This window comes from Ostrinia furnacalis, unplaced genomic scaffold, assembly GCF_004193835.3.
Source record: "Ostrinia furnacalis isolate ACB-3 unplaced genomic scaffold, ASM419383v2 OfSCF4790, whole genome shotgun sequence".
Taxonomy (NCBI): domain Eukaryota; kingdom Metazoa; phylum Arthropoda; class Insecta; order Lepidoptera; family Crambidae; genus Ostrinia; species Ostrinia furnacalis.
Window position 1 is genome coordinate 112,920 of NW_021135029.1, and position 72,089 is coordinate 185,008.

The 72,089-nt window shown below is 37.3% G+C and overlaps 1 protein-coding gene and 1 pseudogene across 2 annotated transcripts; both read right to left on the reverse strand.

Moving 5' to 3' along the window:
* Window positions 1–17,613: 17,613 nt before the first annotated feature.
* Window positions 17,614–18,430, reverse strand: LOC114360015 (60S ribosomal protein L21 pseudogene; annotated as a pseudogene).
* A 3,380-nt stretch (window positions 18,431–21,810) lies between these two features.
* LOC114360014 (zinc finger CCCH domain-containing protein 10-like) lies at window positions 21,811–50,854 on the reverse strand. Of its 2 annotated transcripts, XM_028314565.1 has the most exons (4): window positions 50,736–50,853; window positions 32,805–33,305; window positions 22,621–22,718; window positions 21,811–22,270 (listed from the first exon to the last, which is right to left on the reverse strand). In XM_028314565.1, exons 2-3 carry the CDS (start codon window positions 33,051–33,053, stop codon window positions 22,686–22,688), a joined length of 282 nt encoding a protein of 93 aa, XP_028170366.1. In that variant the 5' UTR covers window positions 33,054–33,305; window positions 50,736–50,853; the 3' UTR covers window positions 21,811–22,270; window positions 22,621–22,685. The 2 variants fall into 2 exon arrangements, with proteins under 2 accessions (XP_028170366.1, XP_028170365.1); XM_028314564.1 differs by lacking the exons at window positions 21,811–22,270; window positions 22,621–22,718 and having other exon boundaries at window positions 32,126–33,305; window positions 50,736–50,854.
* Window positions 50,855–72,089: the final 21,235 nt, after the last annotated feature.

Sequence of the window (72,089 nt, forward strand, 5' to 3'; positions counted from 1 at the left end):
TAGCCACGCGTCCCATCTGTGTCTGTACACAGATATGGTGTTCCAATGACCGAGCCTCACTGGTTCTGGTGACCGGAGGACGCCCGCGCCGCTGCCACAGTCGAATCTGAGGACAAGAATATAATTAAAAACCTTCGCTTCTACTGATGATCTATCTGTATAAGACCACAAGTTTCAAACTGAGAGGTCCCGGGTTCTATTCTTAGCGGGGAATTATTTGTGGGTTTGGTTGGTGGTAGGGGCTACCTGGCTAGCTACCACCATCTTATATGCTATGTATAATACATATAAGTCTGTCGCCATAATGTAAACAACATTGTTGTGTTAAAGTAAGATAACCTGTTCCTAAGTGAGGATTCAGGGTGTAACTCGCTTCCACCTTCGACCTGATCATCACTTTCCATCAGGTGAGATGCAGGCCAAGTTTCCCCGTTGTGGTTAAAAAATAAAGATATCCCCCCTCTAGTCAAGTAAGTCAAGTCCTCTTTACAAAGTTCCAAATTAAAATAATTCCGAAATCATTATACAAGTTTTTTTACCTATCGTCATAATTTTATAGATCCTTTACGAATATTTACTTCGTTGCTTACCTATACTATCTATGTAGGGTACTAATATTATAAATGCGAAAGTAACTCTGTCTGTCTCGCTTTCACGCCTAAACCACTGAACCGATTTTGATGAAATTTGGCAAAGTAGTTTGAGTCCTGGGAAAGGACAAAGGATAGTTTATATCCCGGTTTTTGAAACAGGAACGCCGCGATAAAGTTTTTCTGTGACAGACAAAATTTCACGCGGGCGAAGCCGCGGGCGGAAAGCTAGTTTTTAATAAACTACTATTAAAAATAATTAAATCCCGCAGCAGGATTGTGGTAAACCTACTCGTAACATAAGCTTACAACGAGGGGTTAATGGTACTATCACTAATTATTTGTAATTTGCCACAAATTAAAACTGAAACCATGCTAAACGCTTTTCCAAATAAAATTAAACAACAAGGAAGGACACTTACCAACATGATTAATGTCTTCTTTTCTTTTTAAATAAATACAAGAAAAAAGCAACCATCACTGTATTTGTCAAAGAAGCAAGGCTGTTCATAAAGTACACGTAACTAAACATTATTCGTATGGTGCCGATGACTAGCAATATGAAACTAAAGTAAATATTCACGAATTTATCAATCATTGCAATGCAAATCGACCTCTGTCCCAAAGTGTTATGCCTGATAATGTACAAGTTTGAAACTAGATGGAGTTACTGTAGCTACAACAACATCGATCGTCCATTGGTTTAAAAATAGACGTTACTTTCTAGAAATAATAAGAAACAGCACAGTATTTTTAAGTAAAAAAATAAGCTATACTATTTTAGGTATGTATTTGAAAATTGATCTTAATCACGTAGTTTATAATCAATCTCAATCACAAGCAAATAATATTGTCTTATCTGTGCTCATGCTTTCTTACAAATTAATTATGCCTTCAAAACATAGATGGCGTTGTGCTGACTTACACCGCGGTATCGTTTGTTTTCTTCCCGCCTATATAAGGTTCCGAAGACTTAATCCTGTCAGTACTTGAACAACCAAGACGAATATGATTCGTCCCAGACATTGCTAGGAAGGTCAAACCGGCCTAGCTTGTCTATACGATCGTTATATTTTTGTAGGGCTGCCTGCTTCTGAGCTCAAGGCAGGCGGCCCCCGGAATACCAAGTAAAATAAGTCTATGCATGGGCAACGACACAAAACGCATCTTGAATCATTGCAATAAATGCTATTTTGCTGAAAAATAGTTGTTTTGTTGAGCTGTGGACTGTATGTACGTCTCACTGCAACTTTTGGGATGCTCATTTGAATTTTCAACCTTTTGCTAAACGTATAAAGTTGTAATAAATCGACTGTACATTCACATAGGGCATTACACAACGGGGTAGTCATTAACCATCTAGGCTTACACGTTGCTAATTAGGCAGCTGCAACAGTAATGAAGTAAATTAGTTGCGGTTAGTTGTAGCGGAATATGTATGATCCATTTATTTGGGCAGAAATGTTCTGGACAAAAACACAATTGGTATTCAGTAACTTGCTTCTGAAAATATTGTAACACACACTGAATTTTTTTCTAATTTTAAACCTACCGACAATGGTGAGTTTGTTGCGGCATTTCTTCTCAACACACTTTGGCAAATGTTTGTCTCGAAGCGCTGGTATCAAAAAAATCATCACTTGTCATGAGACGTTCAACAAAGGTTTCAAGAGTAAGATTTAACAATTTGTAAGAACTAATTCAATCATTCCACATAAATAAATAAATATTAGTTTCGATTTCAAACGGTAGTAACCACAGCTCACCAACTAGTAAGTAGTTACTTAACAATGACTGCCCCCTCTTGTTACAATGACATAAGGTGCTGCTTTGTGTTTTTTTTATCCACAACGAAGAAGCTCTTGGCCTGCTATATCTCATCTCACCTGATGGTAAGTGATGATCAGGCCGAAGGTGGAAGACTTATGGCGACAGACTTAGGTAAGATGGTGGTAGCAAGCCAGGCGGACTTGGAACAAGCCCTGCCACCAACCAAACCGAACAGAAAATTCTGCCCCCACTGGGAATCGAACCCGGGACCTCTGCGTCTGAAGCAGGTGGTCTAACCACTAGACCACAGAGGCGGTTAAAATAGGTGTCGTTGCCCATTGCATGCATAGGCATATTTTACTTGGTATTCCGGGGGCCGCCTGCCTTGAGCTCAGAAGCAGGCAGCCCTACAAAAATATAACGATCGTATAGACAAGCTAGGCCGGTTTGACCTTCCTAGTAATGTCTGCGACGAATCATATTCGTCTTGGTTGTACAAGTACTGACAGGCTAAAGTCCTCCGAACCTTATATACGCCCGGAGAAAACAAACGCCACCGCGATGTAACTCCGCACAGCGCCATCTATGTTTTGAAGGCTTAATTAACTTGCACGTGAAAGATTGAGATTTGCTTTATCCCGTTCTTTAAAATTAGTTAAATAATCCCAAATTAATTACCTTTTTTTGCATAGTTAAATAATAGATAACTACACCTTCGCCTCTGAAAATGGCACAATAGAATAGTAAACTAAAGTGGCACCCAAAATATCTTTAAGCAAAAACTTTAAATATTAAGCTAAAACTTAAACAGTGTCCTAAATTTCTACTCTTCATGGAAGAAGACCGCAATACAATTATACAGGGTGTAGCGAAACTTGTTCGGTGGGGGATGCGTCACAAAACACGTGTTGACACAGGAAAAAGCACCCCGTATAAATTGCATTCTGACCTCGCATACTGAACCAGGTTGGTGTAGGTTAGGGTTGACTCATCTTACTCACGTTTAAACTTTGAATTTTAGTTCTTTTTTTAGCACTTTATTTTTAAGGACTGCAATTTGAATGGACACATTGAATGAATCTACAGCATTTGATTTGTCTACTTTTTTTATTCAAAACGAGTAAACTCTTGGCCTTTATACATATTATATCACCTGATGGGAATAAATAAATATCCTTGGACCTTTACACTGCGCTTCTAGTCCCAAACTAAGCAAAGCTTGTACTATGGGTACTAGACAACGGATATAAACATACTTAATTTTTTTAAAGTACATATTATGTACTTATTATACATAGAAAACACCCAGTCCAATAAAACAAATAATAATATGTTCACGCACACAAATGTTTGTACTGTGCGGGAATCGAACCCGCTACCTCCGGAATAGTAGTCTGTTTCGAACCACTACACCAAACGGCTGCCATTTGAATTTATGATCAGGCCCAAAGTGGAAGCGAGCTTTAATTTGAAGGAAAACAAAAGTCTGTCGCCATAACAACAACGTTAACGGTACAGACGATTGAGATTTAGAATTGGCATTTCAATAATTGAAATTCATTCAAAAACAGGGTTAAATCTGGAGTAACAATTGATTCCATAAGCCAATAGTTGTGAAATAAGTTACTTATTTTTTTATACAAATGCATGTGAGTTTAGTAAGCCTGAGATGTATTTGTATGAAAATATTCTAAGTCAATATTAAAAATTTGAAAAGTCGAAAATTTCCACGAAAATCGATTTTTCTCGTGTCTAACGTCACGAGGGTGTTTACTAAAAATATTACGCACAATTTGATGTATAACACGTGGGGGTGCGTTTAAATTTTGAAGAAAATTTGAGTAAAATTTGGTAGATCTTTGTCAATAAATAAATAAATAAATAAACCCTAGCTAAGTTAGGCTGCACCCACATTATGCATGTCTGCGCGAACAAACAGCGCGAGCCGAGCCTTGTCGCGTCGTGTTGTTGAAACGCAGCTAAACTGGGAAATTGTGGAGGCAGTTGGAAACTTGTTGACTTTGGCGCTATTATGCTGATGTTGTATCCTTTTACGCTTTACGTCATGAATGAAATCGATACCTAGTTGGTTAGAACCTTTTCTTAACTATTTACTTCAACCACATACTACCAGGGTTCCCACGTCAATCCAGTTTTCGGGATCCAGTAATGCAGGATCCTGCAAACCTGGACTGAATGGACTAATAGGATTAGTCCCATTATTTTATCTTCTCACGTTTCAACGGGTTCTTCCTATGTCTATAAAGTAGCTCAGATGGTGAGAGCAGTCGCCCGGCAACCGAAAGGTTAATTAATATTAATAATACTACCATTAATGTTTAAATGGCCACCTACTCTATTGCGATACCACTCAGGTAACTAAGTTTTTAAGCTCCTGTATATTATGTAATTTACAGCATTACAAATTGTCACTTAGTAAGCAATAAATATTTTGAATTTGAATTTGAATTTGGGTTCGATTCCCACCTTAGGCAATTTTTTTTTAATTATTTAGAATTCTCAACTCAACGTGGGCGTTCCTCAGCACGACTTCTAAATAGTCCCCCGACAGATCGTCGTGCTTGCCCGTCAATAGTAGCACGCCGCGCGCGCAGTAAGGCCAAACTAAAGCCCGGTCCGTGAGCACGTAGAATTTTGTCCAATGACCCCTAGCTCTAGCTACCCATCCTTATCGCTCGCGCGTAATTATATTGCTGTCGCGACTGTGCGACTGGCACCCGCAGTGAGTGTGCGAGCGCGATAGCAACATAATTACGCGCGAGCGATAAGGATGGGTAGCTAGGGGTCATTGGACAAAATTCTACGTGCTCACGGACCAGACTATAGCTGGCTTGATTCTGGCTATACGGAGATATAGTTACGTGAAAAAGAGGTGGGACTAGTTTAGTCCCGTTTTATTTACAGCCTAAACTAGCTAGCGAGATCCTGGCTGTACAGGAGTTGCAGTAATATAAAGAAGTCCTTAAGCCTATAGGCGCAGACAATCGAATTTTCGTCGGCCGATAGTTTAGTCGGGCAGTTGATCAGTATGGGCATGTAAGGAAGTGCGCACATTACACCGATTTGATTTGGCCGATTCTTCATACAATTTAAAATCGGGCACACCGCACAACTATCGGCCAACTAAAAATCGGTGGTCGGTTTTTTTAAAAGCCTTGCAAAATAAATAGAGTTTTAAGAGTTTTCTTACCTAAGTTCCACGTGGCCGTTCCTTAGCACGAGCGCTAAGTAGTCCCCCGACAAATCGTCGTGCTCGCCAGTCAGTAGTAGCACGCCGCGCGCGCGCTCGGGCCGCACGCGCAGCCGTAGTCGCACGCGCTTGTATGCGCCCCGAAGAGCGCGCAACGCCAGCCATGATGACCCGGAGAAACGGGGCGTTGACACGTTCAAGTCTGGGGAAGAAGGAGATAGGGATATAATCTATAATTGTTATTTAATTTTTAGCGCCGCTAAAGTCGCTGACATAGCCCGACGGATCAGCAAGCTGAAGTGGCAGTGGGCAGCAGGGCACATAGTACGCAGAACTGACGGCCGATGGGGCAGCAAGGTTCTGGAATGGAGGCCACGTACCGGAAAACGCAGCGTGGGACGTCCACCCACAAGGTGGACCGACGACCTGATAAAGGTAGCGGGAAGGCGCTGGATGCAGGCCGCTACCAACCGTGCGATTTGGAAGTCATTGGGGGAGGCCTATGTTCAGCAGTGGACGTCCTGTGGCTGAAATGATGATGAATTTTTAGCGTAAAGAGTCGCATCTCAAACTAATTTGAAAATTATACGTAACTTGAAAAAATCGAACTGCCTAAGGCGGGAAGGTTTAAGGGTAGATATTCCCAACATTGATGAAACAAACGCGGGCCGTAACAGCGTATTTACACTTGAAAATTTCGACGGGTTCATCCAGTGTCTAAGTAGCTCAGTTGGAAGAGCAGTCGCCCGGCAAGCGGAAGGTCGTGGGTTCATTTCCCGCCTTAGGCAGTTCGATTTTTTCAAGTTATTTATAAGAATCTATAATAGATGGAGAGAGAGAGATACACTTTATTGTATTACCACAAAAAAAGGAAAAGAATGATTAAGTTGGGAAGAAGTAGGGCCATTGTCATTCTGATTGATTAAAGTCAGGATAAAAGTGTAAAATTACTTTATTTGTTCTTAATTCAGTAGTCAAGTCAACATTGTTTATGCTTATACCAATTTAATTTCCTAAAAAGGAAAATTTGCTTCTTGGGCTGGGCTGCACCATCTTACTTTAACAAACGTCAAAAATCTGTCAAACTCCATACAAAAAACACCGGTATCGTTATGGTTACGGTTAAAGTTAGGTGGTGCAACAGAATTAATTTAGTAAAGTCAAGTCAATCAAATTTAATTACCTGAAAAGGAAAAAAGCTTCGTAGTAGGTACCTACATGAATACGGGGACATAGATTAATACCAAGGTTCATCTCAGTTAAGTTAATATCTAATTGACTAACTAATCTATACTAATCTATCTATATGTTACGGCTAAAGATAGGTGCGAACATAAACTTAAGATTAGCCGGCTAAACTTAAGTTTATCTTCGATGAGGTGTTAATGTTAGTTTCTTCTATCTTTAGCCGGCTAAACTTAAGTGTAACCGCAGGCCCTTGGCTAAAACTGTAGAAGGAAATGGAAAAGGAAACAATGTAATAATATTTACTACTTGGACACGAAAACTTTATTAAAAAATAATCACTTTCATTACACAAAATTACAATTATTACAACAACAAAATATTAATTACTTAAAACAATATCTAGGTACCTATCATTAAAATAAAATAATAAGGAACCATTTGGTCATTACAGAATCTTCTGTAGGTAGGTATTTAAAATTACAAAATAAAACAAAATAAAACTTCTTCAGTGTTAATTACTTAAATAATATCTAGTCACAATTGTTAAATAATATGGAGCTATTCGTTGTCTCCCCATCGCCCCCTCAAGCCCTCCGCCGGCCTGGCGCGCCCATCGAATATATTTTTAGCCGTTTCGTTTTGGCTAATGTGCACATTAGCCGGCTAAAGATGGAATATCACGACGCAAACTAACATGTTATCGAACTTTAGCTGCTTCTCGAAGATAAACTTAAGTTTAGCCGGCTAATCTTAAGTTTATGTTCATACCTATCTTTAGCCGTAACATATAAGCCCCCCTTAAATATTTAAGTATTTTATTGAATTATTTATTTTTTAAGTGAATGATTCATGAGATACGAGCCTGGTGACAGACAACATTTAGCGAAGTCATAATAATAGGGTCTAAACTCTTTATCCTTTAAGGTAACAGAACCCTAAAAATTAGTAATTAATCAAGATCGATCTAGAAACACTGACAACCAACCTCAGTACTGTATAAGTTTAGTTACTTGTACCTTCACCTAAAGAGATAGCTGCGCGTGCGCGTGAAAACCGACCGTCGTAACGCCTATGCAATAAGTTCGAGATCAGAATTAAGTATAGTTTAGTTTAAAGTCTTAATTGAGGTTTGACTAGTCAAACCCCGATTTCATTAAATTGAGTTTCGACCTTTGCCTGACCAAATTAGTTACTCCTAGGTTTGACTAACATTATTTAGTCAAAGGCCGATATGTTTGGGCTTTGACTAAGACTTCTAGTCAGACCTGAGGATTGACTAGTCAAACCTAGGAGTGCCGGAACTTCGAGGTTTGACTATAACACTTATACCAATTTAATTTCCTAAAAAGGAAAATTTGCTTCTTGGGCTGGGCTGCACCATCTTACTTTAACAAACGTCAAAAATCTGTCAAACTCCATACAAAAAACACCGGTATCGTTATGGTTACGGTAAAAGTTAGGAGGTGCAACAGCATTAATTTAGTAAAGTCAATCAAATTTAATTACCTGAAAAGGAAAAAAGCTTCGTAGTAGGTACCTTCATGAATACGGGGACATAGATTAATACCAAGGTTCATCTCAGTTAAGTTAATATCTAATTGTTGTACCACTGTTTTTTATGTGTGCAATAAAGATTTTAAATAAATAAATAAAATAATTGACTAACTAATCTATACTAATATTATAAATGCGAAAGCAACTCTGTCTGTCTGTCCTGCTTTCACGCAAAAACCACTGAACCGATTTTGATGAAATTTGGCATAGAGATTTTGAGTCCCGGGAAAGGACATAGGATAGTTTTTACCCCGGTTTTTGAAACAGGGACGCACGCGATATAGTTTTTCTGTAGCAGACAATCTAATTATATTATTGCAATTAGCGGACTTAATGCCTGGAGAGAGTAAATGTAAGAATATTTTATTAACACTACAACTGCTCGCGTCATAGCAGGTAGCGTTCAAAAATTAAGCCATTGACCTTGATTTAACAAGTTGACATCTTAACTAAAACTTAACTTAGCTTACAAACTACTTATAAACTAAATCACAGTTTTTATTGTTACTGTTTAAAAGTAATCTGACTACTTATACAGCGCTGGAAAAACTTCGTCACCGCGGTTTAACTACGTACAGCGCCATCTGTGATTCCAGCTGAGAAACTTTTGACCAGCCAAGCAGAGTCATAATCATTGAATAAAGAAAAATAAAAATAAAATAAATAAAATAGCCGTTTTTATTTATTCAGAAAAACAACGATCCATTCATTATTTTTACAAGCTTATTATTAGATGCTAAAGTATGAAATTGCGAATTTGAGAAAATTCAGTTTTTGCGGAACAATGCATGTTCGTGTGAACGTTAATTTAATATTAATTAAAACACGTATAACTATTAAACGGGATCCTGCAAAAAACGGTTCCTGCAAAAAACGGGTTGACTCCGAGGGAACAAGTCCAGAAACATTACTTTCGTTAGTTTTGTTGTGATGTAATTTCCTAGATTATGGACTAAAAACTAATTTTCAAAAATGTTTTTATTAAGTAGCATGTAATGATACTAATTTAAAAGTTTTATAATTTTATTATTGCCTAAATTGGTAGTATCGCGTCTAGTTCCCGTTAATGAGTTGTACATTAAAATTTAATAATAACTAGCTTTTGCCCGCGGCTTCACCAGCGTGAAATTTAGTTTGTCACAGATCGTCATACATTATAGTCTTATGTTAATCTATACTTTAACAAATCTGTAGATGTCAATTCTGTACATGAAATATATTTTCAAAATAACTATCAGGGGGTGATTAGTGAACGATAGGTACTGATGCCAAAAATGCAATCAGTAAAAATTTTTGTCTGTCTGTCTGTCTGTATGTTCCTATAGAAACAAAAACTTCTCGACGGATTTTAACGAAACTTAGTGCAATTATTCTTCATACTCCTGGGCAGGTTACAGTATAAAAAACATTTGTAGATTTTTCATACAAAAAGATTTTCCCGCTAATTCCTTTCTTAGTGCACCTCTACGGTACCTAAGCTACGTTCCTTCCAAATTTCAAGTGCCTACGTTTAGCCGTTAAGGCTGTGCTTTGATATGTCACTAAGTCAGTCAGTTGCTCCTTTTATTTAGATTTTCTGATGCCCCCTAAGCATTTACGCTCGGTAGCATTTCAAAAAATATTATTTTATATTAACCATACGATATGATTTTATTATTGCGCGAAGTATTATACGACTTACGTTTTGGTGTACATATTTACTTCGATGTAAAGAAGCAGATGATCTGCGGGGGCATTTATATGGTGCTGATAAAATTTCGTTGCCGCGAGTCAAATCAGCACAGCGACATCTATTGGCAAACTCTTGTACCGCTTGCCGTTTATCGATAGCACATAACGACAGTCAAGCACACTATCTATAATCCTACTAAACTAATATTATAAATGCGAAAGTTACGATGTCTGGATGTTTGTTACTCTNATAATTATGACGTAGATGTGACATAACCACGATAGCCGAACGGTGAAGGGGTCGGTGTGGCCGACTCGAGATACGAGGAACGCGGGTTCGAATCCCACCGCCGCTCGAGTATTGTGGTGAGCCCACTCGTAACACAAGCTTATTTAGCTTACCATGAGGGGCTAATGGGACTATTAGTAATTTGGGTAATACAAATTGGTAATAATCTTTTGAAAAAAAAAGGTAAGACGGATGTGCTGCCTGTTCATAGGTGCATATTATGATTTTAGCTAATAAGTTACCTTCAAAGTGTTGTCTACACTAATATTATTATAAAGAAAAAATATTTCAATATTTTAAGCTTGAATAGGCTCCAAAACCATTGGATATTTAATTTTCATAGAATCTTATAACCATTGAAGTAATATTAGTACGTAGTACATTATAACTCAATGCTTATAACTATTATTTTTGATGAACATAGGCGGTTATTTGCGTATAAAAACTAAACTACCTTTTACTTACTGGTATGGGTAGTTCTACAAATCAGGGAATTTTACGGGGCTCAGCTTGCAGCTCCTTCAATTACCAATCAATAGTTTTCGTTTTAGGGTATTAATAAAGTTTAACTCACATAGTACTTGGTCACTGAATTTCAACACGTTTTAATAAAAACATCCCAGACAAAAATGGCTTCAAATGGGAAAAATTCTCATTTCCCTGTGGGGTGACATTCCAGAATTCATGATGTAAATCACAATAAAAAATATATAAAAAATATACCGTGTCTTTACAATGCCTGCATAGCTAATGAAAATTCAGCCTTCTAGTTTTATCCACAACGAAGTTACAGGCGGTCGAAAATGGCCTGAATTGCTTCGAGAAAAGGATGGTACGGCCGTGCCGCTTTTTTGCTCGACTTGGTGGGGGCACTGCCGTGCCCCCAGATAAATGCGAAAGTTACGATGTCTGGATGTTTGTTACTCTTTCACGCAAAAACTACTGAACAGATTTTGATAAAACTTTATAGTATTATTGTTTATAACCTAGAATAACATATAGGCTATAATTTATGACGATATTGTGACAAACTAAATTTCACGCGGGTGAAACCGCGGGCAAAAGCTAGTGGTCTTATAAGTGCTTGCAATAGGCACGTTTTTTGTATAATAGATGTATTATTGAACCAACACCGAACCGGACAAACTAGAAAAAAGAAAAAGAAGGGGTGTTTTTACACAAAAAATAGAAGATAATTATGACGTAGATGTGACATAACCACGATAGCCGAACGGTGAAGGGGTCGGTGTGGCCGACTCGAGATACGAGGAACGCGGGTTCGAATCCCACCGCCGCTCGAGTATTGTGGTGAGCCCACTCGTAACACAAGCTTATTTAGCTTACCATGAGGGGCTAATGGGACTATTAGTAATTTGGGCAATACAAATTGGTAATAATCTTTTGAAAAAAAAAGGTAAGACGGATGTGCTGCCTGTTCATAGGTGCATATTATGATTTTAGCTAATAAGTTACCTTCAAAGTGTTGTCTACACTAATTTTACAAATACACTAAGTGCAGGCAAATGCATACACTCCATTGAAACTGGATACTCCATTTTGACTTGCTTGACTCTATACAAACTTTTAGCTGTTTTGCAGAAACGTGTGCGAACACTTCCAAATAGGCATCGTAAAATATTCTTCCATGAAAGCAAATGTTGATGACGCTTAAACTGAATCTGAAACTGAGACCAGTAATGCCTGCAACACCAGTATTTCGATTCATCAGACTTGATTGACCTTACGAGTGTACTGGGACTGAATGAACATTGATGATCCTGATGGATTGCTGGAGATGCCGAAAATAGATACTAACGAATTATTTCCAGTCGAAGCAAAGCGTCGAGGAAAGAAGAGGAAGATAATAGAAGGAGATACGAACAGTAGGGAAAAGTCAAAGAGATCAGGTGACGGAAAAGGAAGCAACCTAAATGAGTTCCATGTTCAATTGATAGTGGACCTTTATGATGCACATAAAAGTATTTTTTATTATTTTTAGAGTAAAGACTATAAACTCAAATGCATCTTTCAGTTAAATTTTCACTATCCTGTATATGTTCTCACTAACCCTGTCCATCGAAAATAGAAAAACCGCTATAAAATCAATATTTATCATAATTTTGTCTGGCCCGTTAAAAATTGGATATGTTGTAGTATATTCTCGGTCTTTAGTCACTGTTTATACTGATTACTAACAAAAACTGGAGATTCATTTTATGGTCCTAAATAATTCCACCGTGAGTAGAACTACCCGTATGTATTTCACTGGCACTTCTCCAACTAAGACTAGGCGCAGACCACCGATTTTTAGTTGGCCGATAGTTGTGCCCGATTTAAAGTATAAAGAATCGACCAAATAGAATCGGTGTAATGTGCGCACTTCCATACATGCCCATACTGATCAACTACCCGACTAAACTAACGGCCGACGAAAAATCGATGGTCTGCGCCTAGGCTAAGCGACGAAGACCCGCAACCCTTGCTCGTCAGTTGTTTCAAATTCTAGATTAAATCGCAGTCCAGCTAAATATCTAAATACATATTTAAAACTCAAAGGACTGACTGACTAACTGACATAGTCATCTATCAACGCACAGCCCAAACCACTAGACGGATCGGGCTGAAATTTGGCATGCAGGTAGATGTTATGACGTAGGCATCCGCTAAGGATTTTACGAAACTCCACCCCTAAAGGGGTAAAACATTGAGTTATTAAATGTACTTAATATTACTTCAATGGGGTAAAACGGGATCCACGCATACGAAGTCGCGGGCGGCCGCTAGTTTACATTATATTATTTGGATGGATTGTAGACCTTTTTCAGGGCACGTATACACGTCCCAAATAGCTTCCTACCACCACTTCGGGACAACATACCGGCTGATGCTGAGAGAAAATAGAACGTTTGACATAGATGTGAATAGGTATAAGTTTGGTGGACTGACGATTAGGTAAAGGTCGCGGGAGGAGCCTGGATACGGGCGGCGCAGGACCGTTCATTGTGGAAAACCTTGGGGGAGGCCTTTGTACAGCTGTGGACGTCATTTGGCTGAAACGAACGAACGAAAAATAAGCTGTTTATTGTTATACCTTATAGAAATGAATGAGAGCATTATAAATACAACTAAACTATACTTAGTGTCACACTGTCCTACTGTGCCTTTGGTATCTAGATCTGGGTTTCTAACTGAAGTAATTTACTTCAAGGTACCTACACGAATTTATTGTGTGCTGTTTATATTTTTTACGATTGATTAGGCGTAGTGGTTGAGAACTAGGCCACATGATTAATTTTTGAAGGGTTCGATCTCCGTGTAAAGAAACATTTTCATGTAAATAATGTATTCTACTGAAGATAGGTTATCTTTATGTATGCAGGTTACTACAACACAATATTTTATTTACCTACCTACCCACATTGTTTTTATGGGGTTGTCTGTTTTCTACAGTAACAACTAGGTAGTACAAGGATTATAATATTACTACGGGGTTTTATTAGAAATAAAAGAGAGGGTAAACTCAACATGTTGTATAATTCAGTACAAAAACAATCATTCTTCAAACTAAATTTTAAGGTACATACTTGTGACAAAAACATCGATTTTTAATTAAATTGTAGCGAAATTACATCTATAATTTATAGCCTATAAACATGACAGAATGAGAGACTATTGAGGTGGGTTTACTTTATACAGAAGTATTATAAAACATTAAAAAAACCAATTCTGGAGCTTATACACTAAACTCTAAGCTCCTGGGACTAATAAAAGACTGTCCCATACAAATTATAATGATCAGTTATAAAGACATTCAAACTGAAACGACGTTAATTTAATCCACAGATAAAATGGACTTAGAGAAGCACAAAACTCGATTCAATATCAGGTATAGATTGGGACTTTTGATTGGTCGAATTTCAATATTTGTACTAGTTGCAGGACATAATCTAGGACATGAGATTCAATCGAATTTTGGTGTTGTTTTTTACTACCGAACTAGTAAATGGTTACATATTAGGTTCCTTTAGTGTAACTATAGTCCACCTTGTGTGTGGACGTCCCACGCTGCGCTTGCCGGTATGCGGCCTCCATTCCAGAACCTTGCTGCCCCATCGGCCGTCAGTTCTGCGTACTATGTGCCCTGTCCATTGCCACTTCAGCTTGCTAATCCGTCGGGCTATGTCAGCGACTTCAGTGGATCTCCTCACTTCTGCCCATTGCCACTTCAGCTTGCTAATCCAGGCTATGTCAGCGACTTCAGTTCGTTTACGGATCTCCTCATTTCTGACTTGATCTCGTAAAGAAGCAGTGGCCTTAGTCTAAAGGTTGCAGGAAGGCGCTGGATGAAGGTCACTACCAACCGGCCCAACTTCATTGAGGCCTATGTTCAGCAGTGGACGTCCTGTGGCTCAAATGATGATGATGATGATAACAATAGTTCCTAATAATACAGTCCTCATTCATTTTGGGTGTCGTTTCAGAATATACAATCTTAATAAGTGTTTTTAGACACAAAGAGAAAGTGTGGTCATTTTAGCGTTTTACGAATAATTCTGTAAATTCTTGTAATACACATTAATACTTAATACCATGGGCTTAAGGTTCAAAGTACGGATACTACTGATTTAAACAGCGCTGCTCCGCTTTTAGCTCGGCAGCACTTACAAAAATAATAATGAAAATAAAATCTCTAGACGTTATACATTGATTCCTAGTCTATGACTAGTTACTTATGTCTAACTTATGTCTTTAAGACTAAAATGGTGACTACAAATAAAATTTCTGAGATATTTATATGCTCGAGATGTAACTTCGCCACCGTGAATCAAGTAAGCACAGCGACATCTATGTTTTTACGGTGTAATTAGATCGGGAGTTAACGCATACAGATATGAGGTGTCGACAACGAAAATACATAGATGTCACTGTGTCACAATTTTAGTAGTATTTTTACATAGCAATTTTCGATGTTTTACCAAAACATAAGTATAGAATTTCGCTAAATTATAATATTTTAAATGTAACTTGNTGGCCCATTCGTGCCGAAGCGTGGCTCTCCCACGGAAAAATCCTAACCTGGGCTTAGCTTAAGTTATGTCATGAAATATGTATCACTATAACCTCGATAGATGGCGCTGTGCGTAAGTTGAATCGCGTTAAAATTTTCTTGGCAACATTTATAACCCAGTCGAGTTTATTCGACTGTAATAGGCCTACAAGCAAGGACCACACGATGAGGATTGTGTAGTTTTATTCAGGCTTTCACAGCATACACTCTGGGTGGGAAGATAGACTTATTTCTTATTTCTTTCCTTGTTTTTATTTTGGCTTCGTGCTTCGTAAGAGCNATAACTTGTATAATTCATGTCGAAATCATCGAAGAACTGGGCAATAAACCATATCAGTAAGGTAATATAAATGGCGTCTATTACAGGCTTAAATAATCAAAGATTGTGATTTAGTTTATAACTTTCTACCACCATGTTTTACATTGATCTAAATTAACGCCCACTGGGCGACAGTCGCGGTGACAAGACAGACGCTTATTCTTACCAATTTTCTGTACAGACGATGGCACGTCAATGAAACTACTGCGGGTTCTTGTGCAGTTGTAATATGGGCGAGTTTGCAACAAAAATGGGTAGCCTGATGTGCTGTCGAAGTCAGTGCGCGAAGTCGCGAAATTAACAAGAATAGGCGTCTAGTCGCAGCGTCTAGTCGCCGCGATTGTCGCCCAGTGTGCGCAGTCGCTTAAGCTTGCGCGCACGGGTGACTTTTGTCACTGTGACAGTGTGTCTCTTCATAGTTAAGAAAAGTAGGTTGTCTCTCTTTTCGTTTAATAAAGGTGTCACGGTGACAAAAAGTCGCCCATGCGCGCGCGCCTTATGGATGTCTTTTGTTTGAATGAACATTTCAAGGTCAATGGTAATAGAATCAGGTAATCTTGTAACAAAATAAAGTCGAAAACATTGTTAATTGATATAAAATCTTTGCTTCAGTAGATAAATTATCTTATTTACAAGATTGCCTTTACACGCAAACTTAAACGTTAAACTTAGATTATTTATAAACTAGCATAGATCTAGCTAAATTATAGCAAAGAATACCACAATTAAAGGTGAGATGATGAGTTTAACTGTTTTATTCTTTGTAACTTAGCTTAAAATAATCAATAACCCTCTAAATCGGTGGTGCCAGAGGCTTCAATACTCAAAGACTGTGATTTACTTTACATTATTGTCTATAATGCTAGCCATGTTACAAATTAATCTAATTTAGCTTATTTTAGAGTGAAGTAATGAACATATCAAAGTCAATGGCAATAGAAAACGCAATGCTATGGTCGAATACATTTGAACAGCATCTAAAAAGAAGCCTAGGCCTAACAAAATTATAGCAAAGGTGGTTTAATTGTTGGTAAAATGTAATGCAACAAGCTCACAAATTTATCTGTAAGAGCCAATGGAATGGAATGCCAATTGCCAAAGGCTTACTAAAAACAGTATTATTAGATTTAAGCTTAAACTTTAATAATCAGATGTTTCATAAGTCATCATAGATGTCGCTGTGCCCACTTAAATCTCGGTATTAATGTTTTTTCGACAAAGTATAAGCGAGCGAGAACCATTCGTACAGTATCAACATGTTCATTTAAATCCTACTTAAAAACATAACCTTCCTCTGATAATTTTTGAAGAGCCACCAACTAGAGTTTGGTGGTATAAAAGTTTAAAATATTTTGCTAGCAAATTAAGTGAGATCCATTCGCTTATTTTACATACGATCCTTGTTATCCAATATTAAAATAAAAGTCATTAATATCCAGTTAAATTGCCAGTAATATTGTGTAAACTTAGGTTAAAAGTGTCATCGATCACGTATAAAATAGTAACCAACGAAGATACGAGTATGGTTAAAAGGCATCTACCTCAGTATCATAAAGGTATTAATGTTCTGCCAACAAAGTATTAAGCTAAATTAATTAATGCCTAAATTGAATATGTTTTACAATAACCACGCATAGATGGCATTGTGCGTAGTTGAATCGCGGTGTTAAAGTTTATTCGGCAGCATTTATAACCCAATCGAGTTCACTCGACTGTAATACTCAACAGCCTACTAGCAAGGAGCACACGATGATTCTTGTGTGTTTCTTGCTAGCTTGCAATATACAGGGTGTTAGGTAAATGGGTATATGAGCCGACACTAGCCTATGTTACTATGTTAACATGGTCATATAAATGGTATGGTGAAGTCAGAAAATTGATATCTTCATTTTAATTATTTTATTTTTCATACAAAATAAATTTTATAAAATCAGCTTTGTATGAATGACTTCACCATACCATTTATATGACCATGTTAACATGGGCTAGTGTCGGCTCATATACCCATTTACCTAACACCCTGTATAGACCAAGTGACTAGGCTAAGAATAGGGTTGACGATCACGCCGAGCGCGTGCGCTGTGACGTTGTACATGCGGCCTGTCTAACTTGCCGTGGTACACTTTGTGTGGCATACCCTTCTGGACTGCACCATTGCCCCTAATGTCAACGATGTCTCCGATTTTGTACACTTTCATGTACGTGGAAAGGGGGATAGTTCCATGTGTGCGGAACCTGCGGGCGAACAGGTCCCTGGTTCCTCGGCGGTAACCTTTGGAGTTCGTCATCTTGCTGCCTTGTGATACAAAGCTCTTTCGATTAGGCCAAGAGTAATATCTGAACAAAATCTTCTAGTACTTTGCAACGTTCGAAATTTTTGAGGTGCCCCTGGCACTAAAAATTACACTATCCTTGGACTACTAAACTTGAGTTACGCCCATATTCACAAACCTGACTATGAGTCTCACAGTGCGCGTGGACGCACAGGGTGAACGAACCAATCACAGAGCTTTAATTTCACTATTTCTACAGCTCATTATGACAGTAGATATAGACTTCTTTCTTATTTCTTTCCTTGTTTTTATTTTGGCTTCGTGCTTAGTAAGAGCCTCGCGCATGGCATAGTTCGTTCCAGTTTGACTTTAGTCATAGCGTCTGTGATGTGTTTATTATTTAAATTAGTCTCTTAGACTAACTTAAAAATAACCCATTAAACGACAATTTTTGGTAGTGCCTCCGCGCCCAATGCGGTACGGCACTAAAATCTTACTCTATTACACAGTATAATCTTAATCGAGTTCACTCGACTGTAATACTCATAGGCCTACTAGTAAGAAGCACACGATGAAACTTGTGTGATTCGTGCTAGCGGGTGTAAACTAAGCCAGGATCTAAAGCCTAAGAGGAAGTAGTGTCTCAATTTGGTTGTGAATATTAGCTTTAATTTAAGTAGCTACCTTTTTGTCATAGGTGGCAGACGAGCAGACGGATCACTTGATGGTAAGCAATTGCCGCCGACTGTTGAGAAGCCAAGCATCTACAGACCCGCAACATTAGCGAAGTCACAACAACACCTCATTGGGCCTCCGGTACCCTCACTCACTCGGCGAAACACAGCGCAAGCTGCTTCACGCCGGTTTTCTGTGAGGCCGTGGTATCACTCCGGTCGAGCCGGCCCATTCGTGCCGAAGCGTGGCTCTCCCACGGAAAAAACCTAACCTGGACTTAGCTTAAGTTATGTCATGAAATATGTATCACTATAACCTCGATAGATGGCGCTGTGCGTAAGTTGAATCGCGTTAAAATTTTCTTGGCAACATTTATAACCCAGTTGAGTTTATTCGACTGTAATAGGCCTACAAGCAAGGACCACACGATGAGGATTGTGTAGTTTTATTCAGGCTTTCACAGCATACACTCTGGGTGGGAAGATAGACTTATTTCTTATTTCTTTCCTTGTTTTTATTTTGGCTTCGTGCTTAGTAAGAGCCTTGCGCATGGCATAGTTCGTGCTAGTTTGGCACTAGTCATAGCGTCTGTGATGTGTTTATTATTTAAGTTAGTCTCGTAGACTAACTTAAAAATAACCCATTAAACGACAATTTTTGGTAGTGTCATCGCGCCCAATGCGGTACGGCACTAAAATCTTACGATATTCTATCTAGATGTCGCTCTGTGTGGTTTGCACGACAGTATGTATACTCTTAATCGAGTTCACTCGACTGTAATACTCATAGGCCTACTAGTAAGAAGCACACGATGAAACTTGTGTGATTCGTGCTAGCGGGTGTAAACTAAGCCAGGATCTAAAGCCTAAGAGGAAGTAGTGTCTCAATTTGGTTGTGAATATTATCTTTAATTTAAGTAGCTACCTTTTTGTCATAGGTGGCAGACGAGCAGACGGATCACTTGATGGTAAGCAATCGCTGCCGGCTGTTGAGAAGCCAAGCATCTACAGACCCGCAACATTAGCGAAGTCACAACAACACCTCATTGGGCCTCCGGTACCCTCACTCACTCGGCGAAACACAGCGCAAGTGCTGCTTCACGCCGGTTTTCTGTGAGGCCGTGGTATCACTCCGGTCGAGCCGGCCCATTCGTGCCGAAGCGTGGCTCTCCCACGGAAAAATCCTTACCTGGGCTTAGCTTAAGTTATGTCATGAAATTTGTATCACCGCAACCTCGATAGATGGCGCTGTGCGTAAGTTGAATCGCGGTGTTAAAGTTTTCTTGGCAGCATTTATAACCCAATCGAGTTTACTCGACTGTAATAGGCTTACTAGTAAGGACCACACGATAGGGATTGTGTAGTTCGTGCTAGTTTGGCTCTAGTCATAGCGTCTGTGATGTGTTTATTACTTAAGTTAGTATAAGAAATTATGTAACTTAAAAATAACCCATTAAACGACAATTTTTGGTAGTGCCACCGCGCTCAATGCGGTACGGCACTAAAATCTTACTTTATATTATCTAGAGTAAAATTAAAGTTATTAAACCTAAGCCTACTAGTAAGAAGCACACAATGAGACTTGTGTGTTTCATACTAGCGAATCTAAACTAAACCGTCTAATATGCCAAACGAGAAAAACAATAAATCCAAACGAGATTATTAGCTTAAGAGTGATTTACGCAGAACGAAGAACTTGTTCCTTAGTTTTTGGAGGTGCCTCTTAGGTAAGTGGCACTTCATGCTAGACTGACAAGTGACAAGTCGTAGCGTCATTGATGAGATTACTAGGCTAAGTTGTTAGTACTAGTTAATAATAATCCATTAAACAACATTTTTGGTCAGTTGCAGTACAATCAGCTTCAAAAGTTCATGACACCTAAAGGTAGCCTTTCGAACTAAGCGTCACAGACGCAGCGTCTTTAGCTTTGGTCTAAAAGGTAGCCTTTCGAAGCGAGTTAGTGACTCTTAGTTNGCAGCGTTGGTGGCAGAAGACCAAAGTTATAGACTCTGCGTCTGTGACGCTTAGTTTGAAAGGCTACCTTAAAGTGGCCAAAACGTTGACAACAACCTGTCGTATTGCGAACTTTTTGGCCACTTTGAGTATCACGAACTATTTGACGCTGATCGTGCCTACCACCTTGTCCCTTAGTCGCCTTGTACGACATCCACGGGAAGAATGGGAGCGGTCCTATTCTGTTTTGCCGGAACCACACGGCTAATTCTTACTAATATTATAAATGGGAAAGTAACTCTGTCTGTCTGTCTGTCTTGCTTTCACGCTTAAACTACTGAACCTATTTTAATGAAATTTAGCATAGAGATAGTTTGAGTCCCGGGAAAGGACATGGATAGTTTTTATCCCGGTTTTTGATAACCGCGCGCGATAAAGTTTTTCTGTGACAGACAAAATCTACGCGGGCGAAGCCACGGGTGGAAAGCTAGTGATTATAATAAAGCCTGTCTGCAGGCCAAATCCTCCATTGCCTCTGGTACATTAGAGAGAGTCGTCTCCTGCAGTGGACCCTAAATACCCTAGCTAATTAAAGATTACTTATGTAAGGATATCCATTGAACGATCATTGTTATCACTTAATATGGTCATGTTCTATTAAAGCGCCATGTGTGGAGAATATTATTTCCTCTTTCACATAATGTCCTATTTGTCTACTCAGGTATGATTTTTTAGATTCATCGTTATGCCATCCTCTATCGTTTTGAAGTTTCACTGAGACATGTAAATACTCTTGTAAGGGCAAGGGCAAAGACATCCTACTTTTAGCATCGGCCATCGGCGATTTTGCGACTGTATCGATGCAGCATCGCGATTTTGCGATTTCGTAGCGCGTTTTAGCGACTGCTGTCGCTGCATCGAGCTTCCGAAAAGCGACTCAATCACTGCGTTTGACGTTTGTGCGGAATAAGTGGGAGTTCGCAGCTTCTAAAAGGCGACTACTAAATCGCCGATCACCGATGCGAAAAGCACCATGTGTTTTGGCTTTAAGTACAAGTTTTTAGAATTACCTGACCGGTACAAACGACAGCACATCAAGGTAACTACTGTGGCACACTGTCCACAGTCCGTCAGTTGACGAATGCATGCATAATGCATACAGCATGACGAACGTAAATGACAGTAGTTGTTGCAATTCACGAAGGCGAGTGAGCTTTACATGTGTGGTGGCTCGCTACTGTTCGTTTTTCAAAAGTTTTGATAGACATTACACTATCGTTATGTGCATGTACAAGTAAGGCTCACTCGCTTTCGTGAGTTTGTGGACACAGTTGGTTGTTTTTATGCAAGATGCAAGCAATCGTCAATTGACGATAGTGTGCGCATGAGCAGTTTATTTGGACAGTAGGCCTTATGGAGTTGTAACAAGTGCTATTTTGCAGTAATGTACGAGTATTACTTTGATGTGTGGTCGCCTGTACGTTCTTGGCTGAGTGGCTGGTTATCTTTTGTTTGGGTCCTCAGATTCTTCTACATCAGTCGATTTTATGGTGACAGACTTGATGTGATTGTCGTTTTCCTTTCTTTTCAGTCTGTACGCAGTGCGGTTGCGGCAGTACTCACAAAATCTTGTATTATTTTTCCGATTTAAGAGAAAGGCTTAAGTCCGATGCTTGACTCCATTCAAAGCTTGATCTTCCACTTGTGAACTGAAAAAAGATTTTTTTAAATAAGAATACTTTCCTTACAAACTTTTTAATGAAGTATTTTATTTTATTCACAATAATCGAATGAGATGTTAAGTATAGATTAGATGCACTGGCCAGGAGAGCCACACATTCAAATTATGCAGTGGGGGCGTTTGACCGTAAATATAATTTGTTTTCGTCGAGGAAACGTTTGCTAACTTCAATAGTGACGTTGTGCATACATTTTTAGCAGTGATAACACTTACCGCTAAACGAACGCCATTTTTCTTATAAGCGCCAACAATTCTATTTTCAGCCAAACGCCCCCATTAATGCATTTTTAACCGCCCTAAAAAAAGGGTGCTACATACCTGGACATATCCTGCTTCATTTCAAGATGCTAATCTGTTCATCTGTTCCATCTGTCCCATCCAATTCATTTTAAGCTGCTTTTCATTCGTAAGTGGAGCTGTGGATGAGAACTAATTTACTATAATTTCATTAATTTACTGTGGGCCAGTTTTTTATTCTAATTTTGTGACAATTACGTAGGTAATTAAGTAGGTATCATGTTATATATTTTGTTGATTACATTTTTTTTATTCACAACGAGGAAGCTCTTGGCCTGTATCACCTGATGGTAAGTGATGATCAGGCCGAAGGTGGAAGCGAGCTTCACCCGGAATCCTCAACCACGGAGGAACTGGCTATCTTACCTCTAACTGTCGGAACACAACAATGCTGTTAACATTGTTGATATGGCGACAGACTTAGGTAAGATGGTGGTAGCTAGCCAGGCGGATTTAGAACAAGCCCTACCACCGACCGAACCGAACAGAAAAATCTGCCCCCACTGTGAATCGAACCCGGGACCTCTGCGTCTGAAGCAGGTGGTCTTACCACTAGACCACAGAGGCGGTTTTTGCCATTAGTAAGTTTGACTACTTAGTTAGTCGTTATGTTAACTTCGATAAAAAAAAACTGGCCCTCAAGTTTAATGCGTCTAGATGACAATAACTTGTAACAAAATATTGGGGAATTTCTTCTCTTTAAGTTTATGTAACCTGTAAGGGGAATCCACTTTTTCGTCACATCCATAGATATTCTACCATTGTTAACTTACAATTAGTAATTACCCACATAATAATAAACACAAAACAAAATAATATCGTTTAAATTACCCAAGTTCAGCTTATCACAAACAAATAGCTCCCTTTTTATACATTTTTAATTAATTTAGAAAATTAAATACCATTTGAAATTATTGTCATTACAATTTAATTTAAAAGAAAAGTTAGTTACGAGGTGTCACAATACATGACGATGAATTTCACGTTAAAAATCATAGATGTCGCTGTGCGCAACTGAACCGCGGTAATAAGGTTTTTTTTCTCTACTTTATATGACTACAATTACTTGAGTTAAGTTACTTTTGCATGATGCATGGCGCATAGCATGCGTCATCATGATTCCTTAGTTATTGCAAGCAGAGTTTTTGGAATTCTTAATGCTTAGTTAACATTAAGAATGAAAATAATAATAAGAAAATAATTTTAAAAAGGTACTGAATATTGTTTGTGTCATTAAAACCTAGATGTTTTATGCAAATAAAATTATTTGATTTAATTTAGAACAATACTCTTTCCTAAACATAGATGTTGCATGCAGTATGACTACTGATGCTTATAGTAGCGGGTGAATGATCAATAATAATTTATTTTACAAACTTTTTGCAACGGTAACGGTAACGCAAAACTAGAACAATAATTTTGTGTCACATTTTACATTTTCACAAGTCATCTCTTTGCAGCATGCGACAAAGGTATTGGAATGATATTTTAATCAGTTTTGTAATCAGTGCATGCAACATGCGGGTGAATGATCACTAACTTATACAAAATGAAAAAAAAAAGTTAGTTACGAGGTGCCAAATCTAGACCGATGAATGTCATGGCCAAAATCATAAATGTCACTGTGCGCAACTAGATCGCAGTGATGAAAACCAGTTTACTTTATAAAGGCTTTGTTTCATTAGTTTTGTTATTTAGTACATGCAGCATGCGGCATGTGATTGATTGATTGATTACTTAAAGTTAAGTTAGCCGGTGAATGATCATTGATTTATTTTACCCTGACAGTTTTTTGAATGCTTTCCCCCGGGACCAACTTGACCTTCATTGGTTGGGTTTTTATGGCGGTCAAACTGTAGATCCTGGCTACACAGGAGTTGCAGCGGTGGGAATAGTCCCGTAATGCGGCATGATCATTATGGTAGCTGTTCATTGACTTATTAACCTCGACAAGCAGTTTTTAGAATGAATTTAGCATACCTTTTAGTACCATTAAGTATAAAAAATAACTAAATATTGCTTGTGTCATCAATCTTCTCCTAGTCACTCATTTCTTTCACAAATCATCTCTTCCAAACTTGTTTTCTGCAGCATGCAATCAAAGTGTTATAGGATGTTATCAAGCGGCATGATTACTTAATGATAGCGGGTGAATGATCATTGACTAGTTTATTAATATTTAACCTAGACAAGAAGCCTTGCTAAGAGCAACTACAAAAACTCATAGGTAGTTACGTGGTTACACATCTAAACCGACAAATTTCATGCACAAAATCATAGATGTCGCTGTGCGCAACTAGATCGCGGTGATGAAGTTTCTCCAGTTTAGTTTATAAAGGCTTTGTTTCATCAGTTTTGTAATTAGTGCATGCAGCATGCGGCATGATCACTTATGTTAAGGTAGCCGGTGAATGATCATTGACTCATTTTACCCTAAGTTTTTGGAATGCTACTTGGCTATGCTTTGTAGCATTAAGAATAAAAAAATAACTAAATAATATTTTTTGTGTCATCAATCGTCTCCTCGTCACTCATTTCTTTCACAAATCATTTCTTCCAATGCATTCTGCAGCATGCAATCAAAGTGTTATAGGATGTTATCAAGCGGCATGATCACTTAATGATAGCGGTTGAATGATCATTGACTTATTAATATTTACCTCGACAAGCAGTTTTTGGAATACTTCTAAGCCTTGCTAAGTAGCAACTACAAAAACTCATTTTATAGTTAGTTACGTGGTTACACATCTAGACCGACAAATTTCATGCTCAAAATCATAGATGTCGCTGTGCGCAACTGAATCGCGGTGATAAAGTTTCTTTAGTTTACTTTATAAAGGCTTTGTTTCATCTGTTTTGTAATCAGCACACGCATACTGCATGCGGCATGAATATTTGTTGGTAGAGGGTGAATGTTCATTGACTCGACAAGCAATGAAATTTTTGGAATGCTACTAAGCTATGCTTTGTAGCATTAAGAATATTATTAACTAAATTTTGTTTGTGTCATGACACTAAAACAATTTTGTGTAAAATTCTGCATTTTCACAAGTCATCTCATCTAAAATAGCTTCTGCAGCATGCGATCAAGGTATTAGGATGACATGTGACTAAGCTTCATAGAGAGCAATCACATAACATTTAATTTTACGAGTTATCACCAAAAAATTAAAAACTTATTTGAAATTCTTTTCATCACATTTTTTTTTCAAAAAACTTAGTTACGAGGTGCCAAATCTAGACCGACAAATTTCATGCACAAAATCACAGATGTCGCTGTGCGCAACTAGATCGCGGTGATGAAGTTTCTCCAGTTTACTTTATAAAGGCTTTGTTTCATCAGTTTTGTAATCGGTGCATGCAGCATGCGGCATGATCACTTATGTTAAGGTAGCCGGTGAATGATCATTGACTCATCTTACCCTAAATTTTTGGAATGCTACTTAGCTATGCTTGGTAGCATTAAGAATTAAAAAAATGTGTCATTAACATAAACATTTGTATCGGATCATAAGAGTGTTGACATTGAAAATTGCGATGATACGGTGCTCACTACTAATTCTGTAATACATTACTATTTTATGTTTCCCATTTTGTAAGCTTTGTACTTATTTCTTGTAAGTAATTTTTCTCGGTTATTTACTGCTTGATGTATCCTACTTTATAAATTGAATAGAAACAGGATGGGTACCAGCATTTTTTAAAGCGATCCTAAGTTAAAAACTTTAATAACATGTGCCTATTATTAAAGTCTTTAAATGTTACTCAATATTTCTTATTTTGTAGCTGAAATATAAAACAAAAGGTGGGAATGAGGATTTGAAGATTCACAGTTTTTAAAAGTGCTCTTAAGCTAAAAGCTCTTATTATAAAGCATTATTGTTATCCTAGTAAATAAGTTTCCCAATTTGTGACCTTGTAGGTGTACATAAATATGCTTAAGTTTAGCTTATAGGTGTAACAACAATTTCATAAAAGACCACACAAATACGTTTACAAAGAAAAGTAACGGCCATATTAAAACAATTGAAGTTTCAAAGTACAAAATTGATTCAACAGATGGCGCTGTTCTGACTTGAATCGAGATGGTGAAGTTTTCACAGACGCGTATTAATAGCCCGTGGCTTTTAAATTCTATAATATTATGTAATATGCATTTAATAATGTATCCTAGTTGATAAGTCCTATTGTTATTTCAGCTTAGCTGAAATGTATAGTCCACAAGTCAGTTTTTGAAAGTGCTCCTAAGCTAAAAGCAGGGCACAAAAAATTAGCACATCAAACCTTACACCAAGGTCGTAAGGTGCATATTTCAATTGAAGTTTTTGTAGACGTGTACCAATAGCGTGTGGCTTGTTAATTATTTGCTACTACATAATTTTTCCTAGTTTATAAGTTGAATAATATTTCAGATTAGCTGAAATTTAAATAGAAGGTTGGGAATGAATTTTTGATAGTGGTTTTAATCTCATGTTTATAGGGCACCAAAAATCTATTCACTGCTTTTCGGTCAACTATAGCGCCATCTATAATTCTAAAGTACCTATTATTGTTATCTTAGTAAATAAGTTTGCATAGTTTTTAGCCTTGTAGGTGTACTTAATTACGTTAAAGTTTAGCTTATAGGCGTAACAACCATTTCATACAATACCACACAAATATATTTACAAAGAAAAGGAACGGCAATTTTAAAACAATTGAAGTGTATGATAATAATTATATTCTAGTCTGTAAATTGTAAATTTCAGCATAGCTGAAATATAAAACATGATGTGAATGAGGATTTGAAGATTCAAAGTTTTTGAAAGTGCTCCTAAGCTAAAAGCTGAAGCTGACTGTACCATCTATTCTAAAGTATTATGGTTATCCTAGTAAATAAGTTTGCGCAGTTTGTAGCCTTGTAGGTGTTACTTAATTAATTATGCTTAAGTTTAGCTTATAGGTGTGACAACAATTACATAAAAGACCGTCACAGAAATGCATTTGTTGTTGCAATTCACGAAGGCAAGTGAGCTTTACATGTGTGGTGGCTCGCTACTGATCGTTTTCAAAAGCTTTGACAGACACTACACTACCGTTATGTGCATGTACACCTACACACACACAAGTAAATCTCACTTGCCTTTGTGAGTTGCAAGAACTATACAAGCAAAAGTCACTACAATTTTAAAACATTAAGGTACAAAACTGATTCAACAGATGTCGCTGTGCTGACTTGAATCGCGATGGTAAAGTTTTCACAGACGCTTATTAATAGCCCGTGGTTATTAAAGTATAAATAATAATATCCTAGGGAATAAGGATTTGAAGTTTCACAGTTTTTGAAAGTGTTCCTAAGCTAAAAGCTTAAAGGGCACAAAAATAATCACATCATACCTTAAGGTGCATATTTCAAGTGAAAAATTACGCACGCAAATTAATATGTCGTCTCAAAGCAATGAAAAATGCACTTTATTCCCTTGGCATACAACCTTATGAATAAGTTCCATCTTTTTAGGCCAGTAATTAGACAATCGACAACAATATTATTAAACAAATTTTGTTCATTGCATTTCAGTTAACTATCGCGCCATCTTTAATTCTAAAGTAATATTGTTATCCGAGTGAGTTGCAAGAACTATAAAATCCAAAGTCATTATTGTTTNTTCTCTAAGATAAACTGCAGGGTCTGATGATGTAGCTGGAATGTGGCCATAGAAATAGGCTAGTTTCTTTAAAAAAGACTTTTGGTCCGTCAATTTTACAATTTCAAAAAATATTGGACACAGGATATTTTTATTTTTCAATTAAACAAGTAATTACGAAGATAATGATGCGATGAAATTCCGCGTGACGACACAAATCGCCACATTTTTAAGCATGCCTTGACGTCATGTGCCTCATCTTCTAAACTTTGGTGCGCTTCATCTCTTTAAATTTTCATAAGTTTAAAAAAGTGAAAAATACATTTAGAGTTTTTTTTTTGGTAAGTTCACCGACTGTCTTATTCAAACTCTTGCTACTTTCTTGCTTTATCCACGAAACATCCCTATTCTTCGAAATTATTACGATCTACAAACGGAAAATCTCTGCTACTACGCCGCAGTAAATTCCCCATCATAAATAAAAAGATTTTTTTTTAAAACAAGCTCTTGTATGCTAATAATTTTGGTTTCATGACATGCTCCTAAAATTCATCACCTTATACGAGGATTTCAGTTTTTATCTCCTAAAATCTAATTCTAATAAGTATGAAAAATATAAATTGTTTTCTTCACGTAAATCGATTAAGTTACAGATTCTGACTAGCTCCTAATTTGGATACTGATTGCAAAGGCCTAGTAAATAAATAACGTAATAATTTTTCTACTTGTATTTATCTAGTGCAGTTGTTTTGGAGTCAATTATAGTTTTTTTACACTAATAGATTCTATTCAGGTAGAAAATAGCGTCTGAGCGCGTCATAATTCAATTGTATTGTCTGACTGCACGTACTCTATGAACAATTCTGACATAAAATCTATTGTCGAACAAAAGCTGGGGTGCACCATCTTACTTCAACTTTGACAAGCGTCAAAAGTCTGTCTAACTCCATACAAAAAACACCGGTTATCGCCAAAGCTACGGTCAAAGTTAGGTCACGTCAGGTGGTGCAACTTAGCCAAAGAAAAAATTCATTTTGATCGCTAATGTCAGTTTGTAGCGAGTGACACAACCTCCCCGTCTGAAGGCCAGCGGCCGACTGCCGCCCGCACCCCGTATTGTTTTAAAACATTCAAGTTTCAAAGTACGAAATTGATTCAATAGATGTCGCTGTGCTGACTTGAATCGCGATGGTAAAGTTTTCACAGACTTGTATTAAGCCCGTGGCTATTGAAGTCTATTATAATATTTCAGCATAGCTGAAAATACAGAGGAATGAGGAGTCAAATCCTCGAAAGTTTTTGAAAGTGTTCCTAAGCTAAAAGCTTAAAGGGCACAAAAATAAGACATCAAACCTTATACCAGGGTCGTAAGGTGCATATTTTAAATGAAAAATTACGCACGTATTTTAATATGTCGTCTCAAAGCAATGAAAAATGCACTTTATTCCCTTGGCATACAGCCTTATGAATAAGTTTTATCTTTAGGCCAGTAATTATTATTAAGCTAGTGATTAGCAGTGGGCATATTTAGGCAATCGACAACAATATTATTAAACAAATTTTGTTCATTGCATTTCAGTTAACTATCGCGCCATCTATAATTCTAAAGTATTATTGTTATCCGAGTGAGTTGCAAGAACTATACAATCCAAAGTCACTATTGTTTTAAAACATTCAAGTTTCAAAGTACGAAATTGATTCAATAGATGTCGCTGTGCTGACTTGAATCGCGATGGTAAAGTTTTCACAGACTTGTATTAAGCCCGTGGCTATTGAAATCTATTATAATATTTCAGCATAGCTGAAAATACAGAGGAATGAGGAGTCAAATCCTCGAAACTTTTTGAAAGTGTTCCTAAGCTAAAAGCTTAAAGGGCACAAAAATAATCACATCATACCTTATACCAAGGTCGTAAGGTGCACATTTCAAGTGAAAAATTGCGCAGAATAATATGTCGCCTTGAGGCAATGTAATGTGCACTTTATTCCCTTGGCATACGGCCTTATGAATAAGTTCCATCTTTTTAGGTCAGTAATTATCATTAAGCTTATGATTAGCAGTGGCCTTATTTAAACAACTGACAACAATTTAAGTTATAAACAAATTATGCTCCTAAAGTACTTTGTTATCCGAGTGAATAAGTTTTCCCAGTTTTTAGCCCAGTTAGTAGGGGTACTTAATTAAGTGTAATTTTAGCTTTTTTGTGTGATAGAAGGCAGCCGAGCAGACGGATCACCTGATGGTAAGCAATTGCCACCGCCCATGGGTGTATAGGGGACGTACCAGTGAAGTCACAAGTGCGCTGCCAACCTTTTAACTCCCATTCCCCCTATTGGGCCTCCGGTACCCTCACTCACTCGGCGAAACACAGCGCAAGCTGCTTCACGCCGGTTTTCTGTGAGGCCGTGGTATCACTCCGGTCGAGCCGGCCCATTCGTGCCGAAGCGTGGCTCTCCCACGGATAATGCTTAAGTTTACAGGCGTTACAATCATTACATAAAAGACCGTCCCAAAAATACATTTACAAAGAAAAGTAACGGCTATTTTAAAACAATTGAAAATTGTCACAAAGTACAAAATTGATTCAACAGAATATGTCCCTGTGCTGACTTGAATCGCGATGGTAAAGTTTTTACAGACGCGTATTAATAGCCCGTGGCTATTGAAGTCTATTATAATATTTCAGCATAGCTGAAAATACATAGGGGGAATGATGATTCAAATCCTCGAACATTTTTGAAAGTGTTCCTAAGCTAAAAGGGCACAAAAATAAGACATCAAACCTTATACCAGGGTAATATTTCAAGTGCAAATTTACGCACGCAAATTAGTATGGCGTCTCAAAGCAATGAAAAATACACTTTATTCCCAAGGTCTAGAAACTTATAAATAAGTTCAATTTTTAAGACAAGTTATTGTCTTTATTACCACAAGGTGACAATTGACAAATAAATGTCTAAGGATCCATTCCCACGGCAATCCGTTTTTTCAGCTTAGCTGAATAAAACAGAATGGGAATAGGTTTATAATCTAAGCTATTTGTATAATATAATTAAGTTAATTTTAATTATGTGATATTTATCTAGTCCTTATATTGTGATATTATTAAATAAGTTATTATATTTATAATAATTATGTATACACGATTTAACAGTTTTCATATTACTTATCAGTTTTTTCTTATCATTTATATTTTACGTTACGTTACTCATACTTTTTGGAGGTGCTGCCGCCAAAAGGCAAGGCAGCACCAGAAATACGATTAAAATAACCATGACAAACTAATTATTCATAATTAGATATATTTACATACCTACCTATACTTAACGCCCGCCACTTGGAACGTTGCACGTTGTAGCATAACATGACTACTTAACTACCTATTTACATCCAATTACAACCGAATTAGGTACAACAATAATATTGGCAATCGTTTCATTAAAATTAAACGACTTAAATTTTTATATTATTATAATAAGTTATTATAATAAGGACTAACGGAGTTCACATTTTATAATAACCATTACATACTAAATACGATTATAATAACCATTACATACTAAATTCTATTAATAATTGATATAATTTTACATACCTACCTACACTTAACGCCCGCCGCTACATTTAAATTCATAATTATGTACATAATAGGGTCCGTTCCCACTAGGGTTTGTACCCGGGTAGTCCCGGAACCGAAAGAACCGGGAAAACCCGGGTTTTTTCGACAGCTTAAGAACCGGGTCAAGAAAATTCAAAACCCGGTTCTTCCGGTTCTTTCGGGTTTTGCATAGTTATCTAAAAATCTGTTATAGTATTAGGCATGAGTCGTAACAAGAAAATTGCGAACGTTTAGAGAACCTAAAGATATCAGATTAGCTACTAATAAAGATTACTTATTGTACTTTTTTTTTTTTTTTTGTGAGATATGTAAATATTTTAAGCATTTTTCTTATGTAACCGTAAACACCTGAAAATTCACCTTGCTTGTCCAACACATGGTTATTAATACAGGGTGATTTTGTTATCGGTGTCCAATTTTTTTAAAATATGAAGCTCTATAGAACAATTTTACAATACAACTTTATCTTGATTTTTTTAATCGCGGTATTTTTTGCGAAAAATCTTAATTTTTAAATGTTTAGGCTTATTTTCGCGTACCACTTAAGGTTTGCAGTTAACCTATTTTTCTATGAACGAAGCAAATAATATCCATTTGAACCAATTTTGAAACCGCACGCAGCGGATAAAAATAATTAAATATGAAAAAAACTTATTGTTTTCTTTACGTAAATTGATTAAGTTACTGACCCTGAGTAGCTCCTAAAAATTTGGATACTGATTGCAAAATCACTCTGTATAATAACGTATCTAAGAACACATTTACAATAATTGAAAAGAAGTTTAACATTGTCTCATCATATCCCTAATGCTAGGAACTACAAATAAATATACACAGGGCAGGTATGTAGGTAGGTACACCGTCGTAGACTGCATCTCACTTAACATCAGGTGTGATTGCGGTCAAATACCTGCCTTGTTTTGCTTAAAAGAAAAAGGCCCACAATAATGGAAAAACTTACGATACACAGACCAATCACGGCGGTCTTGAGGTGGTGCAGCGCGTGCGGCGGCAGGAAGGCGGTGCGGAAGAAGTGCTCCTTCTCGAAGGTGGTGGCGTGCACGAAGTAGCACACCTGGCGCTCGCAGCGGTCGTTCTCGAAGTCGCGGCAGAAGCGGTACACGCCCTTGAGCTGGTCCTTGTCGAGCTCGTGCGCGTAGATGCAGGCGGCGCCGCGCGCGCACGTGCCGCGCACCCAGTCCTTGCACATGGCGGCGGCGGGCTTGCGGCGCGCCGGCGCGCTCGTACTCCTCGTCCCGCTTCAGCGTGAGCGGGCACGCGGGAGGCGAGTCCGGAGGCAGCGGCGGTTGCACCACGGAAGTTCTTTTTTTTTCGTTCGCTTCGGATATTTGAATTTGATCTTCTTCAAATTTGGACTTAAGATATTTTTTCATGTGTTTAAAATTTGGCGAAGGTCGGAAGTTGATGGTGTCGTCGATGTGGTGTTTTTCTTTGCAATTGCCTGTCGATTAAATGAAATTTGATAAAATATTGTTAGTGTTCTTTCAATAACATTGTTGATCGTTTTAATCCATCCGTTGGTGATCTCATCAGAAATGATAACCATTTTAATTTCGCACAGCGCCCACAAATAATTCGCAAAAGCACTCGTCCACATATCAGGTTTTTTTTTATTTTAATAAAAAAATATTTTATTAGGTTTTACGGTCATTGCTTTAAATTTTCTTGCGGGGAACATAATCAAATTGATTTATAGTTCAAACAATTTTTCAAGTTTCTTTATATTATGTATGATTACATTTTTACAAACATGGTTCAAACTTTCCCTCAATATTATTATTATATTGTTAATTGTATCTTGCACTATATAGATCTATTGTTGATTTTTATTCTATTGTAGAGTCGGAAATGTGATTATTATTAATGTGACTGACTACCAAATATTAATTTGAATCGAATCATACATTGGTTGTTATTTATTTTGTGATAAATAACTTAGCTTGCATTTATCGTTTAATTTGAATTAGTAACGTTTCCCAACATTTCATTATACAGGGTGGCCCAGAAGAAAATTTACTTAATTTACTTTTGAAAATTCAAGGAAACGAAAACTGTACATTTTTATAGAACTTTAACTATTGCAATTTAAAGAAAATTTAATGCAATTTATTTATGTGTATATTTCACTGTGGAAACTTAATTGGTTTATGTGTTTTCTTACTGTACCTAAGTTAAATTATATTGTAACTATATGTTTCCCAAAAATAAATAAATAAATAATTTTTTAACGTTTATTAAATTACATCGCCCAGGAGATTTCCTTGAACTTTTTAGAAGTTGATTTTTTAAATAACTAATAATTTACTGTTTTCGAGAAAAATATATATCGTTAAGTTGGATGAAAAAGACTGATTGTTGTACCTCAATTGAAAACTAATTATTTTGCTTTTTAAGAAGATTTTAGAATTTGATTTTTTAAGTGTTTTATTTTATTTTTGGGAGTAAAATTTAGTAAAAATAGAAAAATATTGTAAATCATGTTTGTTGATTATTCCTAGTCTATTCAAAGAAGTGTTATTTTCATAGAAAAATCATAATCAAAATATTTTTTTTTTTTTGGAACCGAAAGAACCGAAAAAACCGGGGCTCCCGGTTCTTATAACCACCAGACCCGAAAAACCCGGTTCCTCAAACCAGAACCGATTCTGCATTCCCTAGTTCCCACAGCCATCCGGTTTTGCGAGATCCAGTAATGTAATCGGTTTTTTGCAGGACACTGCAAACTAGTTGTTCGTGTGACCATTAATTAATTACTATTAAAAGAAGTATACTACTAAACGGGATCCTGCAAAAAACGGGATGTCCCGGAAGAAACAATGCCTTAAGTAATAAGGAAAGTCCTAGTTTATAAGTTAATCGTTATTTCAGCTTAACTGAAATATAAAACAAGATGGGAATGAGAGTTTTTGAGTGGTCATACTCATAAGCTTTATACCTATTGGACACAAATAACTTTAAACTCACATAAATAAATAAGCACAAACCTTACTTATACCAAGGCCGTAAGGTGCATTTCAATTAAAAAAATGCCCATGGATATTTTTCAGTGCCACCCACTCTGAGCTCAAAAGCAAGCGGCACTTTCAAAAATACAACGATCGTATAGACAAACTAGGCCGGTTTGACCTTCCTAGTAATGTCTTGGACGAATCATATTCGTCTTGGTAGTACAAGCACAAGATTGCTGACTAAAGTCTTCGGAAGGTTATATTTGCGGGGAAAAAAACATTATCACCGCGTTGTAACGGAGCACAGCGCCATCTATGTATCATGAACGCAGACAAAAACTAAATGACTTGGGAAACTTTGCCGTTATAGTAAGAGTTGACAACAGATGGCGTTGTACGTAATTGCATCGCGGTGATAAAATTGCTCCAGTGGTGTATTTAGGTCACATACACTTTATGCTCGTCACTAGTTATCTAAGAATATTATAATTTAAGGTAATATGTATCATATAGTTAAGTTAGTTTTTAAGTATGTGATATTTATCTAGTCCTTATATTGTGATATTATTAAATAAGTTATTATATTTATAATTTTATATTATTACTTATCATCATTTTTGAAGGTGCTGCCGCCGAAAGGAAAGGCAGTGCCAAAAAATACGATTATACAGGGTGGAATTTTGTAATGCCACCTGAAGGGATCATAATAGTTAAGTCAGTTTTTAAGTATGTGATGTTTATCTAGTCCTTACATTGTGATATTATTAAATAAGTTATTATATTTAGGTATAATAAGTCATACGACTAACGGAGTCAAAACTTTTTGGAGGTGCTGCCGCTGAAAGGTTATAATTATAATCGTATTTCTGGTGCTGCCCTCACCAGAAATACGATTATATAACCATTAAATACTAAATTCTATTAATAATTGAAATATTTATATTTTATTTATTTTTATTTTTCTTTATTCAGAAAACCACAGCTCTTTATAATAATAATACAAACCTACCTACACTTTACGCCCGCCACTACATTTAAATTCATAATTATGTACATAATAGGGTCCGTTCCCACAGCCATCCGGTTTTGCAAGATCCAGTAATGAAATCGGTTTTTTGCAGGACACTGCAAACTGGTTGTTCGTGTGACCATTAATTAATTAATATTAAAAGAAGTATACTACTAAACGGGATCCTGCAAAAATCGGGATGTCCCCGAAGGAACAATGCCTTAAGTAATAAGGAAAGTCCTAGTTTATAAGTTGAATCGTTATTTCAGCTTAACTGAAATATAAAACAAGATGGGAATGAGAGTTTTTGATTGGTCATACTCATAAGCTTTATACCTATTGGACACAAAGAACTTTACACTCACATAAATAAATAAGCACAAACCTTACATACCAAGGCCGTAAGGTGCATTTCAAATAAAAAATGCCATGGATATTTTCCAGCGCCACCCGCTCTGAGCTCAAAAGCAAGCGGCACTTTCAAAAATACAACGATCGTATAGACAAACTAGGCCGGTTTGACCTTCCTAGTAATGTCTTGGACGAATCATATTCGTCTTGGTAGTACAAGCACAAGATTGCCGATTAAAGTCTTCGGAAGGTTATATTTGCTGGGAAAAAAACATTATCACCGCGATGTAACGGAGCACAGCGCCATCTATGTATCATGAAAGTAGACAAAAACTTAATGACTTGGGAAACTTTGCCGTTTTAGTAAGAGTTGACAACAGATGGCGTTGTACGTTATTGCATCGCGGTGATTAAATTGCTCCAGTGGCGTATTTAGGTCACATACACTTTATGCTCGTCACTAGTTATTTAAGAATATTATAATTTAAGGTAATATGTATCATATAGTTAAGTTAGTTTTTAAGTACCTATGTGATATTTATCTAGTCCTTATATTGTGATATTATTAAATAAGTTATTATAATTTTATATTCATTCATTCATCAACACTTTTTGGAGGTGCTGCCGCCGAAAGGCATGGCAGCACCAGAAATACGATTATAATAACCATTACATACTAATTATTTCTATTCATAATTGTATATGGATATAACATATACATTATAATATAGTTATATGGACAGTTTTTGTAGGTGATGCCTAGCCAAAAACAAAGCAGCGCTAAAAGTACGATTTTAAAAACAATCATCCATCTATTAATTGGAACTCACTATCGTAAAACTTTCACTATTTAATTCTGCACAACGACATCTATGTATTATGAAAGTAGACATAAACTAAATGACTTTGGAAACTTTGCCGTTTTAGTAAGAGTTGACAACAGAAATGGCGTTGTACGTAATTAAATCGCGTTGATAAAAGTGACATATTTAGCTTACATTGTGTCTGCCATCATAGAATATACAATATAACAGTTATATAAAAGTTTTTGTAGGTGCTGCCTAGCCAAAAGCACAGCAGCGCTAAAAATACGAGTTAAAAATCTAACCAAAATAAAATTTCATTCTTTAAGGTAATTGTTATATTGGCTGCTGCGATACAAGCTTTTTTATTATTAGTGCAGAGACCGCCAATAAAATTCTACATGAGTGAAATATTTTAAAAATAAATATGTACATACTTTTTTATTTTATCTACTATACAGTGTGTCCGGGCATGTAGTGATCAAACTTTAAAGGCGTAATCTATGGATAATTTTATCGATGAAAATACTTCAAAGNATTTTGTAAATATGCCACATAGATTTTTTTTTATATTTTTCTGATAACCAGCATAACTTGCCTCAACACCCAGTTCCGGCTTGACGTTACATTACGGGACACCCTGTATATATATAGATTATTTTTCAAGATAAATGCTGAGCGGGTTTGTTTTTTGTTTTTCTTGTTGTATTTTTTTCTATATGTGTCAATAAAGTTATTTCTATTTCTATATTAACAATCAATTTTCTTTTATTCATTTAATTTAAAATTACATGCCATTAGGTACTTTTTGTGGCAGACTTATGGCTTAAAAGCCCATAATTTCGAGGTTAATGCAGTATTAGCTTTTAAAAGTCAAGGGTACACCTACATTAATATTCGAGTTAAACTATCTATTGAATTTGAATTAACATTCATAAATAATGTTTTTAACATAGGTGAAAATTATCGGCCTCAGGGGTCAGAGGTTTGATTCCTGAGTGAAGCCTAGAATAACATAGAGTCATTGATCTTAAACAATTACCATACCTAAAAGTGTTTTTTAAAAGCCTACTTGCAAAAATAAAATGAGTTTTCATACTAAGTATAACAAGAACGATATTTATTCGTGCTCAGGGTACAGAGGACACGTCTAGGCAATCCTCAGTCGAAAAAAGTGATAATGATTTTTTTTATGTCTCACCTAGGAATAATTGAACTTGGGTCTCGGGTGGAGAGACATCAACCACTCAACCACAGGGGTCTGTAGTATCATTACATTAGTCAATTAAACACAAAAAATTACACAAAAAATAGGGAAGTCATAACATTAGCTGTTATTGTGACGTTTTGTTTTAATTAACTGAAGATGGCTTAAAATATCTCAGAAAACTTTACTAAAACAGATTTCTAAAGAATTCAGAAATTCAGCCGATTAACAAAATTAACTCTTGTTTAAAATTAAGTCTTGTGGTAAATAAAATAAAATATTACTAACCTTTAAAAAATAAACTTATTAAAACTAAAACATCACCAAAAAGTTCTCATATAACTATCATTGTCACTTAAAAAAACACTGTCACTTCGAATTTCAAATAATAAAAATTTAAAACGTTCGATATTTAAAATTCAAAGATTCAAATCCCGCGCCGCGACCGCTCGCCAAAGTCTAAGCGCTCACTGACTGACGAAATAGTTCTAACAAACCATGCACTTAGTTTAGGGCGCGTGTTCACTGCAAGCGGAGATTGAGCTACGCGATAACGGGACTATTCTCACCTCTTCTTCATTTTATTTTTAATGGACCTTATGGCATTGAATAACGTCCATTGGCCGTAGACAGGGTGCCCTAAAAAGAGTGGGCCAAACTTAAGATAATAGACTAATGCAAAACCATCTACAAAAACATTTTTTTTTTAAAGTATCACCATTTCAGTTACTTTATTTATGTTTTTTAGACATTTTTGCAACTCCTGTGTAGCCAGGATCTACAGTTTGACGGCAAAAAAGCCCAACCAGTGTAGGCCAAGTTTGTCCCGGAGAAAGTTAAACTGTCATTGGACTCGCAACGAAATTGATTAGAAATACTGAAGAGTCCTAAGCGGTTCTGCTTTTGACTCACCATTATTTTGTCACTATCCAAATTAAAATGTCATTAGAAGTTGAATTAATAAAATAATGACCTTGCACAATGCAAGAAAATAGTCGATATAATTTGAAAACACCAAATTGTTTATTCTAATACGTCATAATAAAATATTTGCTCATAATTTAGCATGATTACATATTGTGTCATATTCGTATCATAATTTTATTATAAGTTAAAATTATTTATTAGTAATCAATACTAGATATCTATTACTCTATACTATACGAGTACTCTACACTATAATATTATAAATGCGAAAGTAACTCTGTCTGTCTTGTTTTCACGCCTAAACTACTGAACTGATTTTGATGAAATTTGGCATAGAGATAGTTTGAGTTCCGGGAAAGGACATAGGATAGTTTTTATCCCGGTTTTTGAAACAGGGACGCACGCGATTACGTTTTTCTGTGACAGACAAAATTCCACGCGGGCGAAGCCGCGGGCGGAAAACTAGTTACTAATAAAGAAGATTTTTGATAGGATAAGAAGGTGTACGGGATGGGACACACTACCTCATTCTCCAGTAAAGAAGGGAGAAAAAAAACATCATCATTAAGTCAGTCTCTACAGTAGAAATACGACCCTCTCTAGTTTAGGCCATTTGCTGCTTTTTTACTACCCCCCGTCCTTTTAAAATTGTGCTTGATTTCCTAAGAGGTCCGTGAACAAAAAAGGTTAAGAAACACAGAACTGCACGACCAGAAAGGAAGGGACTTCCCTCCAGTGAAAAATATAGCTTCAAACTAGCTGCCAGTATGCCCAAGCCTTATATCGTCTGCTCGCGTCAACACTTGTCAATTAAAAACTGCTATCAAATGCCTTGACCAGCAGAGTAGCGCACCGCATATTAATTTAATTGTTCACGATGGAAGATCTGTTGATAATATCATAAAAAAGAGGTCAGCTAGAATGCGGTAACTTTACATAATGACAAGTTTGTAAAACTTAGCAGTCGTGTATAAATTACATTGACGGTGCATCTTCTAGTGAATGAATCTAATGAAGCAATGGGCAGGGCACATAGTACGCAGAACTGACGGCCGATGGGGAGCAAGGTTCTGGAGTGGAGGATCAAAAGCACTCAAACAAAAGTGACCGACATAGCACGCAGAATTGCTAAAATCAAGTGGCAGTGGACGGGGCACGTAGCTCGTAGAGACGATGACCGTTGGGGCAGAAAAGTTCTCGAGTGGCGACCACGGGCTGGAAGACGTAGCGTGGGCAGGCCTCCTACTAGGTGGTCCAACGATCTGGTGAAGGTCGCGGGAAGTGCCTGGATTCGGGTAGTGCAGGACCGGTCTTTGTGGAAATCCTTGAGTGAGGCCTTTGCCCAGCAGTGGACGTCATTCGGCTGAAACGAACGAAGTTTGGAGGATGGAGGTAAGGATTGCCTAACAGCTCTAAAACATAAGTTAATTCTAAATTCATTGAGGCTCGTAGATAAATTAACTATTCAATAACTTACACAACCAACTTAAAATTCACATAAATAAATTCAGGTTTCGACGGTTTTCGTTTAAAATTATTGGAAGTCCGTGCAATGGGAGTTTAAATTAATTCCTTAACTTTTTAACTATTCTGTGGAGATGTCTTATTTATTTACTGTTCTGTGGCGAGTTATGTACAAGTAATTTATCCTTTTGTCTGGATCTACAGATTTTCGTAATTTGTAAGCACACAACTACGGGAACTAAGCTATGTATTTGGAATAAAATAAAATAACATTTAAAAAGTACAAAATATGTGTATGAAGTAAAATAGAGGTAATAAGAAGAATATCAAGCATTAAGTAGAAAATGATAAAAATATCAAGGAAACTATTTTTGTTTCTAGAGCTTTAGTGATTTCGGGGTTGGTACTGGGTTCGATTCCCAGTTGGGTAATGTATTTAAGCACGCAATGCAAAATTAAAGTGACATCTGTTAAATCACAAGCCATCCCACTTTGATCACCTGGATTTGATCAGCCATGCAGGCGACACTTTGGTATCATTTGATCACCCATGGATAAGGTCATCCTAGGTGATCAAAGTGGACCTCTTATCAATGGGTGATCAAAGGACACTAAAGAGTCGCTTGAAGTCCACTTTGATCACCAGGGTGCTCAAATACAGGTGATCAAAGTGGAATAAACCAAATCTCATAGATAACTCACATGTTAAGTTACATGACAGCAACTAAATTATGTGCATTCGCTGTGTGGAATTCGCTGCCTGCTGCTGTCGTCACCGTCGTGGCAGAATTAAATAACTGACAAAACCAAAGTTGCGAGATATTCACGTTTTTGTGATTTTTTTCGTTAAAAATGGCGATAACTTTTAAGGGTAAAAATATTTTACTGTCGGTCTTTTGATATTTTATACAGCAAATTTACCTTTATTAAATCAATATTCTTCGATGATGTTATTTTGTATTATTTTAAATAAAAAAAAATAAAAATGTAATATTTAGTTTTGCCACAACCGTATTTTACAACTAAGTTGCAGTTATTTAGTTTTTGCATGTCACTTATTTAGTTTTGCCACAACCAAGGTATTACAAAAACGAATATTTCCATTGAATAAGTACACTTGTTTAATTTTGCCACACTTTTATTGACCTAAATGTTGATTTATTCATTTTATTTTATTTGTTCTGTTAATGCGATTTTAGTCAAAATCTGTAAAATTGTTAAATAATACTAGAATATACATACTTATTAAATATTTATAAATGTTTAACAAATTGGTATGGTAACCATCAATATCAGATTCCTATAACATTGAAATTAAATTGAAAGAACCAACATCAAAATGAATATCAAAATTAAAATAATCCAAAAACAATAAAACTGTAATGGGGATATCTCCCTAGGGATCCATAGGGATCCCTTACCCTCAACGTCATGGCAGAACGACGTTCAATGTCACTGCAGATCTCCGTTGACGCTAAGGCACATCGGCAGCTCAATAGACAGATATGGAAGTCCTTGCGACATGATGTTCGCAACTTTAATACAAATAGTATTAAAGAGGCGATAGAGCGGAACCAAGGCTCGAAAGTGTTCGCTAGAGACAACTCTATTGGGCGAAGCTAGCTGACGAAGCTGAAGACTGCGGAAGGTGGTGTAACGCCAACAAAAGCCGAGGTTCTGGGTGAGATTGAAAAGTTTTATGGACAGCTATATACCTCGACGAAGATATTGTGGATATCAGCATTATCAGCCTATACGAGATTAGGATGGCTCTCAAACACCTAAAGAACAACAAGGCACCGGGTCATGACGGGATAACCTCGGTCCTTCAGAGACTATTTAACTTCGTCTTACTCCAGGGACCAACGCCAGAGGCATGGAACAGAAGAATGGTGATACTCTTCTTCGAGAAAGGGGATAAAACCTTGCTGAAGAATTAATTACCCATCTCGCTTCTGAGTCATGTCTACAAGCTGTTTGCGAAAGTTATCACGAATGATCTCGCGCGTAGGTTCGATGACTTCTAGCCTCCCGAACAAGCCGGTTTCTGAAAAGTGTCGGTACATATCGAGGTGCTGAAGTGCTTGTACAGAAACGCCACCATGTTGTCCGAGTACAGGAGTGGAGTACGAGGGCGATTCCTCTGCAGCGAGGCATGAGGGAGATGTTATGTCTCCGGATCTCCGAAACTATTCACCGCTGCATTGGAAGACGCTTTCAAACTCCTTGAATAGAAAGTATTCGGCACAAACATCAACGACGAGTACATCATTCAGCTTCGGTTTGCCGACGATATTGTGTGGTCATGGCAAAATCACTGGAAGACCTCGGCACAATGCTCGAAGACCTTAGTCTCCCAAAAGGTAGGCCTTCGGGTGAACAACATGGAAAAACGAAGCTTTTGTCGAAAGCTTTTGTTGGATAGGAGCTCGAATCTTGAGATTGTTGACAAGTATGTCTACCTCGGACAAACGTTTCAGCTAGGTAGAGAAAGAGGTCGAATCCAACTCGGCTGGGAAGCATTCGGGAAACTACACAACACAACATCCTTTCGTCCAAAATATCTCAGTGCCTAAAGACAAAAATCTACAATCTGTATGTGTTACCACTGTTGACGGCTCGGGAACGCGGCCTCTTACNTAGTCTTTTTCACGTAAGATGATTCGTATGACGTTTTGAGTTTGAAAGTTATAGAGATGTCACATAACTAAACCATAGCGATTTATCTATCGATTTTTTTCTAAGAGTTAGTAATACCTACTTTTAGAGAAATATTTTGTATAGGTGTTATTTAACAAAAACATGTTTTTTTTTAATTACAAATATTATTGTAACATTTTTTTATTGATAATATTCAAATTCCATAGACTTCATGTTCAAAAAAACGATTCCTAAAAAGTACTGGTTCTATTTCTTTAAATTAAAAACTATTAAAGTCATCAATCAAAAATATAGTTGATTTTTGTGATTGTTTTAATAACTAAGTATTCACTGCAATCGATTAATGAACCGCGGAAATAATCGATTTGGTTATACAACAAATACCCCAGCACTAAATCTATTCCGTTTCACACATTGCGTACATTAAATAAAAAATATTTTTACATCGTATTTAATTAAAATATTAATCAATATACTCAGATTTTACTATATATTTCAAGACAAGTAGTTAATTTTTTTTTATTATATTGCTAATAAAATACAAATATTTTTTCAAGAATATTCTGCGTATGTAGTATGCGTAATATGGATAACCTTGAAGTGTCATACGGATCATCTTAGGTGAAAAAGACTATAGTATTTGAGCTATTCTACAAAACGAATGTAAATTTATTAGTCTACGTCTATTAGTTTCAACGTAATTGTTGAACAAAGATACCCCTTCCCAGCGGTTTTTGGAAGTGCTGGTCGCCATAAAGGTTGAGCGGCACTAAAAACATTGTTTTCATGTTCAAGGCTCAAGGCTGAGCAGCACTAAAAATTTGAATATACCCACAAAATACCTATCTAATCTATTTATAATAGAAATAGAATTTTAGTAAACTAGCCGACCCGGCGGACTTCATACCGCAAAAAAAATCGCTTAGGTCTTCTGGACTGTTGATAATCTTACATATTATAAATTATAAACGCGAAAGTTTGTAGGGATATCTGGATGTCTGGATGTCAACATGTTTGTTACTCTTTCACGCAAAAAATACTGAAGGGATTTTGATGAAACTTTACAGTATTATTGTTTATAATCCAGAATAACATATAGACTATAATTTATGACGATTTGTGACAAATAAATTTCACGCGGGTGAAGCCGCGGGAAAAAGCTAGTGGTGAAATTTTTTTTTGGTCCAGTAGTTTCGGAGCCTATTCAACACAAACAAACAATCTAATCTTTCCTTTTTGTTTTGTTTTCTTGGCGCTACTTCGATATAAGGTCGGTAGCGCTTGCAAAAATAATTTATATCATGAACTAATAGACATTACATTGTCATTGGATTGTACACTGGTATATAGAGCCTAACTTACATACATAGTGATAAATCGAATAAAAATTCCCGACATATAAATCACTATCGTAAAACTTTAACACCGCGCTTCAACTCAGCACAGCGACATCTATGTGTTATCAAAGTAGACAAAAACTAAACGAGCTGTTATAGTAAGAGCTGACAACAGATGGCGTTGTATGTAATTGAATCGCGGTGATAAAGTTATTTCAGCGGTGTATTTACTTCACATTCACAATATGCCCATTGTGTAGTGACACCACTGTTAACTTATTATAATTTTATCATGTTTGTTATGTTTAGTATTAAATAACTTAGCTTTATTAGTTTATTATGTCGTGATAATTAATCTGGTCATTGGTTTATTTAATAGTATTTCTAAAATCTAGTCGTTTAAATGTGATATTATTAAATAAGTTTGGTGTCACACTCGAATATGTACAAACCATAATGTTTTTGGAAGTGCTGGCGCCCTAAAGGTTGGGCAGCACTAAAAATTCGAATATACCCACCAAACACCTATCTTATTCTATACATACAAATAATATAAAGCTGAAGAGTTTGTTTGTTTGGTTGAACGTTCTAATCTCAAGAACTACTGGTCCGATTTGAAAAAATATTTTTGTGTTGGATAGCCCATTTATCGAGGGAGCCTTTAGGCTAAATAGGTATAACATCACCCTACAGCCAATAGGAGCGGAGCAGTAAATAAAAAGAGAAATATTAATCAAACTATTTTCACGCGTATGAAGTCGCGGGCACAGCTAGTCTATTCATAATTGAAACATAATTATGTATTTTACTAATATTGTAAATGCCAAAGTTTGTATGGATGTCTGAATGTCTACATGTGAACATGTTTCTATAAACCTTTACAAGGATGTTCACTCGTTACAAGTCACCCTGTATAGTTTAGTTAGACGGACATTGTGCCTGCCATCATACCTAGTTATAATGTAGTTCATAATAACGTACTAAGTTTTTTTTAATTACTACTAAATCATCAACTTTTTCCTTCACTAAATATTTCTCAAATATTTGTTTCTAAAAAAACGACCAAGCATAATCTGGCTTGATTATGGTTAACAATAGATGGCGCTGTACGTAATTATATCGCGGTGGTGAAGTTACTCCGCCCGCAAATATGTAGTTTAGACGGACATTGTGCCCGACAACATACTTAGTTATTTATAATAATAATGTAGTTCATAGAACGTATTCAGTTTTTGTAGGTGCTGCCGAGCTTCAGGCAAAGCAGCACTAAAAATACGGTTTTAAATACCTACGTGATTGTCGTTTATTATTGAAACAGAAACGCTATTAGTTACTATGATAGAATAACAGTTTTTTTTTAATAATACTCAATCATCAACTTTTTCCTTCACTAAATATCTCTCAAATATTTGTTTCAAAGCAGCACTAAGCAAAATCTGACTTGTTAATGGTTAACAATAGATGGCGTTGTACTTAATTAAATCGCGGTGATGAAGTTACTCCGGCCGCAAATATATACTTTAGACGGACATAAAGCCCGTCAACATAGTTATATTATAATGTAGGCTATATTTATAGAATTAAGTACGATCACTTTTTGTAGGTGCTGACGAGCTTGAAGCAAAGCAGCACAAAAAATACGAAACTCTAAGTTCAGCTATACATCAACATTAGGCGCTGCTTAGCAAAACTAGGCAGCGCTTCCAAAAATTTATTGTTAGCATGATGATTAACAACTAAGTAAGTACTTAACCTAAGATAACATATTAAACAGCAGTAATCTGACAAGTTACCACAAAGTAAATTAAAAATTGTCATCAATGGTCAAATAGGCGCGTAGAAAAACATTATCACCGTGAGTCAAAAACGGATAGTGACATCTATCGGTTTATAAATGAAGTTAGATTGTCAACAGCAATGTGATAATTAAAAGTGTTGTGTGGTGGTAAACAATCATTAATACAAGATGTTCGCATAATATTCAATTTTGTCCCTTAGTCGGCTTTTACGACATCCACGGGAAGAGTGGGAGTGGTCCTATTCTACTCTGCCGAAACCACACGGCACAATTAATATAGAAGTCAAAACAATGACAAAAGATTCTATGTCTCAGCAATAGATGTCGCTGTATGTAGTTGAACCGCGGTGATAAAGTTTTTCCAAGTCTGTATAAGTTGTTAGATTACTTTCAAACGGCAATAATCAAAATTGTGATATAGTTTATAAGTAGTTATGTAAGCTATGTTACGTTTTAGACACAATTTTAGATAAGTTATGTCATATTGAAATCACGTTATGGCTCATTTTTTAAAACACTACCTGCTTTGGCCAAGTAGTTGTAGTGTTTTTTTTAGCACATTTACTCCAATGATCTAGCTTTTGTAGACACTGGGTATTTGTTACGACCAAGCGGCCGGTAGTATTAGAAACCAATTAGATAACGGGAGCTGGTATTTAGACCATTATACCTACTTATCTAGTACTTTATACACGGATGTGGTTATCAGAGCTATGTAGGTACAGCTAATTGCCACTTAAATGAATAAGTAATGAAAACTAATGACAATTTAGTTGGTATGTCCTTCTAAATCATACGTCTATTATCAATTTAAGTATCTACTTAAGTATTTAAAAAGTCTAGGACTTAAAACAGTACCTAAACAAATCCGTTTAAAGTTACAACAGCGTCTGAAATCGTGGTTCTAGCATCAGACAAAAAGATTCTTAGTAGGAATAATAGATGTCGCTGTATGTAGTTGAACCGCGGTGACGAAGTTTTCCCAGAGGTGTATAAGTTGCTAAGTAACTTCAAAACGGATGTGTGATAATCAATATCAGATAATTTTATAATATAACAGCCAATTTTTGTAAACTGCACAAGCTTGGATTGCTGACACGGTGGTTTTAGAATCTGAATCGAATGGTATTATAGTCTACTCACATTAAACGATATTTTATATTAAGTACTTATTCAAGAAGTATAGGACTTAAAACAGTACCTATACAAATCCGTTTAAAGTTACAACAACTACACAACCGTCTGAAATTGTGGTTCTGGCATCAGACAAAAAGGTTCTTAGCAGGAATAACAGATGTCGCTGTGTGTAGTAGAAACGCGGTAACGAAGTTTTTCAGCGGTGTATAAGTCGCTAAGTAACTTCAAAACGGATATGTGATATTATCAGATAATTTCATTAAATTATAACAGCCAATTTTTTTGTAAACACCACCCAGCTTGGATTGCGGACAAGGTGGTGTTAAAAACTGAATCGAATGATTTTAATAATTATGGTCTACTCACATTAAACGATAATATGTTATATTAAGAACTTATTCCAAGAAGTCTAGGACTTAAAACAGTACCTATACAAATCCGTTTAAAGTTACAACGACTACACAACCGTCTGAAATTGTGCTTCTGGCATCAGACAAAAAGATTCCTAGTAGGAATAATAGATGTCGCTGTGTGTAGTTGAACCGCGGTGACGAAGTTTTCCCAGCGGTGTATAAGTTGTTAAGTAACTTCAAAACGGTAAGTATTGTAAGTCTTAATCTGTGATATTAGATTTAAGCTTAAATAAGTATGTCAGTGATATAGAATTTAACCTATAAAATTATAACAGGAAATTTTTGTAAACATCACCCAGCTTGGATGGCTGCCTCGGTGGTGTTAGAAACTGAATCAAAACCAATGACAATTTAGTTGGTATAATCTTCTAAATCTTACAGCTATTATCAATTTTAGTATCTACTTAAGTATTTAAAAAGTCTAGGACTTAAAACAGTACCTAAACAAATCCGTTTAAAGTTACAACAAATACACAACCGTCTGAAATTGTAGTTCTAGCATCAGACAAAAAGATTCTTAGTAGGAATAATATAATATGTCGCTGTGTGTAGTTGAACCGCGGTGACGAAGTTTTCCCAGTGGTGTATAAGATGTTATGTAACTTCAAAACGGATATGTGATACTATTTAATAAGTTAAATTTAAGTTATCTTATCAGATAATTTGACAAATTAACAGCAAATTTTTGTAAACACCACCCAGCTTGGATTGCTGACAAGGTGGTGTTAGAAACTGCATCGAATGGTGTTATAGTCTACTCACATTAAAAGATAATGTTATATTAAGTATTCAAGAAGTCTAAGACTTAAAATAGCATCAATACAAATCCATTTAAAGTTACAACAACTACACAACCGTCTGAAAGGTTCTGGCATCAGACAAAAAGATTCTCAGTCGGAATAATAGATGTCGCTGTGTGTAGTTGAACCGCGGTGACGATGTTTTCCCAGCGGTGTATAAGTTGTTACGTAACTTCAAAATAGTAAGTATTGTAAGTCTTAATCTGTGATATTAGATTTAAGCTTAAATAATGTCAGTGATATAGAATTTAACCTATAATTTATAACAGGAAATTTTTGTAAACATCACCCAGCTTGCACTGCTGACAAGGTGGTGTTAGAAACTGAATCTAAAATGGTATGCTAGTGATAAAGATTTTATAATTTAAAAACAGCAAATTTCTGTAAACATCACCATGATTGGGGCTTGGTACGTATTATTGAATGATTCAGCATACATTCATTGACTTTATGTAAAACACAATGAACAATCTATAAAAAGATGATATCCCGGGCTTAGTCAAATCCTAGTTTAGTCATTTCAATTCACTCCAATGTACCATAGACAAAATGGAGGATTTGACCTACACCCCACACTTTGGCCAGTGGTTGGGGAGGCCTGATGTTTACGTTATGCCCGTTTTCACCATCAATCCATAATCTATAAGTGACCCTTATGGTAACACATCAGATATTTTGTTTTCATAGGGGTCACTTAAAAATTAGGGATTGATGGTGAAAACTGGCATTAGATCCCTTAGTCGCCTCTTACGACATCCATGGGAAGAAAGGGAGTGGTCGTATTCTACTATGCCGGGACCACACGGCTTCTTCTTAAGCCACATAGAACGAGCCAGCTATTGACAAAATTAGTATAGGATTCAAACAGAAAACGATCAAAAATTAATAAAAGCTATTTTTATTGGCGGTACAAAGTTCTCCGGGACCACCATAAAATGGCTGAACACGAAGTAAAGAAAGACATCGATATGTACCTAGTATTGAATACCACGTGGGTGCTTGCGAGCAAATTCTAGTAAAGTAATTTATTGCTATTAAAAAACAATCAGTAGCCCCAAAAGTAACAGAGGCACTGTTTTTGTCTAAGGATAGAACTTAGCAGGTAACAATTTAAAAGAAATTTAAACCACCATAGCTCAGGTAGAAATTATCACCCAATCGACAAAAAAAGTAAGGTTTCGACGCTCCAAGCCGCCGCCATTTTAAGTTAGATTATGTTAGCATTAGTATGTACCTACCTACATTCTTTACTTTTACTTTGTAACACTATTTATTGTGTACTTAATGAAGTAACAATTTAGATGCCTACTTATTAATTAATTAAGAATTTAAAAAGGATATGAAAAAGGGAGAGTAGACTACATATTTTCTTTAAGATTTGACTAAAACCCTGGATGTCGCCATTTTTTATAAATTCAGGAACAACTCTTTGTTATTGACGCTAATATTAGAAACGTAACAAAGAAAATGCATGTTGTAATTATTATTGTTCATTAAGTAATACAATTTAAACAAAATGCTTCCAATATTGTTAAGTTTATTATTAAAATTTTGTTTTCTTGCACCGTTTTGTTGTGGTGCTAAGTTTGACTCAAAACAAGATGGCGGCGGATTCAGCTGCGAGCAATAACAAAGAGATTCCAGAAAATTGATACCAAAACCGTTTATGAGAACAAAATAATAAAGAATGTGAGAGGATATGAATACGAGTAGGTATAATCATGATTAGTAAGTAAATTGAGTTGATATTTCAAGGCTACATTGAATTTTTAATCTTAGGCCCGGTTTCTAAATTGTGATTTCCAGCTTTCGTCTTCTACCCAAGAATGAATTTCATATGAAAAGTTCATAGTTGATTACAAGATCTCCAATACTAAAATATCAATTCAGAAACCGGGCTCTATTCTCTTTTTAATAAAATACATTATTTAATTATTCTATCGGTACCTTTTCATCGCTCTTCTCACAAACAACAGAAATAAATGATGCGAAATGATTTCAAATATGGCCACTTACTTGTAGTTTAGGAGCCAGGTACCAAACTGGCTACATGGTGCTGGAGTGTGACGTCTGCTGTCCTTGGTGAACTATACTGCACTGGTTTTATTTTCTCCAAAACCAGCGGCCCTGTGAGACAATTTAGGGCCAAGCTAAGGGAATAGGGCTAGTTGCTTTCTCGTTCTTACTTATAGCCGCGTCCCTTTCTCACTATTTCGGATAGGCAAACAAAGGATGCGGGCGATGCAAAAAAATCGATTGTCGATAGTATTGAATGCACCCTAAAAGTCATGTATTGATTTTGGTACAACCGTTTTATTATTATTAGCGATAGTGAAGTTTGATAGAATATATCGATATTATTGAATACAGTATCGAGATACTTAAAAGTTAATGAAAGAGTAATATTATTTTCAAAATTAGCGAATGGTATTGGTGGAATTCTCTGTTTTGCCCAAGGGCAGCTGGGTAAAGAATGCCACATGGCATAAAGTTCGCCTTTTTATGCCGTTTTTTTTGTGTGTGCAATAAAGTGTTTCAATAAATAAATCCAACTATTGAAAAAAATGATTGCCTTGTACCTTTACTTCAATTAGTTGTTAAGACAAAAACTACAGAGTACTACTGTAATACACAACCCAACAGAAGAAGTCATCGTTTGTAGGTACATTATTTTAAAAAGTCAATTTTTGTTTTTCTTCACAAGCGGTATACATTTTGTTAAGAAATAAGTCTTATCTTTTCTATAGTACCTAGTTTGGTAGTTACATACTTACGTATTAAGTACGTAAGTAGTACTTACGTACTTAATACGTAAGTATGTAATTCATTTCTTAAGTACTTACTAAGTACTTAAGAAATGTTTTCACTCTTTTCCAGACTATCGATAAAATGCATACCTAGTTAATACAACACTAGCACGGCTAATAGCGAGGCCTGCACTGCTATGCGGCCGTTCCTCTGTTCTCTCTTTCTCACTCCCCTTATCTTACATCTTTCGTCACTTTCCAAGATTGCATTACATTTACACAGAGAATAAATAAAAACAGCTGTACGGAACTTTCTGGAAGGGCGGACCCCACGTAATCTATGAGGGGTACGTGGCAGGGGGTTCCTTTGAGGGGTGCTCGTACCAAATTACACAAAGGCCTGAAGATTGACCATTAGAAAAACATGACTACCTGGAATACAATGCAACCGTCGATAACCGATAGTTTGGACAGTTTTAAAAATGCAATTTTTTAACGACTGAACGTTGCGTTGTGAACGACGGTAAAAACAAGCTACAATAATTATTATAGTAATGAAAATGAAAATTTTCTATTATAAAATAGGTAGTGCATTGTTTACCAAATTAGGTTCTTTGTGTCGTGCTCTCGTGGAATACACTCTTCCATGAAAATAAATTAAAAATTACCCCGGTAGACTATTACAACAAACCGTTCTGAATAACTACTAGATAGCTAAGTAGGTATGTAAAATAATTAGCAGGGTTTATAAATTCAAGCATTTAAAGTTACGTTTTGAAATGTAATTATTTAGATCACCTGATTCTCGATAAACAGTAAGTTTCAGGCATTCATGTCCCCTAAACTATAAAATTGAACCCAAAAAAAAATTTTTTTGCGTATAAATGACATTATTTCACATACTTAGCAGTTCTGGAAGTTTCCGTTTAGAATCTTTACAATTATTTACATTAATTATAATTATCTAGGACGCTGGCATCCGTATCACTTAATGAGTAATTAATAACAAAGCCACTAGCAGTTAGGTATTTGGTTAACAATAAAATCATTTGAGGACCGTACTACAAACACTTACTTGATATTTTGACACACAATTACCTACCTCACAATCACTACATACAATGCAAGTAAATATACTTACTTATCTAATTATTATTACAAATTGGTACACTGTTCTTAATTCAACAAATTTAATAAACTCGCTGAAGAAATTCTCTCAAATAATTCCAGTCCTCCCTCCTCTTCTCCTACACCTCCTGTNTAGAGGTTCCTTAAGAGCATATGACGATTTGTAAGAACTATTTATTAGTCTAAACAAATAAAGAAATTTTGACTTTGACTTTACTATAACAGAGCTCTATTCAATGCTGTGCGTTCAATTTGCTGCTTCACTTAAGCAAGCATCGTTTGTGAATGCGGGCGTAAATGTAGACGGATTGTACAGCGCAGCGTTCCAAGCTGATACATTTAAAAACTAAAATCTTCATAGATTTTTGACTTGCACTCGCTAGCGACGACGTTCAATGCAAACTTGCTCATTAAGTATTTACTATGCTTGCACTAAGCGCACTGTAGAGTAAAACTCAAGAAAAAGGATAATGTTTTCCGAGTGAATGGCCACACCCGCAAGATTTTACCACCAGCCTTGCCTAGGCTGTTTAATCCACGAATCCTTGGCAGTTAGCGCTGTTATGTAACTTGATGCTAATACAGCTTGATACGGTAGCGCCACTAAGTATCTATTTACCGGTTTTTGATACATTTCAGAGCCTGATAACCGGGTTTACGCCATCCTTTCTTCTTCTTCAGCAAAAGTTTCTAATATGTGAGGCCAAAAGTAGTGAAAGTTTGGTTTTACAGTACGAAGCTCGAACCGCACTGGAAGTCTCGAAGAAAATGTATGAACTTGCCTAAAAACGCTACAGTTTATTTGAAGAAGTCAAAAGGTTTGACCTAAAAAATCTGACCCAGAAGCTGGATATGACTTGCCACCCCCTAGGCCAGCTGGCTACGCCCATGCTCATGTTACTCATCATGGCCTAATGTTCTGCCCTTGAGGGAGAGCCCCGGATATTTTACCCACTTATTAATAAAATTAATCAAGTCCGAGCTGCGTTTTAGGACCGATACTACTCACACTCAGTTCCATTATGGTGTCACGGTGATCCTTGCCAGACTGGTTCTGTTGCAGTTAGAATGGCATAGAAAAACTGTGTCTTTGACCCTTCGTACTTGATAATACCTACTATGTAGTAGTGCATAAACAGCTTCTAATTATCATTCATTATGTAACCAACGAACCTAGTTACTTAGGTTTGTTTTCTGTACTGTATAGTTCATCACGAGTAGCTTTACCTTTGAAGTTGCAATATCCTACTTAGTTACATTCTTATTCCTGAGTCCTGTAAATTGCGACAGTGATGCCCGTTTTCACCTTCAATCCCTAATTTTTAAGTGACCCCAAGATCTAGTGATTGATGGTGAAAATGGGCATGAATCGACGATCTGGTGAAGGTAGCGGGAAGCACCTGGATGCGGGCAGCGCAGGGCGGTCTTTGTGAAAATCCTTGGGGAGGCCTTTATCCAGCAGTGTTAGTATTAGATTAAAACTAAGGCTGAAATATTTCCACTTTCACTGCCACTTCTTCTCCGCACCAGCCTGAGAGTAGGCGCACACCGTTGATTTTTAGTTGGCCGATAGTTGTGCCCGATTTTAAATTGTATGAAGAATCGGCTAAATCGAATCGACGTACTTAGTATGCGCACTCCCATACATGTCCATACTTATCAACTGCCCGACTAAACTATCGGCCGACGAAAAATCAACGGTGTGCGCCTACTCTAATGTTGATTTTCTGAAGGTGCAAGTTCTTGCTTTGAAAAGGGCCTCATACTAACACATAGACACTGGGAACATGAGAGAAAAAGTGGGGTCTTCCTTCAGGCGTTTCGCACTATACACGAGTAACTATTTACAGGGGACTTTTCAAAGGATCCAACCTTTTGACAGTAATTGTTTAAAATTGCGTCATTCGTTGTGGCGTTCATCAACGTTTTATGAATAAAAGTCAATGCAAATAGGCTTTTAAAAAGCGCTTTTCCACGTCGCTTTATCGCTGTCATGTCATTCAAGGTAGCAACTTTTGACATCATGAAGAGAACTTTTCACACGTGGTTCGACGTCCTTAATTGGACCATAAAATAATAACGACCCTCAAACATTTTTATGAACTGGTTCACCATTGGCACCTTCTACCTTCATTTTGACAGTCATTAGAAGCAGTTAGTAGCAAGTTTTCCTTCCTCTTACTAATCTGTCAGCACGTAGCTTGTATTAGATTTATAACGAGGTAGCTGTCAGTTAGCTTGCGAAATTTTTAGACTAACTTGTGTTTTTAGTATTCTGCAGGGAGACCTAAATCATGGAGCTCAAGGCCTCGTCGAGGTTCCGGCAGATGAAGGTTAAGATAACCAGTTTCTGTGGTTGAGGGTTCCGGGTGGAGCTCGCTTCCACCATCGCAGCTTCGGCTTGATCATTACTTTCCATCAGGTGAGATGCTGGCCAGAGCTTCCACGTCGAGTAATAAAGAAAATCTCGCCTTACCAAAACAAAAATTCAACACCAGTGTCTCTCTATTATTTGCTAACGGCCGTCCGCGATTTCGTACGCGTGGATCCCGTTTTACCCTTAGGGATTGGAATTTTGCAAATTCCCGTCTCAGTGAGCACCGACATTCTTAAAGGAACCCCCATACAAAATTTGAGATTCCTAGCACTTGTTGTTTCTGAGATTTCGTGATGAGTGATTGAGTCAGTCAGTGACCTTTCGCTTTAATAGATATAGAATTCTGCAGGGAGTGCTACATCAGTGAGCTCAAGGCCTCGTCGAGGTTCCGGCAGATGAAGGTTAGATAGCAAGTTCCTCTGTGGTTGAGGGTTCCGGGTGAAGCTCGCTTCCACCATCGCAGCTTCGGCTTGATCATCACTTTCCATCAGGTGAAATGCAGGCCAGAGCTTCCTAGTCGAGTAAAAAAGAAAATCTCGCCTTACCCTATTATTGAATCAAAACAAAAATTCAACACCAGTGACTCTTACGCCCGTATTCACAAACATTGCTATGAAGTCTCACAGGGCTCGTGGACGCATAGGGCCACACACGAACCAAACACAGAGCTCTATTCAATGCTGTGCGTTCGATTTGCTGCTTCACTTAAGCAAGCATCGTTTGTGAATACGGGTGTTATTATTTACTAGCGGCTGCCCGCAACTTCGTACGCGTGGATCCCGTTTTACCCCCTTAAGTAGGGGTTGAATTTTGCAAAATCCCGTCTTAGTGAGCACCTACGTTCTAAAAGGGATACCCATGCAAAATTTAAGACTCCTAGCACTTGTGGTTTCTGAGATTTCGTGATGAGTGAGTCAGTGACCATTCGGTTTTATACGAGTAGCTAAAAGTAGGTTGAATTAAAACAAAAAAGTTTAACTCCAGTGGCTCTTTATTATTGTTTATTGCAGAATTATTATATCATAAAACTAAATTAGAATGTAGGTTTATGTTATTCGCTTCCGTCAATACTTTTAGTGATTGTGCTACTCTGATTGAATTATTATCTTTATTTATAACCGTCTTTAAACAATGATAACCTATTATTATTATCTGCCTAAAGGAAATGTATTTAGGTTAGTAATAAAAGTAACTAGCTTTCTAGAACTTTATTTAGTTAAAACTTACTCTAGTTACATCTAGAGCAGTCACCCGGCAAGCGAAAGGTCGTGGTTTAGATTAGGTAGTTCGAATTTTTAGTTTGAGATGCGACTCTTACCTAACGCTAGAAAATTTTAATACTAAAGGCCTCCACAGACCAAACGCAGGGCAGTAGCAGCGCGTTGAAAGCGGTTTTCGAATATTTAAATTTTTGACATCCGCCCGCGTTGCAACTGCTTTGAAACTGCGCTGCTTTCAGTGTGCCTCAGCCGCGCTGCAACTGACCCGCACCGCTTCTGCCCCGCGTTTGGTCTGTGGAAGCCTTTAGGTATCAGAAAGTTGTAAAAATAATCCGTTCAGCATTTTTTCCATGAAAGAGAACAAACAGGTAAGCACTATTTGCCATGCTCACAAACTTTCGCGTTTGTCATATTTGTCAAATGTAACAAAACATAACGTGGTTGTTCATTTTCATTTTTATCATTTTTCCATTTTCTTTTCATAGATCAACGAATAGGTAATTTCTATTTGTAATCAAAGGTGGAATTGATACAGTTCTATTCTTATATCTTCTTTAGAATTTAAGGAATATTTGGAAACAAAGACGCGGAATTGACAAAGAATCAGCGGTAGACTCGAGTACTGCGCTTATAGATGACGTTATAAAAGATAGATGATACGTAATTATAATGTTAATGTACCTACGAAAACCTTCAAATCCTTGCATTAGAATTAATGTAGTGTTGTCCTGGCGATATGTGAGGAGAATAATAATGTTGATGATAAATCATCGGGCCGATCACACAATAGATGATTTGCGATTAGTTAACAACGGTTTAAGTCTAGGGCTGAGCACCACCTTATTTTAACCGTAACCGGTGTTTTTGTGGAGTTTGACAGATTTTGGACGTTTGTTAAAGTTAGTAAGATGGTGCAACCCAGCCTAAGGTTTTTACTTCCATGTTTCATTCAAAATTAGTTAAGAAAATGCTTACGGTCGACCGCCTGGCCTTGTACTCGTAGAGAAGCCGCGGGCGCGGGTTCGATTCCCAGGAAACAGGGTAGGGTTTGTTAAGGACATTTTCTATAGGTACTTGTATTTGTATAATGTAAACAAAAAAGTCTCTTGCTAAGTCTGCACCCAATGAGCATTAACTTTTCTTATTTTCTGCCTAGAAGGCGCTACGCATAAATCTTCAAGGCTGTTTTGATCACATAGGTCGTATTACGAAATTGCATACGAATCTACTCGTACATAAACATAAGACAAGTTTGTATCGAAGTGTTACGGTCCTATCTTCTAGGTGCAAGTGCACCAGAGGACTTTTGTTATCTGTAAGGGTTTACTAACTCAAACAGTTTCCAGAGTTTGAATGACTGTCAGTTGATAAAGCTACAATCGCTTTGTCGATATTCTAGCTAACCGAGTAACAACAGATGGCAAATAGCAACTTGATTTCTTGAAAACGATTCGAAGTAGGGGCGCGTGGATAACGGAAAACTATGCATCGATTTATGCTATGGAAAACAGCGTGCTTTATGGGTAATTTTTGTTCTATGTGACTGTACGACGCTTTAGAACTAACTGATTCCAAGTCTTAACAGTCAGTTCACCTAAGTCCAAATATATGGTTACTTCAAGAACTATTGTCAAGTATACCTACACCTACCTAAAGATCCCCTATCTTATTGACTGTCGATAAATCCCAGCTACAAGTGCTTGGTATGGCTGTAGAACAAAAATTAAGTAACGGGACTATTCCCACCTCTCGTTCCCATCGCTGCAACTCCTGTGTAGCCAGGATCTACAACTTGACCGCCGATAACAACCAAACCAGTGAAGGTCAAGTTTGTCCCGGGGGAAAGTTAAACTGTCTTTGGACCCGCAACGAAATTAATCAGAAGAACATGAGGAGTTCGAAGTTAAGGCACAGGTTAAGGTTCGACTTCCCTCCGTTGCAAAGCGTATGACAAATGACAAACAAAGGTTAGTAACCTTTATGAAAAGATATGCACCACAATAAACATCAATGATGGGGACCTATCATAGGAGCTATTATATTATTAAATTAGCTACCTGCCAATAATATTTTTCACAAAATCACACGGAAAGTAGGTATCCTTGTCGCGACAAGATCGGTGTAATAAATTTCAGAACAGATCTTAAATCATTAGTTTAGTAAATCAACGGTTAACAAAACACGGTGCAGTCCGCCCTACACACCACACGCACTATTAGTGTACCGTAAGAATAATAATCTGAGAGACTGACACACCATTCATCACAGGAGACACAGAAGTTAGGCAACGCAGAATCCTAGTGTTAGAATAATAAGGCTGATTTGCGCCATCTTACTTTAACTTTGACAAACGCCAAAAATCTGTCAAACTCCATACAAAAACACCGGTAATCGCTAAAGTTACGGTCAAAGTTAGGTGGTGCAACTCAGCCTTGGAATACCTAACTGTTATTTGTAGTGGAAAACAGGCTTTACTGTTAGACTTATTATTTTTAGAAGATGTCTTAGCTTTATTGGGGTCTGGACTGGATTGTATTTTTATTGCGGTCAAGATGTAGATCCTGGCTACACAGGAGTTGCAGTGGTGGGAAAGTGAGGTGGGAATAGTGAATAGTCCCGGCCCACTATGGATCGAAATTGCGATTTATGGACATAGCGATTTTTTTTACAATTTCTATTTGAAAAAATTACCTATCGATAGGTTACGATATTCTGATGAATAAAGCTGCACAAGTTTTTCTCTAAAACCAATAGTTTGGCTGGAAAAAAATATTTTCCATTTTCGTTGTATGGAATGAAACATAAAGTGGTCGATTTCGACTAAGCCTTGACAGATCTTGCTTTGAAACTACTTGAGCCTTGTTTTATGGCTTGTTAACTATAATCATTGTCATGGGCGATATTAACATCAACTTGATCTCATCACCCAAGTCAGACCCAGACTCTGAGGATTACCTTAACGCACTTGCCTTTCATGGTCTCCTTCCAGGTCACACCTTACCGACCCGCAGTTCTGCCTGTCTTGATCATGTCATTCTCAAAACTTCGTCACCTGCCCAGTGTTTGGTTATCCAGTCTACTGTAACTGATCATGATGCAGTCCTCCTCGCTATTCAGTCCAAAATCGGAAACCATGGCACCATCAAAATTAAAAAAGTTAATTACCCTGAAACTTGTGAATCTATAAAAAACATTGATTTTTCGCCCATTCTACAGCTTTCTGACCCTAATATTGCCACTAATCTCCTAATATCCAAACTTCAAACTGCTATTGCACAGCACACTCGAGCTCTTACTGTCCCTCGACGTCGTAGAATCCTTAAACCTTGGATCACCCCAGGTCTATTGAGGTGTATCCAAAACAGGGATAACATGCACAAAAGACTCAGAAATGAGCCTAACAATGAAATCCTTCGTAAGACCTATATTCGCTACCGTAACTTTTGTAACTCTTTACTCAAAAAAATCAAAATTGCACATGATAGGAATCTCATTGTTAAGGCGGGTTCTAATAACAAAAGACTTTGGAACGCCATCAAAGAAGTTGCTAATATAAAAAAAACAAACTCAAGTTCTACCGACCTCCTTTCTTGTATGCCCACTCAATACTCAATACTCAATACTCAAATCTTTATTGCATTTCACAGTGTACATTAGGTCTTAAATATATAATTGGATCACCATGAACCCTGTCGGGCACAACAACAATGGAGAGGAACACTCCAAATCAAGCTGTTGAGCACGTTAACTCTTTCTTCGCGGGCATTGGTAGGTCCCTCGCTGAAGAAATTCTCTCAAATAATTCCAGTCCTCCCTCCTCTTCTCCTACGCCTCCTGTTTCTTCTTCGCCTTCTGCCTGTCAATCTTTCGTTCTCCTGAGTGCCTCTACCGCAGAGGTTGAAACCCTCCTATTATCCCTCAGGGAGGAGTGCGCAGTTGGTTGGGATAATATCCATACCACCCTCTTGAGGCGCTGTAAGGACCAGCTAGTCCCTCCTATTGCACACATCTGCAACCTCTGCCTTTCCTCAGGTTGCTTTCCGGATGCTTTTAAAAAGGCACTAGTTCACCCAATCTACAAGTCTGGGGATCGAAACCGTGTCAATAACTACCGTCCTATATCGGTTCTGCCAGCCTTGTCGAAAATCTTAGAGCGGTTAATAAACAACAGACTGATCAAATTCATTGAGGAGCGGGATTTCTTGTCTCCTGGTCAACACGGCTTTAGACAGGGTAAATCTACAGCTGATGCGGTTCATGAACTTACCGACCACGTCTCTAGAAATCTGGACAGGGGCAAGAAATGTCTTTCGATCTTCCTAGACCTGGCCAAGGCTTTTGACACGGTTTCCATCCCCATCCTGCTGGCCAAATTGGAGGCGATAGGTGTTAGAGGCAACCAGCTTTCTCTATTCCGCAGTTACTTTACAGGTCGCTCTCAGTCGGTCGTAATAGACGGAAATGTGAGTTCTGAGGTCCCTATAGAGTACGGTGTTCCCCAGGGAAGCATTCTCGGCCCCACGCTTTTCCTGGTGTACATCAACGATCTCTGCTCCCTTCCCATCCCAAACTGTAAAATTATTTCCTTTGCCGATGACACAGCCCTCGTATTTGCAGCCGACTCATGGGGTGACACTTTCCGGCGAGCACAGTCTGGATTTCACCAGGTCTCCTTATGGTTACAAAAAAACCTTCTAACGCTCAACGTAAAAAAAACCCATTATATGACGTTCTCTATTAACAAAATCCCAACAAATACCCTTAGTGGTCTTCGATTAATTGCCCATACTCACCCCCTTCTATCTGACCTACCTTGTAACTGTTCACCACTGTCTTCGACTGATGAAATTAAATATCTAGGCATAACTATAGATTCGAGACTAACTTTTAAATCCCATATCGTAGCTACAGCCGGGAGACTCCGCAAGCTTATGTTTGTCTTTCGTAGGCTTCGCCACGTAGCAGACCCCAGCCTTGTCAGGACAGTCTATGTAGCCCTCTGCCAGTCACTTTTGATTTATTGCATAACCTCTTGGGGAGGTGCCTGCAAGACTGTCCTGATAAAGCTGGAACGAGCTCAAAGGGCCATCCTTAAAATTTGCACCTTCAAACCGCTGCTTTTCCCTACGTATGAGCTCTTCCAATACTGCCAAGTTTTAACCGTCCGCCAACTCTTCATCTTGTATATTGTCTTAAAACAACACCATCTAGCAAATTTCGATCCCTCTGTTGTCCGACGTAATCACCTGGTAGTTCCCTCTTCTTCTTTTAAAACTTACTTCTCTCATCGCTTCTACTGTTTCTTGGGTCCTTCTTTGTATAATGCTCTTCACCATAATTTAGATCTCCACTCCTTGCCAAAATTTTATTGTAAGTACAAGGTCTCAAATTACTTGCAATCCTTGACGTATGCTGAAACGGAAAACCTGCTTCAACCAATTAGGTAACTTTAATACGGGCAGATGGTTCATTACTAACACACACGCACACTCACTCACATACACCTACACTCACATACACTCACACTTACATACACCTACACTCACATACACTCTCACTCACATACACTCTCACTCTCATTACACTCACTCTCACATCACTTACACTTCACCTTTTACACACTCTCTTTCAATACTCGTCTAGTTTTTGTCTAGTTTTTGTCTAGTTTTAAAATAACTTTAATAAATTCTATGTGCTCCGGCCATTATCGAGAGAGGAGAGTACTGGCGCTCTGTAGTACAGGCTTCTCGCCTAGTTCAGACTCCAGTTCTCTCACAATCTTACCCTGTTCAATTAGTACATAGCAATTTGTGTTTCACTGTAATAATGGATTGTGAAAGAAAGAAAAAAAAAAAAAAAAAAAAATAGTTCGATGGGTTTACATCTTGCTTAAGGTTCGGCCAAACTAACGCGATCACACGCGATCAGCCGGCGTGCAGCGATGGCGATCAATGCATTTAAGTCTGGTCGCCATCGCTGCACGCCGGCTGATCGCGTGTGATCGCGTTGGTTTGGCCGAACCTTTAATGCTGAAACTCGTCAATACCTTAAGGCTATCTATTTGCATTTCCACTTAATACTATTGTACAATTTATAAATCTCAGGCTTATAAAAAAATCAGACAATATTTCGGGGAAATAACTGAAAGTTCATCCTATAGTTTAGCGCTTAACTCGTCAGTGTCCGAGGTATGGAGGAGCGGCACGGGAGGGGTGACATTGACATATGACATGACAGAGCATACAAATCTGAAGCATATCTGAAGTCTCGCTGACGTTTGACGTCTCAAAAACACCCTCCTGACTGAGTTAAGTGCTAGACTATAAAAATGCATATTTTTTAATTATTCTCATTTGGTGACTACTAGTCAGTCAGACATTTGATGAGTACAGTCAGCGTTAAATAATTCATGACACCCAACGAAGCCAATAAGTTCGCAACACGTCTTTATTACAATTGGAAAAGGTCATCAACTTTTTGGCCACTTTAGATGTCACGAACTATTTGACGCTGACTCTACTAGTAATGGTGACTAGGTGTGGTGGTTAAAAAAACAAAACTAATGATTCGCATTATAAACCCTCAGGACTTCCAACTGGAGAAGCGTTTGGACAACCAGCTCATCGAGCAGTGCGCGGGCATCTTAGACGGCTCGCAGAAACACGTCGACATCACCATGCGCATCACCAACGAAGACCGTGCTTTCACCTCTACGCTATCTTACCACATCGCCATGTGAGTGCGCAACATCCATTTGATTGCTAAAGCCTGGTCCGTGAGCACGTAATTGTGTTGCTGTCGCGCTCGCACACTCACTGCGGGCGCGCGTCGCACAGTCGCGACAGCAATATAATTACGCGCGAGCGATAAGGATGGGTAGCTTGGGGTCACTGGGCAAAATTCTACGTGCTCACGGACCAGGCTTTATTAGGACTTCCAGCAAGAGAATTGTCTGGATAACCAGCTCATCGAGCAGTGCGCGGGCATCTTAGACGGCTCGCAGAAACACGTCGACATCACCATGCGCATCACCAACGAAGACCGAGCCTTCACCTCCACTCTGTCTTACCACATCGCCATCGCTGTTAAACTTTAGGGCTTCCAACTAGAGAAACATCTGGAAAACCAGTTGATAAAGCAGTATGCGGACCTACTGGACAGTTCGCAAAAGCACGTTGTCATTACCATGCGCATCAATAATGAAGATCGCGCCTTTACCTTTACTTGTTCATTTTTATGGGTTCAATTTGGCCATGTGACGTTTGATGAAACGCGCGTGCACACTCACGCACGTATTTTTGGATACATACTCTTACACAAACCCGCGACGTGATTTTATGCTGTCACGTGACTTCTGATTTCTGCAAATTCCTTTTTTCACTTTTATTGATTAAAATTCAAAATTAATCGTTGCTCCACCCTCTATCAAATCATTGATTGTTAATTAAAACGTAATTCTGTTCGGTGCAGGAAATACGGCGACCACGGCCTGCCAGAAGGCGCCACGGTCGACATCAGCCTGACGGGCTCGGCCGGCCAGAGCTTCTGCGCCTTCCTGTCGCGCGGCATTACTGTCACGCTCGAGGGAGACGCTAATGACTATGTCGGTGAGTGTCCCGGGAATATTCCCGCAATCTTGCTGTAGGCCCGGGATATATGGCGACATCAGCCTGACGGGCTGCGCCATCCTGTCGCGTGGCATCACCGTCACGCTCGAGGGAGACGCTAATGATTATGTCGGTGAGTATCCCGGGAATATTCCCGTGAACTTGGTCTAGGCCCGGGATATAAGGCCACCACGGCTGCCAGAAGGTGCCACAGTGAACATCAGCCTGACAGGCTCGGCCGGCCAGAGCTTCTGCGCCTTCCTGTCGCGCGGCATCACCGTCACGCTCGAGGGAGACGCCAACGACTATGTCGGTGAGTGTCCCGGGAATAATCCCGTGAACTGAGTCTTAGCACGGATATACGGCAACCACGGCTGTCAGAAGGCGCCACGGTCGACATCAGCCTGACGGGCTCGGCCGGCCAGAGCTTCTGCGCCTTCCTGTCGCGCGTAGAGATTGCAATCCGGATTATTCGAAATTCGAAAATATCTGAAAAATCCGGATTTTGAGGCTATAAAAAAAACCGGATTTTTACTTTGAAATCCGGTTTTTTCGAATATTTTTATCCCAAAAATTTTATCATAAAATCATAAACCAAAATATCTATTGAATACAACATGGATGCAAAACAAGCGAAGTTTTGATTGAACGCACCCGCACTTCGTCGCACAACACTCACACCTGCACTGTGCCTGCACAATGACGCGTCATGCCGCATGCGTAAGTGAATTCGCTAGTCGGCCAGTGAGTTTTATACGAGACGCTGATTCTGAAACCCATGTCGCTGAGTTTTAAAGATCAGCTAAATCGGCAAATACCTATCCTTTGCAAGTGTAAGTCATCATCATCATCTCAGCCAAAGGACGTCCACTGCTGAACATAGGCCCCCCAATGCTTTCCATGTTGCCTGGTTGGTAGCGACCTGCGTCCAGCGCCTTCCTGCTACCTTTATGATGTTATCGGTCCACCTTGTAGGTGGACGTCCCACGCTGCGTTTTCCGGTACGCGACCTCCACTCCAAATTCAAATTATTTATTGCATGTCACCCCAGAACCTTGCTGCCCCATCGGCCGTCAGTTCTGCGTACTATGTGCCCTGCTGCCCATTGCCACTTCAGCTTGCTAATCCGTCGGGCTATGNTCAGTTTTGGACATTTTTTATACGAATTATTGATAAATTCAATTTTTTAAATAAAATTTAAACCTTTTTTAATTAAAACAATTTGAAAAAAATCACTTTTAGCGTTCCTTTTACGGTATCATCGTTTTATTTATTATTATTTTTAATCACTATTTAAGACTTATCCTGCTAGTTTCGTTTCTCATTTTATACCTTATAATATTCCTATTTATGCGTAATATAATATATCAAAAACCTACCAATGTACAACTCTTTATTTTTTTGGTTGTTCTCCTTTTTTTTTTGGATGCGAGCGGGGATGGTCGACAACATGACCGCGCGGCCCTACGGAACGGATTTTCGAATTTTCGCTCGCTGGGGCCATGGGGATCAATGATGTCCGACGCTTAATACTTCGATGTAGAGACTCAAAAACAACTATATGTTAATAAAATCCTTTATTTATGTTTATAATGTAACGATTTAACAAAAAAAAACAATCGACGAAAATTGAAAAAAATTGAAATTTTTACTTGGCCTGGTAGGAAAGTGCAGTGTCGGACAACATTGACCGCGTTGGCGTTCAATGTGTTAAATAATTTCTGAATCAATATTTTATGCATTTCCTAAATATTGTATACACATTTTCTAGGAGTTGTATACAATTCCTAGAATTCATACATCTAATGGAGGTGCTTTCTTTTGAGTGTCCAATATCCGAAACCAGTTCCGGAATTGAAAACTATCCGATATTGCAAGCCTTAATTCTTTCCCTGTATCTACTACACAACTTTTAGTGATGTCATATTAGGTACCTAAGTAGTTATTAATATTACAACATAAATGTTTTTTTAATAGATTTTTAGTATTAGATGTAATATGAAAAATAGAATGAATGCGATTGATATTCCTCCATTTTGTCAAATACACGATGTGGTTTTACGCGTTTGTTTACGATTCTCAGTGCAGCCTCGCATATGCTCCGCGGCACTTACAAAAAATAAAAATAAATCATCAAACAGTATTGACTGGTTACATTTTGTCAAGAAAACACTTAAACCTTAATTCTTTAGAAATTTCCATCGATGTAAACAAACACTTGTGCACAGAATTACACTATAATACTCACGTTTTCTTAATATCATACACATTATTTCACAAGCTCATGAAACCAACTTTATTCTCATGATGAAACAAATATGAAATCTAACATTGAAATCAAAATATTTTAGCAAAATATTTGGATGGTGAAAATTTGTGCTTCATGTTAAAATGTCAAATCGACATTTGACGTTGAAATTTAGGTCCTATCTCTGGAAAATCTGTAAGTCATAGACAATATTCATAGATAATAATCTGTTAATTTTATCGATTTTATTTCAAGTATTCAATTATTTCAATGACCATTAATTACTTTGATAATATTAATTTAAAATAAAATATAAACGAGGTTATATTTAACAATCTATTTTTTCTTCATTGAATGCAACAACACACTTTGCGAAGAAGTCTTTGAATTCAGAGCCCCGATTACGGTAATTTTTAACGTCTCCAATCCAGACGCGTTTCTGATTCTGCAATACGATTGGTCAAAACAGCTGACGTACGCTGTTGAACGACCAATCGTATCGCAGAATCGAGGAGCGTGTCTGGATTGGAAACGTTAAAAGTTACCGTAATCGGGGCTCAGCTTTATTATACAGACGAGTGTCACATAAAAAAGGCATTTCGACCACTTTTCGACTGGTTTACGATTTTATTGTGCACTTTGTCTAGACCGACAGTATAATTTAAATTATATTTCCTAAACAAATAAAAAAGGGAAAATTAAATTTTCTTTGATTAAGAAGATCCTATTTTGACGATCACATTACTGATCACAACTATTCACAACATCAATCAGAAGAGGGATTGATCTTAACTATACAAACGATCTTTAAAAATCTAATAATCGTCTGTTGCAGTCCGTAAATGACATTTACAGATGCGATTAACGAGAGATTTTGTCGCATCACTAGTAGATCAACTGACATAGACTAAAAATTCGTCAATGTCAGTTGGCCATATTTGTTTACATTTAGGGAAATTTCTAAAGAACTAAGGTATAGTCTTAGCGTGCCAAAAAGTACTCGGCCATTAAACACGTTGGTGAAAAAACTTCGTCACCGTGATGTAACTGCGCACAGCGCCATCTATTTATTTTAGCAAGAACTACAAGGCATAGTTTTTGACTATGATGTAATAAGACGTGACCTTTTCTCTTGAAGTACTTATACGAAAACATAGATGTCGCTGTGCGCTTTTGAATCGCGATGTTAAAGTATTGCCAGCCACTTATTTAAACCATGGTACTCAAGTCAGTATTATTGTTATTTAGTGAATAAGTTAAGAGACCTTTTAGGTTAAGTTTAGCTTATAAGAATGACAATAATTTCATAATCTAGCCTAGGGGGACTTAGGGGTAGAGTATCAAATTTTTGTAAGTGCTGCTATGGTGGCACTAAGATACCTTATTCTTTCTTCCCTTCTTGGACAGATATTATAATTTTTTGCAAGAGAATTAAGCCTATTTTGCCTTAGTTCCTTTCCAGCGGCAATCCAGTTTTGCGGGATCCAGTAATGCAAAACTGGACTGTCGTTAGAGATGGGTAGTGGGTAAAAACCCATTTCACCCGATTGGGTTTAAACTGGGTGATTTGGGTAAAAACCCGGTTTTTACCCATTATCACCCATTCTGGTGGGTGAAAACAAAAATAGCGTTTTTTTAAAGTGAGAAGTGGTATTTGTTGCTAAGGGGGCGTTCTAGTGTTACGTAATGCAATCTGGGGGGAGAGGAGGTCTTGAAAAACGTTACAATGCGTTACAGTGGCGGAAGGGCGGTCGATTTCAAGTTTTCAAGCAGAAGTACTTTGAAGTTGGTGTTGTTATTTGTAACGTTATACCGTAATGTCATCAAAGAGAGAGTTTGGCATCTTTGGCATCCCCCCCTCCATGTCCTTGCCATGATCACAAATTATTGTGTTCCTACTAAATTTCTTTTAAATCGGTTCAATGATTCTTGAAATAACACCATTTTATAAAATAATTGGTCACAACATCATAACGTGATCAATTTTACGATTTGGCCACGATATAAATGCATATTAGTGTTAAATTTGACTTATTACTTATTAATCAATAAACTTAAATGAGAAAAATTCAATAAAAATAAAGAAAAGATACCAATTGAAATAATTATAAAATTATTTGTTTTCACCCGGTGTAAACACCCACGGGTGGAATGAAACGGGTTTTTATTGGGTTTTTACCCTCATGTGGGTTTTTACCCGGGTGGAAACCCATCTCTAACTGTCGTGTCAACAAGTATGTGTTTTTTTTTTAATTCGAATTCCAAATTTGACCCGATCAGTTTTTGCGGGACACTGCAAATGGGATGTTCGTGTTATGAAAACACGTATACAGGGTGTTAGGTAAATGGGTATATGAGCCGACACTAGCCCATGTTAACATGATCATATAAATGGTATGGTGAAGTCAGAAAATTGATATCTTCATTTAAATTATTAAAATTTTCATACAAATCGTATTTATAAAATTTATTTTGTATGAAAATTGAAAAAATTAAAATCATGATATCAAATTTCTGACTTCACCATACCATTTATATGCCTATGTTAACATGGGCTATTGTCGGCTCATATACCCATTTACCTAACACCCTGTATAGGTACCTATACTAAACGGGGTCCTGCAAAAAACGGGATGTCTCCGTGAAAGATAACCGAACTTTCTGTTGCTGATTAAGTGCAAGCAACTACATAATGGTTTCATATTGAATTTGGGGAGATCACAGATATTAGGTCTAATACTTAATTTTTAAAATAGGTAGGTAATGGGGATGTTGCCTGGGTCAAAAAGCAAGAGTTTTAATTAGTCCGTCAGTTAACTTATCAAAAAATACTCTACACGTATTTTTCACTTTTTCAAACTAATGAAAATTTAAAGAGATAAAGCGCCCCAAAGTTCATAAGAAGAGGCCCGTGACGTCAACGCTTGCTTAAAAATGCCGCACGTTGTGACGTCGTGCGCAACTTCAACGCACCATAACTATGTAATTATTTGTTAGATTGACAAATAAAAATATATGTGTCCAATATTTTTTGATATTAAACATTACGGACTAAAAAAATTTTTTTAGGCAACTAGCCTATTCATTCTTGGGGTAATGTATCACCATATTTAACAAAATACCACACAACCTTGTCGAATGACAATAAACAAATTTAAGATACATTAAAAAATAAATACCCTTGTCTCCAAAGGGTACTACAAGGTTCGAGACTATATTAATGACAAGGTTGCGTGGTCAATTCAGTCTGCACATTTAATGTAGGTACTTGAGTTTGGATATTCTTACCGTTAGATAATTCCTGGCAATTAGTGGTGTGGTGACTGAGTTTGTTCCGGCGTTTCTTCTCAGAACTTGCCATAATATTATGTTTGTCTCGAAGCGCTGGTAGGGCCCCAAAGATAAGGAGATGTAAAATGCCCCATAAGGGCTACCTTTTCTTTTTTTTTCTTTTTTACTATACTTTGACGTTCTTAAGTACCACTTGTGGTATAAACTGAATAAATATTTTTGATTTTGATTTTACTATTGCTAAGTTTATAAATTCAAATAGGATACAATAAAATTTAACAGCGTGCCAAGAAGTACTCGGCCACTAAATACGTTGGTGAAAAAACTTCGTCACCGTGATGTAACTACGCACAGCGCCATCTATTTATTTAAGCAAGAACTACAAGGCATAGTTTTTGACTAAGATGTAATAAGACGTGACCTTTTTACTATTGAAGTACTTATACGAAAACATAGATGTCGCTGTGCGCTTTTGAATCGCGATGTTAAAGTATTGCCAGTCACTTATTTAAAACCATGGTACTCAAATCAGTATTATTGTTATTTAGTGTATAAGTTAAGTGACCTTTTAGGTTAAGTTTAGCTTATAAGAATGACAATAATTTCATAATCTAGAAGGACCTAGACAGTATCAAATTTTTGTAAGTGCTGCTATGATGGCACTAAGATACCTTCTTGGACAGATATTATAATTATTTTGCAAGAGAATTAAGCCAATTTTGCCTTAGTTCCTTTCCAGCGGCAATCCAGTTTTGCGGGATCCTGTAATGCAGGATCTCGCAAAACTGAACTGTCGTGTCAACAAGTATGTGTTTTTTTTTTAATTCGAATTCCAATTTTGACCCGATCAGTTTTTGCGGGATACTGCAAATGGGATGTTCGTATTATGAAAACACGTATACATATACTAAACGGGGTCCTGCAAAATAAGGGATGTCTCCGTGAAAGATAACCGAACTTTCTGTTGCTGATTGAGTGCAAGCAACCACATAATGGTTTTATATTGAATTGGGGAGATCACAGATATTAGGTATACATAATAGTTAATTCTTTTACTATTGCCTAAGTTTATAAGTTCAAATAAGAATTCTTCATTATTAGTTACAAAACAAAAGTGTAAGTGGGTACAATAAAATTGAACAGTCGGCAGTCACACAAGCAATTTTCATTAAAATAACTACATTTTACTACTATGTCTATTACTTACCAATTATTATAAAATACTAGATGAAAACCCGGCTTCGCTCGGGTGAAATTTGACTCATAATACACAATTCTAGGTGCAAAATGTAGATAGATGTTTCTGTAGTCATCGGTTCTCAAAGAATATTAAATATAGATTCATATAGCTTCGTTAGTTGTGTTTAATAAATATGGTAAATAAAAACTGCAAAAGTTTTTACACAAATTATTTTTATTTTAAATCACCAGTCAAAATAAACTAAGACAAATTAACAAAACAATCAAATTCAATCGTTAATATAGGTTATGTAAATTAAATAACTCTTATTAAGGCGGTTATCACACTGCGCCGCGCTCCGCCGCGGAGCGCGGGGCGACAGATTTAATCATTGTATGCAAGTACCTCAGTTTGTATAGAAAACACGCGCGGCACTTCACACTGACAACGCGTCCGCACGCGTGATTTTTTATATGAAAATCACGTTTTTCAGCGTAAAATAATGGGCTAAAATTTTTACGAACAGGAAGTCTATACTGATAAAATTGTAACATTGTAAGACGGCTTCGAGCAGTTCGACTCTCTTCTCTGTGTTGAAGATTTTCATGCCATCCGAGTTCTCCATTAGGAAAAAGTAGAGGAAAGGTTAAAGGGTCAATATTGGGACTGGTTGATTTGAGTGTAGTTAAATGTTGAGAATATTCTTGTACAGAGAAGTCTATATTTAATGGAGGTTCACCGTTTTCTCCTACAAAGATGACCGCTACCTCATTATTTGATGGTGTGTTATACCGACGCAAATCCAGAGATTTATGTTTATAAATCTGCATTGATACCGAATATTTGGGTCGATTTCCTGAGACTGCTTTTAATTCCTCTTCTGCTAAAATTGCAGCCACCTTTTTGTATACTTTGACAAAAGGATTGAATTCATTGAGCATTGTTTGTAAGGACCTCATTATATTGCTTTTACATATGTTATTTCTAGAATCGGATAATCTTTCATTTAAGGCTGCTTCATCTTCAATTATATACAATTGGTTGTATTGTGGTTTATGACCTTGCAACGGAACCAAAGATCCAGTTTTTATATAAATTTGTCCTTGTACCCTATAAGTGAAAATTCCTGGAGGGAATGTGTTCAAGTTTGAATTAATGGATGCCATTGCAAATGCTGAATTATATAGTCGTATATTAACCTTAAAATGATTAGCATCAGACGTATTGCCTTTGTATAATCTAATAATATATTGAATGCAACAACACACTTTGCGAAGAAGTCTTTGAATTCAGAGCCCCGATTACGGTAATTTTTAACGTCTCCAATCCAGACGCGTTTCTGATTCTGCAATACGATTGGTCAAAACAGCTGACGTACGCTGTTGAACGACCAATCGTATCGCAGAATCGAGGAGCGTGTCTGGATTGGAAACGTTAAAAGTTACCGTAATCGGGGCTCAGCTTTATTATACAGACGAGTGTCACATAAAAAAGGCATTTCGACCACTTTTCGACTGGTTTACGATTTTATTGTGCACTTTGTCTAGACCGACAGTATAATTTAAATTATAT

What these genes read in the sequence shown, in the direction of transcription:
- LOC114360014 (XM_028314564.1), bottom strand. Translation starts at nt 33,053, where the DNA reads ATGTGCAAGGACTGGGTGCGCGGCACGTGCGCGCGCGGCGCCGCCTGC.